The sequence below is a fragment of the Mustela erminea genome, chromosome 6 (genome assembly GCF_009829155.1).
Source record: "Mustela erminea isolate mMusErm1 chromosome 6, mMusErm1.Pri, whole genome shotgun sequence".
NCBI lineage: Eukaryota > Metazoa > Chordata > Mammalia > Carnivora > Mustelidae > Mustela > Mustela erminea.
The window spans coordinates 56,044,353-56,109,314 of NC_045619.1; the positions used below are offsets into that span (position 1 = coordinate 56,044,353).

The 64,962-nt window shown below is 44.0% G+C and overlaps 1 protein-coding gene and 1 long non-coding RNA gene across 2 annotated transcripts; one reads left to right on the forward strand and one right to left on the reverse strand.

The window, feature by feature from the left end:
• Positions 1-10,710: 10,710 nt before the first annotated feature.
• Positions 10,711-36,135, reverse strand: HEBP1 (heme binding protein 1). Its single transcript, XM_032347383.1, has 4 exons — positions 35,924-36,135; positions 26,869-27,007; positions 24,902-25,082; positions 10,711-11,299 (listed from the first exon to the last, which is right to left on the reverse strand). The coding sequence occupies exons 1-4, from the start codon at positions 35,999-36,001 to the stop codon at positions 11,128-11,130; spliced, it is 570 nt and encodes a 189-aa protein (XP_032203274.1). The 5' UTR covers positions 36,002-36,135; the 3' UTR covers positions 10,711-11,127.
• On the forward strand, positions 23,566-37,096 carry LOC116593307. The gene is made up of 3 exons (XR_004286859.1): positions 23,566-23,697; positions 33,435-33,439; positions 37,086-37,096. It is a non-coding gene; the product is annotated as an uncharacterized LOC116593307 (long non-coding RNA).
• The last annotated feature ends 27,866 nt before the right edge of the window (positions 37,097-64,962 follow it).

Genomic DNA, 64,962 nt, shown 5'->3' on the forward strand with positions numbered 1-64,962 from the left:
TGTTCTCCTGTTTTTCATTTCTAGAGGTGAATACCTACTTTCTTACCCACTGAATGGTCAAATGACCAAAAATTAGCATCTGGAAGAGTGCATGGTACTTAGCAGGAGAGCAAATATTGGCTTAGTTAATATTAGAAGTAATGAATATCTCTGGAAAATTTGTGGACAGCAATATTTGTGGAAAATTTGTGCACATCAGGCCTACCTGATAAATATCACTTTAACAAACTGTTGGATTTTAATAGAAGGCTCTGTAAAACCCACTGATAAAGATGTCTTAGTGACAGGTGAGCTTTTTTCTGTAGTGGAAGTACAGATAATATTTTTCAAGGACTTTTATACCTTAATTATCAACGTGCAAACTACTATGTTTAATTCAAATGTTAGGTCTATGGAATAACGTAGCCTATTTATTTACTTCTAGAGCCTCTCTCTCGAAATGTATTATGACATTCATTCATTCATTCATTCATTCATTCGCGTATTTGCTCTTCTAATGACTCTTTTTGAGTGTCTGTTTTGTGCCACTACCGTGTCTGTGTCCGAGCTGCCGCAGCTCATGAGAACTAGGACCCGTTGTCCATACTCAGGTTGCTTACAGATGGGGGTGGGTGGAGAGTGAATGGATAATGGAAACATCGGGTACTCAGTAAATAATCTGCGGGTATGCCAGAGGGGAGGATCAGAGAAGACCTGTCAGAGGAGGAGATGTCTAAGCCGAGCTAAGCTATGTGAAACGAGGGTCAGAGCGCTCCAGATGGAGGAAACAGCCTGCCCGAGCAGTGGCCAAGGTCAGAAATGGCAAGTAGGTCAGAGGGGGGTGCGGGGCATGAGCGGGTGAGAGAGGAGGAGGGGCCCAGGGCCTCGTATTTTGAAGGGTATAGATGTTATTCTGAGGGTAATTTTATTTACTGCATTTAAGCTTTATGTTGCATTACACTGAATAGAATTCCTTTATTCCTCTATCCAACACATCATCACAAAGCATCTGTGAGTGGTTCCCGTGTCGAATGCTGTGGGTATAGCGGTGAAGAAAACAGACACGTTTCTCATCTTGTCAAGCTTACAGTTTGGTGGGAGAGCAGACAGTAAAATGGCAAATACAAAGTATCTATAGTTACTGATTGTGGCAAGACCTTCGAAAGATGCCATAAGAGGGTGTAAGGGAGTGGGGTGCCTCTGTTAGGGCGGGTTAGGAGAGGCCCTCCGAGAAGACAACCCTGAAGCCGAGACCTGGGTGGGGACAGGAAAGAGCTGGCCACGGCCACAGCCATGCAGAACGGGAGGAAGAGCCATCCCAGGAGGGAGGGGACAATGAGCAGGAGCCTGAAGATGCCAAACGTGGAGTGTCTGAGGACTGGAAAGAAGGCCACCATGTCTGCAGCAACGGATGAGAGTGGAACAGGAAGAAAGCCTCAGATGTGCACGTCTTGGGACCCCGGGATGCCATGCGGCTGGGCTGTTGACCCTGTAACCGGCCGAGGAACTGGGGGCGTGGGAGAGTGAACTGGAGAGGATCGGGGTGGGAAGCAGGAGGCAAGGGGAATGTGATGGTGGCTCTTAGTTTCCTAGGTCTGGGGTTGGGGGGCGGTGGGAGAGAGCCCATGAGATTCAAGGGACAGACTGGCAGTGGGATCTCGGTCTTGCTGGTGGTTGAGAGACAGAGAATGAAGGAAGACTGGACCCCCGCAGCCCCGAACCTGCTTCACCAGCCCTTTCCACCTCGCAATTTGCAGCCAGTCCTCTTTCCAGTTGCTCAGATTGGCGTCCCCTTGCCTCTTTTTCTGCGCCACACACAGTTTAATGGAAGATCCTGTTAGTTCTACCATGAAAATATATACGGACTCTAATCACTTCTCACCACTTCAGTGTCGCGGGCGGCTGCAGTCCCCGTCATCGCTTCCTGCAAGGCTGTAGAAGACACCTAGCTGGCCGTCCCTTTCCCGCCCCCAGGACTGTGCCTCTCGCGGGACATAGTCAGTCCAGCAGCCAGAGGGAGTCTTTCAAAGGCTGGCTTTGATTATGTTTCTCCTCTGCTTAAAATCCTGTGATGGGCTTCCCCCTTTTGTACAGAGGAAAAGCCAAGGCTTTCAAGTGGCCTCAAGGCCTCAGATGACCTGCCCTTCTTGTTACCTCTCTGACCGCACCTTCTGTGCACTCGCCTTCACTGCTCCAGCCCCGCTCACCGGCCAGGTTCCTCAGTCACACCGGCTCACCTTGTCTCAGGGCTTTGCGCTGGCTCTTTCCTCCAGGCTCTTAGCCTAGAAGGTGCCTCTCCCAGAGACCCACACGGCTAACACGCTCGCTGTCTTTCGTGTTTGTTCTCTGGGGGGCCTTTCCACACTAGTGAAAATCTCACACCATCCTCTGACAATGCCTGTTTTCTCATCCTGCTCTACCTTCTAATTTTGCCATAGCATTTATTACTTTCTAAAATATAAGGTAGTAAGTGATTTATTATGTCTACTGTGTACTCCCTATATCCCCAGCTCCCCAAGGACAAAGATCTTTGTTTGGGTCACCGATGAATCTCATCACCCACAACCGTGCTTGACGTCTACTGGGGGCTTGGTAACTATCTGTGAAATGAATGAATGCGAGAAGGATGGGAATGCCTTACGCTGGGTAGAACCTAATGCGATAAACACAGACTAAAGCCTGTGTTTACAGGGTCGTGGTTCATAGCCATGGTTCTCAGGGAAGACTCAGATGCAGGGGGTCAGCCAAACACATGCCGTCCCCCAGACCGTTGCTTTTAGCCAGGCTTGGCTGGAGGCACTATGGGTCTGTGCTCCGGGAGAGGATCTCCATCCTTCCCCACCCAGCCCTCCGTTCTCTGTAAGAGAAGTTGGGAAACAACTGGGTAACCGATCAAGTTAAAACAGGGGCTTTAGGGGTGCCTGGGTGGCTCAGGGGGTTAAAGCCTCTGCCTTCGGCTTAGGTCATGATCCCAGGGTCCTGGGATCGAGCCCCGCATCGGGCTCTCTGCTCAGCGGGGAGCCTGCTACCTCCTCTCTCTGCCTGCCTCACTGCCTCCTTGTGATCTGTCTGTCACATAAATAAATAAAATCTTAAAAATAAAAATAAAAATAAAACAGAGTCTTTCTAAGAAGGAGAGTGGCCTTGTTGGCAAGAGGAGCATTGTGATCTCAGATGATAGCCATGTGGGATAGGAAGCAGCTGCTTGAGGACTGCCCAGCAACCAGGGAAGACTTGTCTCTCCCCAGGGTGATTTCCAGGTCTTTGCCTCGAGCTAGTAGGCAGATGTTGTGCTATTTAGAGAGATGAGGAGGGCGGAGGGAGGAAAAGGTTTGGGGGACCAAGAGTTCAGTTTCGGACACGTCAAGTCCGAGGTACCTGGGAATCCCATGTGTGAATGTCAAGGAGTTTGTTGGATAAATGCAATCTGGAGCTTATAGCTTTCTTTTTGCTTTTTCGTCCTTTTCTTTATGTGCCAGCTTCCTGTTGGCACCAAGCTGGGTGGCAGACAGGGAGACAGGTGGCCAGGGTGCCCCTCCACCCTCAGTTTCCAGCTGTCTCTCAGCAACTGTATGAATTAGGAAGCACATTCTTGCATTTCTTCATCACACAATCAGACAGCGTGCTTTCGTTAAGAGTTACTGTTCTTCTGGGAGCTCGGAGGACAAGAACGAATAACACTAAATATTGGCACTCAAGAAATCACGTCTCCTTGGTGAGATATGCTGACAATATTGAGATTTATGCTTTCTGTGGTGTGTGTCACTTGAAGAATAAATGAATACATCCATTTTATTTCTTACCAGAAAAAAGACCCCCCAATGAGGGAGCATCTTATTAATGACCTATATTAATCCCCATGAGTGATTATTTCAAAGGTTTTGTTATGTCTTTGTGTCATGGAGCGGGGAATGCTATTCAGTGTTTGTCTCAGCAATGGATCCATTTCTTACTTCCACATGCCTGCGGGGACACATTCTGGAAGGAGATGGGATGCATACAGAAGTTAAGTCAGGGGCGCCTGGGTGGCTCAGTGGGTTAAAGGCTCTGCCTTCAGCTAAGGTCATGATCCCAGGGTCGTAGGATGGAGTCCCGCATCAGGCTCTCTGCTCAACAGGGAGCCTGCTTCCTCCTCTCTCTGCCTGCTTCTCTGCCTACTTGTGATCCCTGTCTGTCAAATAAATAAATAAATAAATCTAAAAAAAAAAAAAAAAAAAGAAGTTAAGTCAGAGTATGGGCTGGGATTGAATACTCGGGAGTGACCATCAGTTGGCTGGTCGCAGAAGACACAGGCATGATCTGTGGCATCGTGGATGGGCTTACCTGGGGAGGGTATGCAGAGTGGCATGATGCGGCAGAAGTGGGGTAGAAGATGCCCGCCCCACCCTGGGAAACACCAGCGGCTTAAGGGCAGAGCAGGGAGAGAGAAGCCCACGAAAGTGGCAGGGGGTAATCGGAGGTAGGTGCACCCGAGAATGACAGATCACAGGTGCCAAAGGAGGAATGCCAGGGAGAAAGGGGGGGGCTCTCTGTCACATGGTACAGAGGAGCCATCTACCCTGACAAAGACGAAAATGCACCTGCTGGACTTCGCAAATGAAGATCAGAGAAGGTCAGAGAAAGTAAATGTCTATCAATAGAGTGAACAAAAGGAAAGGAAATGAACAGTCTGTGTGTCAAGTAATTTGTAAGGCAATCTTTGGAGGAAATGAGAGAACTGAGATGGTACTGGAAACAGGAGAGGACCGAGGGACGTTTCTTTGCTTTAGCTGGAGGGTGTGAGATAATTCCATGTTGAGAAGAGGGAGCCAGGGGAGAGGGAAGGATAGAAATCACAAGGATGGAGTACGATGGACCAGAATTCAACCCCAGCCAGCCTGGATGGACTTTGGGACCCCTCATCGACCAGGAGAGGGAAGGAATCAAGGTCGGTGTTCTCCAGCGACCCCCAAGCCCTTCTCCTAGGAATTACATGGACTCCCATGACCACTTCCTCCATGGGGCCTTTGCAGGTACAACCAAGTGCTGAAGGTTCCTCTTAGTTTCTAGAATGGTCGAGGCTTGACAGGGCTCTCCCCCTAGGGTAAGCCTCTTTGTTCACGAAGCACACTCTGCTTACCCAGCAAACATCCCGTGAGAATGCCCCCATTTGGTGGCCCATAAGAGGACCCTAAAATCAGAGTGGAGTCAACATAATTATGGATACACATTATATATTCAAAAGTATATTGTAGATGTCATTTATGAAAGGGCAATGGTCCTGTGTTTGCATGGGTGACCCAAGACCTTCTCTTAGCTGGATTTTTTTTTTTTTGAAGATTTTATTTATTTATTCCTGAGAGAGAGAGAGAGAGGCAGAGGAAGAAGCAGGCTCCCCACTGAGCTGGGAGCCCAACACGGGACTTGATCCCAGGACCGTTGGATCACAACAAGAATGAAGGCAGATGCTTAACCATCTGGGCCACACAGGCACCTTCACTTAACTGGATTTTGATCTATAGAGGTAGAAAGATACAAGACAGACGAGGCTGCTGGTTGGACAGGTGGCAAACAGATTGCTGCTGGGTATCTGTGCTGTTTCTGCAATTCTAAGTTCCTGGGGTTTGTTCACTGAAATTTCAGGCAGCGGCATATACCCTAGGGATATAGGGATGATATCACTGCCACTTTGGCTGAGCCTCAGAATAACTTCCACAGGGAGGAGGGAGCACCCCCCGCCTCGCCCCGTACACTCCCTCCCAGTCTCATTTCCTTCTTGCCAGAGGAGGAAACCAGGCAGTGAACTGAGTGTTTAGGAGTGTTTGGTCCTGGAGTCCAACTTCCTGAGCTCCCGTCCTGGTTTAGTCAGGTGCCATCTGTACAGCCTGTTACGTGTCAGTGAGCCTTCCTGAGCTGCCCCAGTTTGTCTATAAATGAGACGGCGGAGCCCGTGGAAACCTCATGGGTCGTTGTATAGGGTAAAGAAGGTAATTCATGTAAGGAGTTTGCATAGTGCCCAAGACATGCCGGATGTTCCATGAGCATTAGTTACCAAAGGCTCTCATTTAAAAATTCAAAAGAATTGACATTAGGAAGACCGAGCATCTATTGTGCATGTATCCTCAGGCACTGGGGGTGATCCGGGGAGCAATCAGGGAAGAATTTGAAGTCTCTGCAGCTGAGATTTGAGAGACAGGCAGAAGAGGGACGGGAAGGCATGGGGAGGTTCTAGGTGCGGGAGCTGTGTGAGCAAAGGCGCGGAGCCGGGAAGTGAGGGGCCTCTTGGGGGAACTAACATTTATGCTCCTGCTTCTGCAGGATAAGGAGCCCAGGAGAGAAGAAGAGTCATGACAGGAGAAGCTGGGTTTGAGACAGCTCACAAGACTTTTCGATGAAGGTCTGATGAGTTCATTGCCAAGGAAAACTTCATTCAAGTTTTACCCGAAGTCTGATGATGAGATTGCCCCACGTAGCCATACCGATTCCTGCCACACCTCCGGTCCATTTTGGCATTTCCACCTCACACGGGTTGATTCTCGAGTCTGCATTTGTGCATACTGCTTGGGTCTCTCCAAATGAACACTGCTGTAGACACACCGTATTTCCAAAGAGAAAACCTAGAGCTAGTCAAGAATATAAATTCAAAGGCAAGATCCATGGCATTCAACCAAATAAATAGCCATCCGTGTGGCATGCTATGAAGCTTTAATTACTGTGCTCAAGATCAAAGTGATATTACTCAAGAGTGGAGAAGCCAAATGTAAACGAAGGAAGTCTTCCTTAAACAAGTGATGACCAATTCCCTGAGCTTAGTCCAATATTCCACTGTATTTACACCCACCATCACCCAATGACCCTTAAGCACTTGTGTAAGCAGGAGAGTGTGGTATTGGGCTGTGTCGTGTAGGACAGAGTTTACTGGGTGGTGCTTACCAAACATGCAAGGATATTAATGCCCCAGGAAGATGGCTTTGGGCTGAAAGCAGAGTATCCTTACATGTATAGTTCCAGGCTGTGATCCCGAGCATTAAACCCTGAGCCTACTTTAGATATTTGTTAATATCTGTATTTTACTGTTTCTGCTTTTCCAACTTCATTACACAATAACCTAACATATTAGCCATCTGCTCTACTCCAGACCCTAGGGAGAGGAGTGAGATGGGGCCAGAGGGTCTTTTCATAAAAGTCTGTTTTAGGGAAGACACAGACAAGAAAGTACTTGGGAGTCAGGAAGGGAGATTGTTTTACTAGTCCATAGATCAGAAACTAGAAACCCTGGGGTCTGTAGTTCTGGTTTTCATTATTAAATCCAGATTGAGGATAAACATTTTATTCCTTATTTTATTCCTTATTGCTCCTGTCCTTCTTTTCTCTGAATTCACAATATCACCAGCATCCAGTCACCCCATGTCCTCCCTGCAAGGTAGGAGACTGAAAACCAACCCCTTCTTCACCTTGACTGATGCTCCACTGTTTTGGGCTTTCAAAGGGGGAGAGAAGAGAGATGGGGGAACAGGAGACACTGCCAGGGGAGGTGGCAAAGTGCTCCTGAGCCATTTGCATGAGCTTAGAAGTGAGGAAGTAGAATTAAAACCTTCAAGATCCTTTGCAATGTGGCCTCAACCCATCTCTCCAGAGGTCTCCCATTTCTTTTGTCTTCCAAATTCTTGGCTTCAGGTATCCACTCCTACTCATTGACCCCTTGCAGAAACCCCTGTAGATTTGCTATTCCAAAGTCATTCTGAATATCATTCTCCTTTGCTGCTCCCCACTACAGAGACTGGAAAGGCAAACACACACTTTCCCCATCTCTGTTGCAGGTGTGGGTGAATTTGTCAGTTCTGGCCCAGTAGAGAGAAGTGGAAATCTGCTGGGGGAGCTTCTGCTTTTGTTTCCTCATAAAATTAGACAGATACTACTGATACAGTCTTTCCTCCTCCGCCTTTTTTCCTGCCTTGAACATGGACATGATGGCCGGAGCAGCAGCAGTCATCTTGCAGCCATGAGGGAAAGAGCAAGGCAAGTGTGGATGTAAGTAAGGAGCTGCTGCACCTACTGCTAGATATCTTGCTACATGAGAACATAAAAGTGTGTTATTTTAAGCTGCTGTTGGCTCAGTTGTCTGTTACTTACAGCTTAATTCATCCCTAAACGTGGCCCTGCACTAGGTCCCGGGGTAAAGGGGAACAAAACAGGTCTGGTTCTCCTCCTCATTATCAAGAGAGAGAGAAAACAAATAAGTCTCCAAACTGTAACTGGTGGTTTGTATTAAGAAGGAAAACGTAAAACACAACATTATGATAGAGAGCTGTGGGGGGCCCTGGCTTAGACAGAGGGGCTACTGAAGACCTTTTTGAGGAGGGAATTAAGTTAGGACCTACAGGATGAGAAAGGCCAGCAGCTTGAAAAAGAAAGTAAAAAAGGTTCCAGGCAGACATAACAGCTAATGCAAAGGCCCCAGCACAATAAAGAGCTTAGAGTGTTCAAGGAGGTAAAAGTTCGCGATGCTGGAGGATCAAAGGCAGAGATTGAGAGAAAGGAAGGGGAAGGAGTGGTCAGGGGCCAAATCACATGCCCTGGCAGGGTATGAAACAGAGCGTACATTTCTGTCTAAGGGTTAAGTGAGAGTTTTAAAGCCAATTCCTCTTGATGTTGCATAGAAAAGGATTGAAGGGAGGTAAGACCAACTGGAAGGTCTCTGCAGGCGTCCAGGGAAGAGAGATGGTGACGTGGCCTAGGATGGGCCAGTGGACAAAGACGTGCCTCCTTGGCATTTACTGACGTAGTAACATTCACTGGTCACCTTCTCCTTGCCGATTTTCTCACTTTCCTCCCGTACCACAAGCTGTGTGTTTTCGATCGCTGTTAGGCTCTTTTCCTCTGCTCTTCTCTGAACATTGGGTTTCCCCTGAGATCTTACCTACGTTCTCTTCTCACTCCACAGCCTTTCCCTGGGAGCGGCCGTAATTCATCCACTCGATCAGTATCTTCGTGACCTCCACACATAGCCCGCAGCTCAGATTTCTTCTTTAGCATCAGACCCTCCTTCCAGCTGCCTAGGAAACAGCCCCACCTGGGTGCTCCATGGGCCCAACCCTCTTGTGGATAGTGCTCTCCATCACCTGCTTCTTGCCTGTGCTCCCTCCCACCGAGAGGGGCGGGGGGGGGGGGGGTCCCATCCACCCAGCCTGAGCCAACCTCCTGGGCATTGTCCTGATTCCTTCTCCCTTGTCTCACCCATCTCTTCTCCTCCAAGCCCCACTGATCCTGTTTCTCTCAAACTGTCCCCTTCTCCCCAACCCCATGCCATCATCCTGGCTTCTAGGTCTCCCTCATTGAGTTTCCCGAGTGGTTTTCCTACCACCAACTGCATTCCCTTCCATTTTCCATATCGAGGACAGAAGTTTCCCTTTAAAACACGATGGTATCATGTTCTGGCTCAAAGTCATTCAGTTACTTTTCATAAAATTCAAAACCTTTGACATGACCTAGGGCCCCTGTGGCCTCACTTTTTTTTTTTTTAAAGATTTTATTTATTTATTTGACAGAGATCACAAGCAGGCAGAGAAGCAGGCAGAGAGAGAGGAGGAAGCAGGCTCCCTGCTGAGCAGAAAGCCCGATGCGGGGCTCGATGCCAGGACCCATATGCCCTTTAACCCACTGAGCCACCCAGGCACCCCCCGTGGCCTCACTTTTGTCTCAATCCCGAGTTCAGTGCATGAGCCTGTGGGCCCTCAGCCGTGTGCGAGGGTCACGACGGTAACTTTTTCACAGGGATGTACGTGGGGCATGTGGGGGTGACGCAAGGGACCCAGCATGGGGTCTGGCAGGTGGCCAGGACTCAGGGCCAGTGTGCTCTCCCACTGATCTTCAGAGAGGGGCCTAGCCTGGCCCTCAGAAGGGACTGCTATTCTGAACGGTTGCCAGGAAGGGTGATGGCATAGCTGTCACTCCTTTCCTTAGCAAATCCCGTTTTATGTCCAGTGAGAACCCTTCCTGGTGAGGATTCAAGCTCATGTTAGTTTCTTTCCTCACTGCTTGTGTCGTAACTTTCTGCTGGGCGCCAAGGTGGTTTTCTCCCAGAAAACATGTCCAGCGGTCCCCGGAGGCTGGGGGGGTGGCAGGGTGCCTGTTGACAGGGTCAGGCTTTGGCACACCCTGGGAGGATCAGCATACTCTCCACGTATGCCCTGTGACCTGCCCAGCTTTTTCTGTCCTCTTGCTGACCCACACATTCTGTTCCAGCTCAGCAACTTTCCCACCTGCCCCTCACAGCCTCGGGGGGGCGGGGTGTGTGTGTCCATTCCCTTCCCTACAAGTCAAACTGCACATTCTTCTTCAGTTCATCAAACTGGACCTCAGCTTTTTCTCACCTCAACTTATTCCCATGGATAAATCCTCCAAGCAGTTCTTGCCTCCAGGGATATGTATCAGAATGTAATGATTTTTTTCCCCCTTGGTTTACTTTTGTCCCTCCTGGAAGCCTTCATGGGCCACAGCTGCAAAGAGGATCCTCAACTTCTAATCATAGAATCCCTATGACACGGTCGTGGTAAACATCTATGATGTTGGGATGGTCTAGCATCTGGGACATATCTCCCCAGCCCAGGGTCTTTGGCTTTGTAATTATGAAGGATTTTGGAACTAAATATGGGATTCCTGTCCCAGTAAACATCATCATTAGTACTCATAACGTATTATTTATAAGACTGTGCAGTCTTGGAAATAACTATACTCTGGATTTGTCTCAGCTGTTTAAGTCAAAGATCTTTATTTTCAGGCCTCTTTCAGACAAAGGTCTTGCAAGAATCAGAAATGACAGATGGTGCACAAATCACATTTTCTCCTCCACCACAAAAGGACAGGTTCAATAATTTTTTGTGATCTGTTTTGAGTGACCCAGATAGCTGGGAAAACATTGCTGGATTTTTTTTTTATCTGATCTACCACAGAACTTTCAAACGTTGCTGCCTATTTTGGCTGTCTTAGTTCCTACCAGGAGAGAAAGAGCATAGACAGAATAGGCGTATTTCATAAAATTGGCAGTACACAGCTTTGAAGGGACGTCGGCGAAGCTGGAGACACAGTTGGCAGCTGTGTCCCCTCCTTCCCCCCTCGGGAAGTGGACCCAGAAGCACACGGCTGGGAAGTTGTAAGGCGGCGAGCTCCTCATGCTTTCACCAGCCAGACCTCATTGCGACGTCCATAGGGCTTCATGGGAGGGTCATACCCAGTGCAGAAGTAGACGTCACTGCGGCAGGTGGCCGTGCCCTCCAAGGCTGTACGCAGCTGGGTGGCATGAGCTACGTAGTCGGCCTCCTTCGCGTAACCACCAAACTGCCTAAGGTAGAAGCGAAAGAGGGGCTGATTAGGAGAAGACATGATCCCCAAGGGGGCGGGGGGAGTCTTTCTTATTTTTTATTATTTATCATTTTCTAAAGATTTCATTTATTTATTTATTTATCTGTCTATCTATCTATTTATTTATTTATTTGTAAATGGTGCAGGCAGAGGGAGAGGGAGAAGCAGGCTCCTCACTGAGTGGGGACCCTGACATGGGGCTCAATCCTAGGACCCCAGGATCATGACCTGAGCCGAAAGCAGACGCTTAACTGACTAAGCCAACTGGGTGACTTTTTTTTTTTTTTTTTTTAATTTTATTGACAGCAGGGCATCTTAAAAAAAAAAAAAAAAAAAGAAGTTACTTGCCACTCTCACTAAGACAAGCATGCTAGAGCAGGGGCTGCCACTCCCTGAGGGTGGATTTGATCCCTCCAAGCCTCGGATCCTCACTTGCGCACCTGGGATAGGCTGTTTTTCCTCCAGGGTCGTTTTGAGCTTTAAATACAATAGTGAATGTGAACAGCTCTAATGCAGAGTCAGAAACACAGAAGTCAAGTACTAAGCATGAGCTTGCCTTTCCTTCCCGAAAGGTCCCTGAGGGATGGTAGGCTGACCTTCCCCTAGGCCATGGCTTCACCTTTCTCTCTAGCTCCCTCTTGCCTTGGCAGCCCTCCTCCAGGCCCCTCTGTTTCCAGCTGGGGAAGGAGGAAGATGCAGGAGCATTAGGTAGGATAGAGCTGTAGCTAACGCTTCTCCCCCAGCAGATCCTTTCTGATGAGTGAACATATCACAGCGGTGACAACTAGCAGCTTTTTTAAAAAACAGAGCGACCAAAGGGCCCCGAGGAAGTCTTGGGAGGCCCCGTGGCAAGCTTGAAGCATGCCCCAAATAAAGAAATCACTTCTAATAAATCCCTTTTCCTGTTCAAATCATGAAAGCTTTCTTTTTCTAGTAAGGAAAAAGACTCCTAAATCAGGCTTCTCTCTTAATGGCAGAAGGTGGGTTCAGAGAAGGAATAAAGCTTGCCTTTTCGAGATGATTATTCCCTCCTTACGTCATCTGCCTACGCTCCAAAATTCATCCTGTGGCCTGCCCTAAATATACCAGTCTAAATCTGGGTTGCACTAAAATCTTTATTAGAGTCAAATATGTCCCCATTTCTAATGAGCTTTATGACTCAAAAGTCTGAATCTGCACCAGGCCAAGATTAGGCCAAATGCATTATTTTTGGTGGGGTTCTCTGAGTCACGCTTTGCTCTTTTATAAGTGGTTAGTCATGCTCGACAAGCATTCCGCATGTTGATTATAGGGTTATTGATGTAAAAACACCCAGGATTTCATCTTTAAGGGATTGGTTCTTCCAACGTCTAGACAGTCGCTAACAGTACACGGACAGAGACGAGACCACTTTGGAATAGAGGAGGCTTGGTTCGAGTATATAGAAGAGAGATCATAAGGCAGATGAGGAAAACTGAACTCCAGCTTCACTGAGGCTCAAATGAGAGGAAAGTGGATTAGTAGACCCAGGGTGAACATTAAGGGAAGACTGTTCTGGCAGTAAAAGTCTGCAAGACTATGGGATTACTTTGAAAGAATGTCTATAGGTTGAGAACCACTTGCTTGAGATGAATCAGATGCTGAAGGTAGGAGCGGGTGTTGAGTGTCCCCTGTACCCCGCATTCAGGCTGTGACACTTAGTTCTTTTCCTTGAAAATGAGCCATGTTGGCTCTTTAGGCTACTGGGTTTTAGAAATGTCCGAAGGAAGAGGGGTCCTCAACTCATCAGTTGGTGACAAAAGGGCTACCTCAGTACTACCTCGGCCCCTCTCTTGTTCATGGTCTTGAGCAAGGCTTTAACTTCTCTAACCTTCAGGTCCTTCGTGTGCTAAATAGGGCTAACCAATCCGTCTTAAAAGGTTGCTGTGAAGATGGAGGGACACAAGATGGAGGCTGCTGTGCACAGTGCTGGCTCATAGTAGGCCCACGACAAACAGGAGCTATGTACTGTCACTTTGCAATTGCTCAGGACCGCCATCCGGTTCCCTGCCTCCGGGGGGAGGGACACGATGGGAATCTCAAGTAGTATCAGGAACCCAGGAAGAGAGTCTAGGAATGACCAGCCGGCTCGATGAACTATCTCACCTTCTCCCCCGGGCCTTCTCTCAAAACCCTAATCTTTAACCCCACTCCCTATTCCCATTCTTTTCCCTTTTTCTCTTTCTTTTCTTTCTCACTCTCTTCCCCCTCCTCCCTCTTCTTCCTTCCTTCCTTCCTTTCTTCCTCAGCACTTATGACCATCTAACATACTGTGTTCATTGTTTATGGTCTGAGTTTTCCAGTAGAGTATAGGCCCCATGAAGGCAGGGATCTTTATCACTTTCTGTGCACTGGTGTAGCCAGAGCACCTAAAAGGTGCCTGACACATGTTCGATCCCTTGGCCAAGTCAATAATTCTGGGGTAAACAGTAAAAGTCTTCAGGTCTTCAGGTTGATAGACCTCAAGATGATCGCACTTAAGACTGTTTGCCTCCACATTCACTCACTCATATAATGAAATCTGAAGCACACACTAAGGGTGGGAATTCAAACAGGAAACTGGATTGACTGGAGCCACACTAGGAAGGGCCCTGAATGCCGTGCTGACGACTTTGAAAAGGTGGGCTTATGAAGGCTTTGAAAGTAAGGGGCTGACATGATCAGGTTTGTTTTGGAGAAATCCCTCTGGCGGCAGTGGAGGGAAAGAGCTGGAATTGTTGGAGGCCAGGAATGACCATGTGTGAGATGACAAAGGCCTCTGGATAAAGGAAAACTTGACAGGTGACTAGAGGTGAGGGGAGGCGGGGAGAGCAGGAAGTTGAGGATTCTCCAGGGTTTCCAGGGCAGTCTCTGGATAGAAGCTGCTGCTAGGGATGCTAGGGTGAAGGAAAGGAGGGGTGACTGACAATATGGTTTGGGGGCCATGTTGATATGAAGGTATGTCTGTGAAATACATTCATGCAACAGCTGTTGTGTACCCAAGTGTGTGTCAGGCACTGCAAATCTCCTCAGAAGACCTGGCAAAGAACTAGAGCCAGAGATCCTGAGTTGGGAAGAGGTGAGCCTGGTGACAGATACTGGGAGTCCTCAGTGAGTAGGTACTGCCTATCATCATGGGAAGGAAGGAGACAAGGCCTAGATGGTGAGCAGACACAGAGGGTCAGCGGGCTGCTCTTGGGCATCCTGGTCCCCAGGTGGTGGGCGGAAGAAGTGGCTTTGGCAGGGGCCCCTGAAGGAGGAGCTGTCTGAGAAAAACACAGAGACCCAGCAAGTGATATGGAGAATGTCATCATCTGGGGATTCATAAATTCACTTAAAAATGCTCCCCAAACCAAACAAAAGCAATTTGAAAATATTTATTCCCAGGCCTCCAAAAATGCCGATAATGAGGATAAAAATTTCCCTCTGGGGCACCTGGTGGCTCAGTGGGCTAGGCCTCTGCCTTTGGCTCAGGTCACGATCTCAGGGTCCTGGGATCGAGCCCCGCATCGGTCACTCTGCTTAGCGGGGAGCCTGCTTCCTCCTCTCTCTCTGCCTACTTGTGATCACTCTCTCTGTCAAATAAATAAATACAGTATTAAAAAAAAATTTCCCTCTTGCTTCATCATGGAAACTTCTACTAGAAAACAAGCAGAGCGAATGGGCCAGGAAACAGCAGACACGTGTGTCCTCCTCACAGCCAGTCTAACCAACCTTCCCTCACCCAAGCACAAGACTGCACAAACGAGCCAGAAAACCAAACCGCACCAGGTACGTGGCCCTACTATGCCCGACAGAGGCCCAGTGCTAGCTCTTCGGCTCGTTCGGGGAGAAGCCACCCTGCTCCTCCCTGCCTCAGCTTCTAAGCCCAACACGGAGGGGAGCACAGTGCCCACAGCACCCCGCGTTCATAAACGTGTTTGAGTGTGACTTCAAGAATTCTCATAAAGCCCTTTGAGCTCCTCAAAGGACATAAACATGAAGTCTACACATTATTTTTGTAAGCCTATTAACTAGTCTCTGTCTCCATCTTCAAAGAAGCTCTCCTCCAGGGCACTGTATTTTATCTCCCCCTACGTCAGAGTTCAGTATTTGGAACAAAGATTTTTGGTTACCATGGGAACCGAGGAAAGACACTCCCCCCACCCCATTCCAGAAACACAAAAGGAGCTGACTACAAAGGTCTGGAAGAGGTTTGTGGGGTGGGGATGAGGCAGGCATCAATGAGGCAGGCGAACAGATGGAGGCTTTGGTCACAGGGGGGCTAGAAATCACAATGGTCGAGGCATGCATTGGGGTAGATGGAAAAATGGATGGTCTGAGACTTTAACAATCAACAAGTCAACACAGATTTGGGGAGAGTCTATGCACGGAGCTCTGTGCTAGGCAAAGGAAGTGTAAGACGAGGAGCTGACAATCTCACGTCAATGGGTAAAAAGCTTCACCCCGTGAGGCATTTCATTCAGTCGGACTGAACCATGCTTACTGACTCGAGCAAGACGAGGCCCAAGACATAAGTTGGATACCACAGAGCTATAAAGATGATGAAGATGTCTTTCTACCCTTGTGAGGTCTAACTGCAGTGGGCAGGCCAGCGACACACATAAAGATTATATGGGACAGAAGGAAGCACTAGAAGGAAGGCAGAAGGTACAGATGGAATGCTCTGGGGGGTGGGGAATAGGCAGTGATTTGTTCTGACTTAGAACATGAAGGGAAGGCGTTATGGAAGACCTGATAATAAGCCGTTGTTTATTGAGCATCTCTTCTTGATGTCAGCGAGGAACAATATGACAAAAATGCCTGGCCTCAAGCAGCTTCCACTCAGCAGAGGCTGGAGAAGGGCTGTAGGAGGAGCTGGGCGAGCGGAAGTGGGTACTGCATCTGGACGTGTTGCGGGGGGGCATGCCTGAGATCAGGTGGACACGGAGTGGGGGTGTGTTGTGGATCAGATGCCATGACAAAGCGTTTTTACTAGGCTTCACTGCCTGGCTAGACATCTGGGGACCCAGCCCAAAGTTTGCCCATCCCCCATCTCATTTAATTATCAGCTTGGGCTTTGGTCCCAACCCTAACGAGTGCCCGAGCAGAGCTGAGAGGTGGGGGTAGGTAGTGGGATGGGTCCCATGCTTGAGGGCTGGGGGTGATGAAAGGACACCTTAGAAGGGGCAGAGGTGGAAGAACTAGGAAAAATCAGGAAGACAGAGCAATAGTTGAGGCAGGAGATGCCAAAGACCGAGGCAGGGAGGGAAGGCGCAGCTAGGAGGTGACTAGGACTTGGCCAACAGTTGATGTGGCAGGTGAAGGAGTCAGGATGCCATTTGATCGGGATGAGTAGGAGGATGAACGGGGACCTTTTGTAAGACGGAACACAGGGCATCAGGTCTGGGGAGGAGATCTGAGCTTCATTTTTGACCTATTGATTTGGGAGACCTTGGGGAGGTTTAGGTGGAGATGCCTCCAGAGGGTGGAGGGGAGGCCGGTGCTTGGGAAGCATGGCAGCAGCAGCCGTGGTGACTCGGGCTCATCCCCCCAGAAATGGGGACTGAAGCCACTTCCAAGGACCCGTTTGTAAAGGACCGGTGGGATACCTGACCCGTTGTAGGGGGAAATGGTGATTTAACTAGGTTTTAGATTCAGAATCTTGTCACTGGCAGGGCTCTTAGAAGTGAGGTGGCTTCAGTGTCAGAGGTACTCGACAGACACGTGCCAAATGGGACACACTTGCCGCCGAGCACATGCATTACTCAGTGTAACTGCTGCACATCTGTGCAGATGATGTTTTAATTCCTCTGGCCAAGGCTTCCTCACCCTGTGTCCTGTCCATCCTACTGGTAGAAACTTTATGCCGGAAGGCTTTTCAGTAAGAAATATGCTTCCTTATAATTTCCACCCACAAAGACCACTTCTCATCTCGGAAATAGCTTAGGCCTGGGACGCCTGGGTGGCTCGTCAGTTAAGCATCTGCCTTCAGCTCAAGTCATGATCCAAGGGTCCTGGGACTGAGTCCCACATCGGGCTCCCTGCTCAGCGGGGAGCCTGCTTCTCCCTCTGCCTGCTGCTCCCTCTGCTTGTGTTCTCATTCACTTGCTCTCTGACAAATATATAAATAAAATCTTTTAAAAAATTAATAACACAGGCCTGAAATATCAGAGACATTTGTTTCTCATCTATTTTCCCTACTAGGAAAAACTAGTTTTTCCTGCTTCAAAGAGTGGACAGGTCGTTTGTTCCCTGCTTTATTTTGAGCACTGACAAAATTCTTGGCACAGAACAAGGGAATAATGAATACATGGTTTTTTGACTGAATGAATACATGTGTAAATGGCCTCATCTTGGTCATCATGTTGAGTCTGATGAATGTTAAGGCATTCTAGGGAGATGAAGAGATGGTCAGGTTGGAGATGTACTGATGGAAGGGTGACAGTTGAAGCTATGGGAAGGGACCAAGATCTTTAGGGAGACGAGGAAAAAAAAGAAAAGAAAGGAAAGGAAAAGATAAGTACAGGGAAGGCAAGGACCAAGACTTTCACTTGCTTATTTATTCCTCAGCTTTTAACTGAGCACTTACTAGAGGACAGCCAAAGGCCCTACCCTCAAGAATATTCTAGTGAGGGAGATGACAATAAATGCATGAACAAATAGGTATATAATGCAGATGAGAATAAGTGAAGAGAAGAAAACCAAGTGGGGTAAGAGGACAGAAAAAGAAGGGGTGCTACTTTTGATAGAATGGTCAGGTGAGGGGCGCCTCGGTGGCTCAGTGGGTTAAAGCCTCTGCCTTTGGCTCAGGTCATGATCTCAGGGTCCTGGGATCCAGCCCTGCATTGTGCTCTCTGCTCAGCAGGGAGCCTGCTTCCTTCTCTCTCCCCTACCCCCTCTCTGCCTATTTGTGATCTCTGTCAAATACATAAATAAAAATCTTTAAAAAAAAAAAAAAAGGAATGGTTGGGTGAGGCTGCTTGAAATCAAAATGACAGAGTTTAGGCATTGAGTAGAACAAGGCGGCAAAACTGTATTATGTCTCCCATGGCCAGAGCCTCCTGTGATTACAGGTAGGCGCTGGAATTATCTAGGAATGTGACTAACACTGGTCTACAGCTCTCCTGAGCGGTAATATGGAACACCCTAGAGGCTTAGCAGTTCTTTCCGAAGTTCTCTTTCTCCAGGTTGAGCTTCCCAAGCGGCCAGTGGCCTCAGTAGGGCCTGGTCCTTTAGCGAGGAAAACAACAGCAGCATCCCTGGGCGCCCTGTGGCTGACAAAGTTGTATCACACGCACACTTTGTTGGACCCTAACAACAGTGTGTCATACATTCTATTTTATAGATGAGAAAACTGAAGCTCAGACAGCCCAGCTGTAAAACTCATAATTATTAGAGTTGTGGTTTGAACTGAAGTGTATCTGTAGCTGCTTGACTGTTTGTTGTTAATTCTAGTAAAACTTGATCTGATTCTTGGAGAGCAATGAAGTCAAGAACAGGAAAATGGGCTAACACTGACCTAGGGTCTACCTAACATCCAGCATCTTGGAGGCGTCTACGGATACCTTGTTTCCTCATGACAACCCCTGGGCATTAGGTACTCTTTTCCCACTTTGTACCTGGGGAAATTGAGGTCGTTCGGTGACACACCAAAGGTCCCATGGCCATCGAGCAGGAGAACTAGGATCAGATCAGAGGTTACCCTGACAATGACTCCTGGTTTCCAGCTCTTTCCTTTATGCCCAGACATTTCACTAAAACCATCACCCTCTCCTGCCACGGGTCTCTGTTGAACCCAACGCTGCACTGTGGAAAGGAGGCTGAGTTGTAACCCAAGTGGCCTCCAGGGCCGTGAACACAGAGGGAGCTGGAATGTGGCCACTCATACAAGTGTGAGGATACCTGTATTGCCTCTTGTGACCACTAAGGAGATTCTGATAGTGTTAGTCCTTCCTAGCCTTCTATCCATTGACTGGTAATACATACTGCTAAAAAACGCATAATCCCTTTTGAACATCCCTTCATGATGTCCTACGAAAGGAAGCCTGAATTAAGGAGGCAAGGCTTTCATTTTAGAATTAATTTTGCCATCTAATGCCCTTACGTGTATTTGAAATAGTACTTTCGCCTTCTGCCACTTCACTCTGCCTTCCAGGTAAGGTACTCTTAAAGCACATTTGGCTGTGCAGTGACACCAAGTGGCTAGTTGAGGAATAACATGCTGATTTAAGACCCTGGGTTAGGTTTTTTTAAAAACAAAACAAACAAAACATTCACAGAGCCATGTCAGACACCCTATTTATCACATTCAGCTGTTTAGGTTTCAGAGAATTAATAGGAAACTTTCACAGACTGGACTTTAATAATACCTTTTAAAAAGATACCCTGTCCCTCTGTAAGGAACCAGGTTTCCTTGGAGAAATGTCAAACTCCAGCTCTAGGGCAAGAAATGCCCAGATGTGTTTGAAACATCTAGCCGCACCAGAAAGCAAGGAAGCTACCCTAGAGTACTAGAGTCTTGTCAAAAGGACCAGGCCAAATATGGGACAATGTGAGCATCAGTAAGAACAGCTGCCAGGAACAAAAATACATCAATTGTGTTTAAATTAGTATGTTTATACTGAACCTCAAAAAACAGAGACCAATGCCGCCTTGCCCATGGAGGATGTTCAGGAATGAAATCAATCTTCTGACAACAGGCAAGGAGAAGGCAACGTGCTAAAGAGAAGGTATCTTGCCTTTTTATCTGTGCCTCCATCTCAGAGAAGTCAAATAGCAGAAAAGAGGAGGTTTCTTTTTATCAAAGGACACCAGCTAAAAAGTGAAGGAAAAATAGAGGACACTGTCATTTTATAAACCTGAACGAAGCCAGGCATCTAGGTAAGGGTGATCTGTAGTCGCGGGTGTTGCAAAAACAGAAGTATGTGAATGTGATGAACTCCCCGGTGGCGTCTACAGCACTACCTATGAAACATGCTCGCCAAAGGTGCTGGCCTGAATCCGTCCGTGCCTCTGGTTCTAACTGCTAACTCACAGGCAATGCTGGAGGCAGAGGAACATGTTGAAATACCACGGAAAGGCAGTCTGCAAAATTCAGACTATGGGAAACAAAAGGACACATGATCCATAAGCAGCCATGAAAAATGGAAAGGTATAGTAATGAGAAAAACCACAGATTAGTAAAAGCTTAAAAGGTGTACTGACCAGGGATGCCTGGGTGGCTCAGTCAGTGAAGCGTCTGCCTTTGGCTCAAGTCATGATCTCAGGGTCCTGGGATCAAGCCCCGAGAAGGATTTTATTTGGATCCAGGTTCAAACAAACTTTAAAAACAAATGATCCGATAGTGGGGGAAATCTGAACGCTGGACATTTTCTATTATCATGGCACTAATGACATGCTGTTTAAATTTTAGGAGTAATAAGACATTATGATTGTATTTTTAAAAAGTCTTTAATAGTCACACTGAAGTATTTATGGGTGAAATTAATAAAACATCTGGACTTTGCTTCAAAAAGACCCAACAGAGGGGTGACAGTTGTGAGGGTACACATGACACAGGTCTGACCTTGAGTTAATTATCATTGAAGGTGAATGATGGGTTCCATCATCTTATTCTGTTTTTTTTTTTTTAATTTTTTTTATTTTCCAGAGACAGAGAGAGAGCACAAGCAGGGGGAGCAACAGGCAGAGGGGGAAGGGAGAAGCAGGCTCCCTGCTGGGCAAGGAGCCCAATATGAGCCCGATATGAGCCCGACATGATCCCAGGACCCTGGAATCATGACCTGAACTGAATGCAGATGCTTAACCGATTGAGCCACCTGGGTGTCCATTATCTTACTCTATCTTTTCATATGTTTGGAAATTTCCATACTAAAAAGTTAAGGACAAAAGAAAACCATCGGACCAGCCACCTTGAAGGTTTATGGAACTGATTTAATCATGTCAACCTCATTCCTTATGAAATCAAAAGGGCAAAGGGAAAAAATAATTAACTACTGAAACCTACCATAGCTCATACACATTAAGTCATTTGTAAAAACAGGAGCATCTTAGTGAGTACTGAAAGATACTCTTTAGTAGAGGTCCTCTGAGGGAGGTTGTTATGGGCACTTAACAGATGGAGAAACTGTCTTAGAGAGGCTGAGTGGGATTCAAACTAAAATATACTTGTTCATTAGAGTACACCAGCCTGCTCCCAAGACACGTGGGGAAGAGACGGAGAAGAGGGAGCAGGAATGAGGGTGAGACACTGGAGACACAGCACCCAAGATTTAAGGAGACCCTCACTCTCAGGGCCAATCCTGTACTTAGACCACTGTGAAAGTGGGCGCCTCCTTAAGTTGTGTACCACAGCCACCTCGCTTCCCCACTCTAGTCCCTGTCCTTGGGAAAGATATTCCTTACCCCAAGTTTGCTTTTCCTGCTGCCTCTATGGCGAAGGCAGGAAGGTCTGAATGATGACTGGAGAAGAGGCCCGGCTGCAGTACACACACTGTCCTCTAGGGGGCACGACTATGGCCTACCACTGCCAGACCAGCCAAGCTCCAGTTCCCAGCGTCAGTGTTAGCTCCAGAGAAAGCTACGCCTTCAGGTAGCAGTGTTGGAGCCAGGCAGCCCAATAAGTAAGTTCAGAAGCCCTGGGGAGTGGACAAGAACTGTCCAGGACAAGATTATCTGTGTATTTATTTTCCCTCCGGTGGTTCTAGAGTAGAAGCAAATCCACACCTATAGTTAATGCTGGTAAAGCTCCTGGCCTCTGACTGCACACGGTTCTGTGCCTGTCATACAGGAGGATTTTAACAAATGGCGGAGGCCACTGATTCTCTCCAAGAGACTCAGTTTCTGAAGGGGGGCTGGGGCCCAAAGAATAAAGACATGCAACCACCTGCACCTGTTATGCTCTATAGTCAAAAGGAACATGACCCCAAATGAGGCTCTGGAAACAGGACGAGAACACTCCAAGGACCATGGACAATGAACAACGGAGGGGGTGGCCGTCCAGTTCTAGCAAATACTCCCTGCCTTTCTGGCATTCAAGGGGTAAAAAGGACAGCCCCCAAGTCCGATATATATTCTATACTCATTTATGTATTTGTGACCCCAAACAACAGCTTGACTTAGCTATTCCCTGAGTCTCCCAGAACCCTACTGCGGCTAATGTAGGTGTTTAGCCTAAACTGTGGGGATACTCCAACCACGCCAATTTGGCAAATGGCAAAGTATTTAGTCAGACATAATGCAAATGTTTGTGTGCCATAAGCTGAAGAAAATGAAATGAGAAATTATCAGGACTCCGTATTTAACTTAATTCATCAATAATATAAAGAAATTAAGAAAACAATACTATTTGAATCAAAAAGAATAAAACACCTAAGAATAAATTTAACCAAGGAGATAAAAAGATATGTACACTGAAGACTGTAAGACATTAATGAAGAAAATTGAAGAAGACACAAATAAGTGAAAAGAGATTCCATGCTCATGGATTGGAAGAATTAATGTTGTTAAGATGTACATACTACTGAAAGCAACCTATGGATTCAATGCAATCTCCATCAAGATTCCAAGGGAATTTTTCACAGAAATAGAAAACTAACCCTAACATTTATATGGAACTACAAAAGACCCCAAATAGGGGTGCCTGGTTGACTCAGTGGGTTAAAGCCTCTGCCTTTGGCTCAGGTCATGATCCCAGGTTCCTGGGATTGAGCCCTGCGTTGGGCTCTCTGCTCAGCAGGGAGCCTGCTTCCCTTCCTCTCTCTCTGCCTGCCTCACTGCCTACTTGTGATCTGTCTGTCAAATAAATAAATAAATAAGTAATCTTGGGGGGAAAAAAAAAAGACCCCAAATAGCCAAAGCAACCTGGAGGAAAAAAAAAAAGAGAAGAATAAAGCTGAAGCACATTTCCTGATTTCAAATTATATTACAAAGTTATTATAATCAAAACAGTATGGCACTGGCATAAAAAGATATATAGATCAGTGAAACAGAATAGAGAGCTTAGAAACAAACTCATGCATCTATGGTCAACCAACTTACAGCAAAGAAGTCAAGAATAGTTTCTTCAATAAACAGTGTCTGGAAAATTGGACAGCAATAGGCAAAAAATTGAAACTGGACTTCTATCTTACATCACACACAAAAAAACAATGCAAAATAGAAGAAAGACTTGAACATAAGACCTGAAACCATAACATTCCTTGAAGAAAACATAAGGAGTAAACTCCTTGGCATCAGTCTTAGCAACAATTTTTGGTATTTGGCAATAAAAGCAAAAATAAACAAATGCGACTACATCAAACTGAAAAGCTTCTGTATAGCAAAGGAAGCTATCCACATAACGGAAAGGCAACCTACTCAATGAGAGAAAATACTTGCAAGTCATATATCTGACAAGGGGTTAAAAGCCAAAATAGATAAAGAACTCCTATAACTCAACAGCACAAAAGCCACACATTCTGATTAAAGAATGGGCAGGGGATCTGAACAGACATTTTTCTGAAGAAGACATACACATGGCCAGTAGGTACATGGAAAGGTGCTCAACATCCCCCAACATTAGTGAAATACAAATCAAAGCCCTAATGAGGTATTACTTCATACCTATTAGAATGGCTGGTATCAAAAAGACAAGAAAAATTTATTAGCAAGGCTATGGAGAAAAAGGAACTGTCATTACCTTTGTCATGGGAATTGGTGCCGCTGCTGTGGAAGACAATATGGAGGTTCTTCAAAAAATTAAAAGTAGAACTATCCTCAGATCCAGCATCCACTTCTGGATAGATAGCTAAAGGAATTGAAATCACTGTCTTTTTTTTTTTTTTTTAATTTTTTTTTTAAAGAGATGAAATCCCTATCTTGAAGAGCTATCTGCACTGCCAGGTTCACTGCCCCATTATTATAATAGCCAAGATACGGAAACAAGCTAAGGGTCCATCAGGAGATGAAGGGATAAAAATGTATGTCTATACACAAAGCAGTATTATTCAGCCATAAAAAAAGAAAGAAACTCTGCCATTTGTGACAATGTGGATGACCTTAAGGACATTATGCTAAGTGATAATAACTTGGACAGAGAAAGAAAAATGCTGTATGATCTCACTTATATGTACAGTTAAAAAAAAATAACAACAACAACTGAGCTCATCGAGACAGAGAAGGGACTGGTGGTTGCCAGAGACGGGATGTGGGAGGGGAGTGGGAGAAGAGGGTGAAGGTGGCCCAAAGGTACAGATTTCCAGCCATAAGAGAAACTAGTCCTGGGAATGTGATACAAAGCAAGGTGACGATAGTTAACAATTCTGTCATGTATATTTGAAAGTTATTAAGAAAGCAGATGTGTGAAGTTCTCATCTCAAGAAAAAGAAATTATAACTATGATGGATGTTAAATAAACTTATGGTGGTGAACATTTCATAGTATTTCTGTATATCGAAGCATTATATGTTGGACACCTGAAGTCAATACAATGTTATAGGCTAATTATATCTCAATGAAACTGGAATAAAATATAAATGTAATGCAAATGCTCATTGCAGATGATCAAGGAGTGGTTATGGAGATCAGATGTTACCCTCGGATGACTAGAGAATCATTTCCTTACAGGGAATAGACGGTGATGCTTTCCCTCTCTTCGATCTTAATGCTGTCATCGGTGGGAACTGGCGGGTTGCTCTGAAACTGGTTTGGAATCCGGAACCAGACTTTTAATTTCTTCTGGAGGGAGCCATCATCACCAGGAAACACAGCAAAGGAAATAGGAACTGTCATCCCCATTCCGATTCCTGAAAACATAAAACCCCACAGAGTGAGGGGGCTGCTACAGACAGAACTTGCTCAGGACCATGGAAGATCAGCTAATCTCATTCTTCCTCCAAGACAATATTTTTGGTTCTTGAAATTAATAACAAACCTTCCAGGTGTTAAAACTATATAGTAAGATATATACAAAACAGCTCTTATTTGTATATACTGGAAATAGGAATGTAGTGATTCAACTCGTTTGGAAAAAATTATTTGGAAAAAATTATTTGGTAATACATATCAAGACTGTCAATTTATCAGTATCTAATTACCTTCTGTTTAAACGTGAATTTTAAGGAAGTAATCCAAAATATCTTAAAGGCTGTAGGTAATAGGATATTCATTACCGCAGAATTTATAATTGTCAGAGACTGGGAGCCATGTAAATGTTCAAAACAGGAATATGTCTAAATTACAGGTACACAATGCAATATAATGTAGCTGTCAACAACCACACTTAAGAAGATTGCTTAGTACTAGTGGAAAATAGCTATAAGTAACTATAAATACCGGAAGGATACACAATTGCACAAACACTATGATTACATTTTAAAGGCTTACTAAAAAGCCCTAAAGAAATACATTCAGAAGGCAACAATGATTGCCATAAAAAAGATGGATCGGGGTACTGTTTTGTTATTTTCAAGATATTCTTTAATGTTTAATCACATAAAATATTTTTTAAAATTTTATTTATTTGGGAGTGGAGGGGCAGAAGGAGAGAGAGAGAGGGAGGGAGAGGGAGAGAGAATCCCAAGCAGACTCTGTGTTGCACATGGAGCCCAACATGGGACTTGATCTCACCACCCTGAGATCATGAACTGAGCTGAAGCCAAGGGTTGGATGTTCAACCAACTGAGCCACCCAGGCGCCCCAAATTTTATCATTTTTATACAAATATTCTTCTAAAAAACATTACAACAACATTAAGAAGGAAAAGATTTCTTCTTGACCTCCTACTGGTTGACTTATTGTCCAAAGCCTGATTACTTTGGTGTTACTAAATGCTACTGAGGTTAATACCAGTTTCTGACTTTCTAAATTATCAGCCTGAGAAATATCCTAAAAATTAAACATCACCTTTCTTTCTTCTTTTGCCTTGCTTTTGACCCATTTGGGTTCCGCACTGATTCTAAAGAGCAGTCCAAATGAGAGAGCTTTAGAGTTAAGCTCATATTTAAATATGGTTTCCACGCTGACAAGTACACTGAAACTTCGGACCCATTGTTTTAAAAATAGTGGCACGGCCAGCACAGACTGCCATGTCTACGATTGGGACAGCCTAAAAACTCCCAGCCCCTTCATTTGCCAGAACAGAGCTGAGGACCTGGCATACTCACCACTCACTGAGCCTCAGAGCCCCGTGGATTCTGAGCGACACAGGGACCGGGCAGAGATGTTCAGCCTGGAGGCGGAAGTCTCAAGTCTGAGGCTGGCCTGGCTCTGTGACTTGGCTTTCCTCACTCAGTGAACCAGTCCAAAGATACTATAAGCACTGCAGGGTTGATACCCCGAGTGCATGTTCACGCCTGGGAGAGAAGCATGCCAGGTGATATGGAGCAGGGAGACCACACACACCCAGGGGTAGGCTGGATGGGGTCAGTGTGGTCCCCCTAGAGGATTCTTGTGCACAGAGCCCAAGTTCATGTGCTACTGAAGCAGGTGGTGACAGGTGCCCTGTGGCCCCTCCCTGTATTTTCCCCTGATGACATGAGACCTAGCAAGCTTCCCTCTGAGCCCAGAACCACATCGTTCAGGGATACTCACCCTTGTCATTGGTGCCTCCCACGTACTTCATGACTTTGGGCATTGCTTCCCGGAGACCCTCATCCACAGGCTTGTCTGTCACTTCAACTGTGGCAAACCGCCCCCCCTCACAGGTCCTTTCCTCATAGGAGACGTCTTCCTAGAGATAGAATTTACATACTTAAAAGAATTAAAATGGCAGCCGGTGATTACTCTAGAAGCGGTGATGGTCCAGTTATAAGAACGGCTAAAGAACTTTTCATAATGAACCTGGGCATGGTGACAGGGTAGAAGAGACAGTTAGGAGTATGAAGGGCCATGAGAAGATTCTGGGATTTCTTACAAATGTAGAGTCAGCAGAAAAAACTTCAAATTATCAATACTCTCAGAGAGATAAGAGAAGATATTGCATCCAAAGCCACTCAGAACATCACCAGAATGCTATAAAAATAGGATGTTCAGAGATCAAAGAGCTCTTAGAAATTAAAAATATAACAGAAATGAAAAATTCAGGGGAGAAGTCAGAAGATAAAGCTGAAGGAAATCTTTCAGAAAGTCAAGTAAAGAGGCAAAGACATAGAAAACAAAAGAGAATTAGAAATCAGAGAATCAAGCCAGGAGATCCAACATCTGAATGACAGGACCGCCAGGAAAAAGAGATGAAAATTGGAAAAGAAGAAAGAAAGAGATCTGTTGGGAGGCCACGGCACGGTTGGAGTGGAGGATCAAACCAGGCCCTGACTTGTGTCTCCTTCAAAGTCCGGACACCTCGACAAGGTTAAGGACGGGAAAGTTGAGTGCACTGAGAAAAGGGTTTGTGCTATGTGTCTTGCACTTGCCTACGTGACATCCCACACTCTCTCCCTACAGTAGGGAACAATGTGGCCAGGGTCCTGAGTTCTTAGTTAGTCCTTGTTGTTCTGTACCTCCCATAACCCACTCCCTGGTTGATTGTCTTGCTAATGGCTTTAGCCGAAACTACCTGGCCTCACGAGGTTTGCTTGTAGTAAATGTAAACTTGTTATAGAAACTTGTGGTCATCTGACTATGTACTGATGTAATGCTTCTTTTATTCTGGTCTGCTTTATAAATGATTGTAAGATGTGGAATAAAATTGGCACTGTTGGACATCATCTTCAGTGTCCCTCCCGCCCCCATCTCTTTGTCTCTTAATTTCTTTTCACCATCCTCTTAGCCCTCACGGTTTTCCTGGTCGATTAGTCGCGCTGTCCGCGACAGAGATCCAGCAACAATGTCACAAACTCGAAGGCCCCAGGATCAGCCTCATTCTAGAAGCAGGGCTGCAGGTCAAGAAGAATCAGAGTCGCTCAGAGAGGGAGACAAACCATTAAGAGACTCTTACTCAAGGAAATGAACTCGGGTTCCTGGAGAGGAGGTTGGTGGGCAGATAGGGTCACTGGGGGATGGGCATTAAGGAGGGCATGTGATGTAATGAGCACTGGGTGTTATACACAACTGATGAATCACTAAACTCTACCTCTGAAACCAATAATATACTATATGTTAATTATATAAAAGAATATACTATGTGTATATAAAACAATATAATATGTTAATAAATTAATTCATTTAGTTAAAAAATAAAAATAAAAGCTTCTATGGCAATTTTCACCAAATTAAAAAAAAAAAAAAAGAATCAGTCATTCTCTTCACTTGTACCATTCCCAGACACGACTCCTCATTCCAACTCATCTCACTAAATCATACGCCCCTGAATGCTCAGCTTCACCGCCAATCCCCCCAAAGCCAGGGAGGACCCCCGCTCCTCATGACTACTCTCCACATGAGTCTCTGTCCTAAGGTCATTATCCTTTGCCTTATGGACGCTTGTGGCCGCCCTCCATCCCCTCTCCTCTTCCTTGTCCTCTGATATCTCATACGATATAATTTTGTATTCCTTGAACATACGCTATAAGACAGTGTTTTTCAAACTTGGAAGAGAATCATGATTCAAAACAAGAAATGTATTTTTACCCCATGCCCTTATCAAGAACACACACGTGATTGAAACAGGGTTTCACAAAATGATACTTCACCCTTATGGAGGAGGGTGAATATACCAGCCTTTTCTTTCTTTCCTGTTGACTTTTACTCTACTCAAGTGAATTTTATTCTATTCCACCAAAAGAAGAAAGACATACTCTATATTGATTTTGCGGTCTGGTAATGGAACACTGTGCAGTTTGAAAAATCTGCTCTAAAGTCTTTGTGGACAAGAACTATGTGGACCAGAACGATGCCATAGAGCATCGTAAATTAGATGCTCAACGGGTGTTTGGTTATGGATTAAGGAGTTGCCTCTCTTACTCATGATTGTGAAAAATAAGCAGAAGACGTGGCTGCCCCGGCTGGGCAAAGGGGCCTTCCTGGGACATCCTAGACTGAAAGTCTTCAACTCCCAAGCGGACAGAATGACTCTTTGGAGGTGGGTAGGACTGTGGGGCTAAGAGGTCTGTATTGTCTGAAAAAGTACACTTACATTCTAATTTTATGTTTAGAATGGAAAAAAAAAATTTTCTTTGTGATGCAAAATTAAAGAAGAATAGTGAGAAAGGGGCCCAGGAAATCTGAAAGGTTTCGAATGCCAGTTTCATCAACTTCCCTTCACATGGGGTAGGGGAAATTGCACCAGACTAAGAATCAAGAGGCTCCAAATCAAATCTACTGTGTCATTCGGGGGATGGCTATGCGGTCCTCCCCTTGGAAAGTGTTGCATTTCCAAAGGGCCTTCAGTAGCAAGCCGTGCTGTATAAACCTGGGGTATTTTGCCCTTTCTGGCTCTGTCACAGCAGAGACTAGACTCAGCCTTCATTTGAGGTCCTTTTGAGTCTTGCCACTCGTGTTTAAAATTCCAGAAACGCTACCCTGTGAATCACAGAATTGCAGCCTGAAAGCCGTTTTAAAGTTCGTCCAATCAAACTAATTTCCCAAAGAAGAAACGAAGCACCAGAGGGACTGAGTTCCCCAGGAACACACAGCTACTAAGTGGTGACACTGGCACCAGAATTCCAATCTCCAAACCCTAGTCTAATGTTAACTGCCGGGCTCGGTACTGTATGGGGGATGATGGGAATGCTTTTAAGCATTTTCCTTTAGCTACTGAGTTAGTTCTTCCTGTTGGACATTTGGATGTCTGTGTCCAGCTCCGAACAGGGGCAGCTAAAGTCATTGAATGCAGCTTTTTCTCTCACAAACTGATGACAAGCTCTCACTAGAGAAAAGACCTGGCTGGCTCTTTCCTTCATTCTTTCTTTCCTTCTCTTATTAATCCAACCAACGACAGTGGAGCTTCTCCTATGTGCTGAGCACTGTGCCCTGTGCCCTGTGCCCTGTGCCCTGTGCTAAGATATAGCAGTGATAAATGATACAGTTTCTGACATTGGGAGGGGGGTGGTCTGGTCTAATAGAAAAACCAGGTTATAATCCGATGATATATTTAAGAGGAGAGGCAGGGCAGTGTGGGAACACAGAACAGGACTACTTTGGTTATTCTGGGGGGCAAGGTGTGTATTGATGTGCTCGGCTAGGTCCAGGCTGACCTAAGAACTTTGAGGTTCTTAAAGATAAAAATATTGAGAAATATTATTGAAGACCTCTGCCAGGTGCTATGGATTTGGAGATTAAGACGATATGGGCAGTCTAGTGGGGTGGTGAGAAGATTATGAAATTATCATACGATGTAGCAAATGTTCTGAAAGTTTGGGGAGGGCAATTTCAGGTAGCAGGCACCACAGGTGGGGAAGAACACAGCTGGTTCGCTGGGGCAGGAGCAAACGCTGTCAAGCAGGACACAGTGAGAGAGGGGGCTGCAGATTCTGGCTGGGCCAGACCCCTGGAGGACTCCTAGGCTGCCATAGGGAGGATTCTGTGAGCTTCGTTCCAGTGACGGTGAGCTGAGTACAAGTCAGTTTCATCTACCCCAAATTCGTTCAATTGACTTTGTGATCCAAATGTGGGATTTTGAGTGGGAGGGGTCCTTGCACAGAAAGGAATTCTGGGGATCCTATAGGTGATCTGTGCTCTCAGACTCTTTTCCAGGCAGAAGGTCCATGGCAAGAAAAGAAAGGCTGCCAAGGAAAGAATCCAGTTTGATTCGGAGAGCCAAGGCCCCCATGATAATTCTACCAGTCCTTTTTTTTTTTTTTTTTTTTAAGATTTTATTGATTTATTAGAGAGAAAGCAAGCAAGAGGGAGAACGACAGAAAGCCTGAGCTGGGGGCTGGGACAGAAAAAGAGGGAGAAGCAGATTTCCTCCTGAGCAAGGAGCTTGATCCCGGGACCCTGGGACCATGACCTGAGCTGAAGGCAGACACTTAACTGAGTCACCCAGGTACCCCGTAAATCTACCAATCTTTAAGGCTCACTCCACCATCTCTTTCTGAGTGATCCGTCCTTCCTATGAACTCCAAAGGCTGAGAACACTAGGCCTAGAAGGGCCCTTTCATATCTATCAGTTCATTTGCCTCCCAGGACAGATAGACAAACTATCCACTGCACAGCTGGACATGTGGGTGTGGAGCTCAGTAGGAGACTGACATGGGGGATAAATTTGGAAGTAATCAGCAAAAGGGAAAACTGAAGCTGTAAATGAAGTTGAAATTGCTGGGGAATACACACAGAGCATTCTGTATCACTTAATCATGTTAATGAATGCCCTACCTAAAAGCCCTCATTCACCAAGTTTTTAGCCTCTCCCATATGGTCCAGGTACCAGCTAGCTTCTACCTACCTTGCCAGCCACACCCAGAGCACTTCCTCACTGGCCTTCTGCTATTCCCTTCAATGCCATGGTCATTCCTGCCTCAGGGCCTCTGCACCTGCCCCTTCTGCCTGGAGTACCTCTTTCCTGCCTGATGAACCCCTACTTATCCCCAAAGTCCCAACCTCAAAGTCACTTCCTCAAAGAGGATCCTCATTTAAAACAAGTTCCCATGATATTTTTTATAGACCCCTGAACTTTCACAACACAAGAGTTATTGTAATTATAACTGAATAATAATGCGTTTAACCTCCATCTGTAACCATAAGCCCCATGTGGTCAGGGGCTATCTGTGTTTACCACTGTATGTCTTAGCGTCTAGTACCATGGCTTGCATATAGTAGGTAATAGGAGTATTTGTGGGAAAGGAGGCTGTGGCATAAAACCTGGTTTTACTCGAAGGACAAGGAATAGAATAGACATAGCTGAGTAGACAGATGAGCAATTAGTCTAATTATACCTATGCGGGAGAAAAGCAAACTCACAATGTCTTAAGGTGGTACTACAGAAGGTCCCACCCGATTGAATAGTATCTATGTCCATAAACTCATTTGAACCACTGGATCACTGTGAAGATTTAGGCTGGAGAGAGGGACATTGCAAAACTACCCAGTTCTCCAGGGAGAATTTAAATAGAGTTCTATTTCTGCAGAAAATAAAGCACCTAAGTTAACACAACTAACACATTCAATTCTTCCAATTTAGTGTCTTTAGTGTGTGTCCTTGTCACATGGAACATAATAACAGCCCACCTCTGTCCCAGATTCTGCTAACTTATGCTCCCAATCAGACATGGATTTGGCCCAAGGCCGCAAACACCAGTTTCAACATTCCCCAGGAACCCTGGTCAAATTCAAATCCCAGACTGAGATCTTGAAACAATGCCTCTTGCTATGGAATTTGCAAGGTCCTCTGCGAGGTCAATTTTTTTTCTAGCCACCTGCTGGGGTGGGTATAACATGTTGATTCTGGAAGCCAGCTTTCTCATCATAAAACAGTAATTTCTCATCATAAGAAAAAATAATATAGCCCACCTAACTCGGGACTTTCTATGGGTCAGGTATTGTTTTAAATACTTTGCATGAATTTGTTCCTGCAATCCCTGTGAAGGAGTGAGTGTTTTTATCTTTATTTTCAGGTGAAACTGGAGCACGAGGGGTTAAGCAACATGACTGAGTTACAGTGGGCAAGTGGTAGAGCCAGGATTCAAACCCCTGGGTGGTAGGGTCCTAACCAATGTGCACAGGCTGGGAAAATTAAGATGTCAGTTATTAATATCAGTCCTGCGCTGTGGATCCACAAGACCCACCTAATTCAATACAGTGTGAGCAGTGTGCCCACCTCCTTCCTGAAGCAATGTGGAAGGCACCTGATAAGCTCCGCAGCAGCCCGGATCTCTCCATCACAATCAGTCCTGAACATATGGTAAGCCCGAACCTGAGCTACGCAGGGTCCACTGTCTGCCATCTATTGGCCCAAGAAAATGGGCAACGATTCCTGACCCAGACGCTACCCGGGGCAAGAGAGATAATTCCAGGGAGAGTCTGTCTTCAAAGTAATAATCCCCTGAATTTGTATATTTTTGAGTATCTTTGTATATTTATATACATATATACATGTATTTTTGAGTATCTTTGAATAGTTACATAATTGTCACAAAGGCACTGTCATTCTCATAGCTGAGAGATTTCAGGGTTCACAGTGCTTAGGAGGTTAAGTAACTTACCTGAAATTACCTGTGAAACTAAGCGGAAGCCAATGGTTACCATACCCTACCAAGTACTAGGTATTTTGCTGAACAACTTAGAGCTGGTTATCTCATTGAAATTCCCAAACATTCTTATAAGATACAAATTGTTATTTCCTCTCGTGATCGGTTTCAGAGAAGTTAAGCAAGTTGCCTTTGACCACACAGCTAGGAAGAGCAGAGCTGAGTTCTGTCTGACTGAATGGTATTATCACATTTGTAGGGTGTATGAGTTTACAAAGCATTTTCATGTTTTTTAAAAAAATGTAATATTTATAGTTGGTCTGGGAGTAGATGGAAGAGGTATTTTTATACCCATTCTACACCTGCAGAAACTAAGAATATTCAGGTTAAGTGATCTGCATCAGCCTGGTAGCAATATCCCATACGGCACCATGTTCCCATCCAAGGTTGAGGGAAGATGCTTATCAGAGAACTGTTGCCTGAGCTCAGAGGCCTGGGTTACTTGGAAGAAGCTAGAACCACAGTGGCCTGTCTAGAAAGAGCTGGAGCTGCGGAGAAACTCTTGGTGCCAGAGACCTGATAGTTCAGAGAAAGAAAGGGAGAAACACCTTCTTTCTTTCCTTCCACCCTTATATCTCCCACCAGTGCCTCCCCCTGGGTGACCCTCACGGCGAGTTATCTGACACTGGAGCCTGGGAAGTAGGCAACTGGAATCAGCCCTCACTCCAGACACGACCCCCATTCCAGACTCCAGACTGAGACCCAGGGAATGGGCAGGGGAGACATCTGAGGACAGACAGGGGTACAGCAGCCCAGACCCTGTACTGGCAATTGTCTGTTACCCCAAAAAGACCAAGAGAGCTGGATTCCACTACAGAAGGGAGAACTCTCTGGGAGGTGTTGGTAACATGGGGGATTCTTTAAGCGTTAGGGCCAAAAAGCATCCTAGACATTCCTGGGCTGAGTCCACAGATGAGCACACACACCTCACACAGGCAGGGTCTCACCACAGACAGTTTCTGTGGCCTGCAGTTTATGAACATTGGTAGGCAAACAGGTAAAACTGACATTATTTCCCCACTCGAAACCACAGACTCATTCCTCAAATTCCCTATTCCTTCCTCCCTTCCCTACTTGTTTTTCTTCATAGCCTTGACTGGCAGCTGATAACGACCTTTTGACCTGTTTACTTTGCATTACCCACTAAAATGTAAGCTCCAGGAGGATGGGGGTCTTGTTGGTTTTATTCATTCCTTTATCCCCACTGCCTGTAAAAGTGATGTACATAGATGGTACTCAACAAATTTTAGTTACTTATTGAATACATTAATTGTAACTTAGAAGAGTTCACACGAAGAATCTGGATTTCTGGTTTTCCTTAAAAATCTGGCAATTCTGGTTTATATCCCTGCATAGCAACATGGCTGCTCTTTGTAGAGGGGACCCTGAATTCTTTCTTGGATTTGCCTCAGTCCCCACCTTGCCTTAGAGTCTAACACAGGCAGCTTCACTCATTTCCATAGCCTACCTGGATGCTTGTAGGCATCTGAATGTCACCCCTGATCTGGGCTCAACTTGGTCATTCTAAGTGCAGCTGAGGGAACTCAGAGACAGACAGATGAAGTGACCGGGCTCTGGTTATAGCTGCGTGAAGAACTCAGACTATAGTCTGGTTGAGGGCTTTTGTGTGACCATCAACACGCTCACTACCAGAACTGGGTCCTCAGACAACACAGTCCTTTAACATAGGAGGTCCTGAGCGGGGAGCTGAGTATACACAAGGCACAAAGTACCTGTTTGGAAGGACACTGTAATCTAGCTGCGGACTCTTCGTTTTCAGGGGGCAATCCAATTTGCTTGTGTTAGCACTGCTGTCAATTTGTGGGGGAGACTGCAGTCAAGCCCTTTTCACCCATCCTGTACCCAAGGACCCAACTCTGGGAGTTCCATGGGCCAGCATACCTTGTTACCGCTCTGGGCCTTTGCGCATGCTCTCTGTCTCTGCTTTTCTGCGCCCTCCTAACAGACCAGAAACCCAGGTGAAGACACTTCCTCCGGGAAGTCCCCCTCATCAGCCCCTGGCAGAATGGATCGGGTCCTTGCCCTGTGCTCCCTCCCGTGCACGTTTACTTCGGTGGAGCACAGATCCTGCTCCTTTATACTCATGTCTCCAGTAGTTGGGAATTTCTTGAGGACAAGCACGTTTTCGATCTTTTTGCACCCGCAGGCCTCTCAGCAAACAAACGTTCAGAATGCTTAGGGTGTTTACATGAATTAATGCATTCAACAGGCGCTGTTCCGTCGCCGCGCCTAGACTCCTCTCTTAAAGCGATCTCTCCTCTTCGTCACCCCTCCTCCCAGTAGAGCCCTCAGCCTGCGGCTCTGTACTTCCCTTTCACTTCCTCCTTCCCAGTTCGCGTGCTGGGCACTGGAAGGCAGTGCCCCTCCCCCGGCAGAAGCCAAAACGCACATTCTGGGGCAGACCGCTTGCCCCACCTGCCCGTCAGAACCCACTCCAGCCCCGGTTAGGGTGCGGAGGGCGGGCGCAGCCCCGCTTCAGGTCCTCGGCAGCCCAGCGGGCCTACCTTAGCCCCTTTGCTCAGGACCTGCCAAGGCCACGTCTCTACGCTCCCGAACAGCGAGTTCTTGATCATGCCCAGCATGGTGTGGCTGCGGCGCTCCGGGGGCACCTGCGGACTCAGGGCTCCAAGAAAGGCTGGGGCAAGCGTGCCTGGTGGGCTGGCGGCAACTAGGACTCCGCCCCGCGGAGAGGCGCTAGGAGGCCGACGCGGCGGGACAGGGCGGGGCGGCGGAGAGGCCACGCCCCCGCCGGCCCCGCCTCCTCTACGGCGTCTGCGGGCTGGGGCTTGGACACAGATTCTGCCTGTGGGATTTAGGCAGTAGTGATGGAGAACTTTCTACATCCCAACCCCGACTTTCCCCCACCCGCATCCACCCCGGCTTCAGCTCTCAGGTACCTGGGCACCAAACTTCCAAGCCTCTGGATTCCTCTGGAGCTTTTTCTGCCCTCCACCCTAAGGCTCTACATCCCGCGTACTGCATAGACAAGGTTCATAGGATCTGTGGGCCCCGTCCTAGAGACACCTGATTGCTGCATCTCCAGCGACACTTCCTGGGTTGTCTCCCACTCCACCCCATTACCTCTCATCAAGACGACTGAAAAGCCATCTTAACTAGTTTTCTCCTTACCACTTCCTTTCCTCTAATCGGTTTTAATCACAAATTCCACGTTAATTTCCCACAGCATGGCTTGGCTCATTGTGTCCTTCCAATCAAAACCTTCTAACCAATTTCATTAGCGTTTGTTGAGTGCCTGTTTCCCAACAAGTATTTTGCAAATATCATCTCTACTCCTCACACCACTGAACATTACATATTTTATAGCCTTTTTACAAAGGAGGAATCTGATAATATAAGTGAGTGACTGATATAAGTGACTTTCCTAGGATCAAAAACCAATATGCGGCTTAGCCAGGATTTGAATACTGAAGGTGGTGTCCATGTCCATATCCGTACCCATACTTTATGGAGCTCCTGGGTGGCTCCTCTGTTGAGCGTGCACTCAATTTCAGCTCAGGTCCTGATCTCATTGCTGGTGAGATTGAGCCCTGCAGGAATGCTCCCAGCTCAGTGCGGAGTCCTCTTGAAGATTCTCTCCCTCTGCTCCTCCCCAACTTGTACCTGTGCTCTTTCTCTCTCTAATAAATAAGTAAATCTTAAAAATAGTATCCATAACACTTTTATCACTCCCTGTCACCCGACCTCTTAGAGATCTACAGATGTCCTGCGTGTGGCAGTACTTGCCACATACCCTCTTTTTGTTCCTGTCCCTGTGCCACAAAGACATCTCCCCTAGGACGTCCCCCTCTGTGGCAAGCCTTGGTATTTGACTTCTCTGAAAGTTGTGTCTCCGGAAACTCTAACCCTTCAGTCTGAACTCACCTACTATTTTGTTTATTCAAATGTTTCTGCTTGCAAGAGGATTTTATATGCATGTTTCACTGGGGAATGTTTAGTCTAATTGATAGCTTCCTTTGTGCAGCCTTCCCGTCTTAACCAACCCTGAGGGACTTCTGCTGTGCCTGCTTCTTGACAGAGGCAAACTTGAACCTGAGCCAGATAGTTGGAATCAATAATGGTGATACTGATGACTTCAGTTTTGTGGTAACAGATATTAACTTTATTAACTATGAATAAAAAAGATTTACTTTTGACTAATGTTTGTTGATTGCTATAAAATAAATGGCTATCTAATGATTTTATATCTTCTTGACTCTAAGATGACGATTATGCATCACTGTTATTTTACGTGCCACCAAGAAAATAAATGCTACCTAGTAAGCTATGACATCTAATTGATTTGAAGTCATCCAGAAACATTAAAATGTGAAATAGCCTGCAGCTTACGATTCATAAGAAATTGCATGTTACTTTGTAAAAGTTCCTGAGTCTTTCTTCCTCACAGCTATGTCCCCTTTATTACAAAATAATCTATTAAAGGGCAAAGATCTATTTTTCTTTAGCTTTACCCCCGCCCGAGGGTTACTCAATAACTGTACAATGATTAACAAAACTATTCTTTTTAAAAAAGATTTTACTTATTTATTTTAGAGAGTGAGCATGGGAGCAGGGAGAGGCCAGAGAGAGAGGGGAGATAATCTCAAGCAGACTTGCACTGAGCTCAGAACCTGGCATGAGGCTCCATCTCAGGACTTTGAGATCATGACGGACGGGTGCTGAAACTCAGAGTAGGACGCTCAACCAACTGAGCCACCAGTTGCCCCAAAACTATTCTCAATATTAGATCAAATTATCTATTTTAGTTACTAAAGTAGTTACAGTGAGGGGTGCCTGGGTGGCTCAGTCTTTAAGCTTCTGCCCTCAGGTCAGGTCATGATCCCTGGGTCCTGGGATTGAGCCCCACATCGGGCTCTCTGCTCAATGGGGAGCCTGCTTCTCCCTGTCCCACTCTCTCTGCTTGTGTTTCCTCTCTCGCTGTCTCTTGCTGTCAAATAAATAAATAAAATCTTTTTAAAAAAATGAAGTAGTTACAGTGAAGTGGGGCCTATTACTCAACATGGTCAAGTAGCAGAAGCATTTGGGAATCAGAAGACATAGCGACAGATGATCTGGATTCCAGTTTGACTCTGTCCTACTAGTGTGATTAGTGTCTTCTCTGCAAATTCCTGAACTTTTGCAGGCCTCAGTTCTTCTATCTGCAATGTTGGGGCAGTAGTGCCCCCTCAGAGTGCTGTTGGCAGGATCGAAATTGCTCAGGCACTTAAAACTACTCTGTGCACTGTTAAGGTTGGGACTTGCCCATCCCCCAGGTCAAGTTGTTTCTATTACCAAGAATGAACCCAGCTGCTTCAAGAACATCCATGGATGCATCATTTTAAAGCACAGATTATTAGGAGTTTTCCTTTATCTGAGACTTCGATATGTTGCAAGATACTCCCCTTTGCAATTTATTACGTATAAAGTTGAATAATGTTGTCTGTGTGTGTACTGCAGACAAAAGAAATTGTATGTATTATTTATGCAGTGGTTTTGAGGGCAAAATATTATGACAAAGTAGAATTTGGTAGGAAAGAGATAATGATAACTTACACTCCTCGAGGGCTGGATACGACCAGTAAGCATCATGAGTGCTCTGTTTGGTTCATCTCATTTAATCTTGACTGTAACCCTGGGAGGAAGGTGCTAGTACTTCTCCACTGGTGTAGATTAGGAAATTGGGGCACAGACAGGCTAGGTAATCTACCTAAGGGCAGGCAGCTAGTAACAATGAGAGTAGAGGTCAAACAGGTACTGAAGGGCCAGAGCCATGGAGTTCTTAAAGTTTCTCTAAGGGTGCCTAGGTGGCTCAGTCATTAAGAGTCTGCCTTCAGCTCAGGTCATGATCCCAGAGTCCTGGGATAGAGTCCTACATTGGGCTCTCTGCTCTGCAGGAAGCCTGCTTCTCCCTCTCCCACTCCCCTTGCTTGTGTTCCCTCTCTTGCTGTCTCTCTCTCTGTTAAATAAATAAATAAGATCTTTAAAAAAAAAAAAAAAAAAAAAAGCTTTTCTAAGCATCAAGGGCAGTCAAGCAGGAAATTTGACCCCCAACTTCCAAATCATCAAGTGCTGAAGAGGGCAGGGAAGAAGGCACTGGGGGACTTGACCCTTAATCAAGGCAATGGCTGCAGCTGCTTGTTGTTTCCCTGGAAATGAGACCCAGGAAGACAGATGAGTTCAAGAGATTGGGGGTGGATGTGGAGGCTGAGATCTACTGCAGAAGAACCCACTCAAAATATGGAGCTTGATGGGAGGCACACTCAGAAACAGAGTTTACTGAGACCGAGAGTGAAGTAATGCAGGTAGTAATATTTACGTGTAAGACAGGACAGAGCAGAGCTCTGCTGACCAAAGTTGTATGCATGTTCAAGTGCTTACTCACCATTTACAAGGAGAAGAAAGCAAAACCAAGAGCTTTGGGAAGAGAGACTGGGGAAGGAGCGTGGTAAGGAGAGAGAATTCAGTTCTTCAGGAAAGAGGAAGATTTGGAGGAAAGCCACTTGAAATGGTAGGTTGTTTGGGTTTTTTCCTGATACATATGATAATTGCCTCTTCTGTCTTTGCAGGAAATGCTCATTAAGCCAACCTACTTTCCCAGGTCAGTGGGTCACATGGGAAGTCAAAAGTTGAGCCTGGCCTTAATTAAAAAGAGATGAGGTTCAGTGACTTTGAATGGCATTTGATTGCCCTTGAGTTTTATTTTTATTCTTCCTCTGAATTGAAGCCCAAAAGCATGCTCTACACTGAAGCTGTGCAATACACAAACTTTCCCCCTAAACTGGACAGAATAATGGAAACTCGTTCCATTGTTGCACATTATTGCAATCAGGCACAATATTCCTTTAGCTTTTGCCCCCCCCCCACCCCTTTCAGCATGGGCTTTAATTTATTGTTTTAAGAATTTCTTCCACATTAAAAAATTAGTAAAAAATTTTACTTAAATGTCCATGATTGCTATGCTAACAATACCACTAATAATATCAGTGCAATCAGTCAAGACAACTCTGAGCATCTTTGTTACCTTTACTATATGGCAATTACAACTTTGTTTCCTCTGAGAGAAAGCCTCTCTGAAAAGGAGGTAAACAAGGCTTTGAGCCTTAAAAGCTGAGCTTGAGAATTAGGCTTAGCACTCTGGTGTCTCGGGGAGAGATGTAGGTTGGAGAGATAGATACGAAAGTCATCAGCGTCTTGCACTGCTCATGGGCACCTTGGAAGTGATGAAATGGCCCAGGTAGCACAGGTAGAATAAGAAAAGAGAGCCTAGACAGGACACTGAGGAATGCCAACATTCAAGGGGACAAGAGTCGGGGGACAACTGCACTAAGGAGAGTGAGAACAAGTCGTGACATAAAGAGGGGAAATCCATGGAGCCATTGAGCCAAGAAGCCAAGAGAAGTGTATGTCTCAAGAAGGAGTAATGGATAGTGTCAGATGCTGCTAAGAAGTGAACCAAGTATAAAAGGGACGGGGAAGCATCCGTTCGTTGGGTGTAGCAACAAGAATGCCTCTGATCTTGGTGCCTAGGTGGCGCAGTCGGTTAAGTCTTGGACTTGTGATTTCAGTTCAGGTCATGATCTCAGGGTCATGGGCTTCACTCTCAGTGAGGAGTCTGCCTGTCCCTCCCCCCCTTCTCTTCCCCTGCTTGCTCTCTCTCTCTCTCAAATAGATCAATCAATCAATCAATCAATCAGTCTTGGGGGGGAAAAAAGAATGCCTCTGATCTTGGCAGGAAGAGTTAAGATGTAGGCTGAGAGTTGCAGAAATCAGACTGAATGATCCAAGGAGGGCGTGAGTGGTAAAGAAGTGGACACCGCAGTTTGGTTATTAAAGAGAGGAGGGAAATACACAGCAGCTGAACGAGGAGGGAAGGTCTGGATCCATTTTTTTGTTTTTTTTTTTAACATGGGAGGGTCTGAAGCAAGTCTTAATTTTGAAAAGAAGGAGCTAGCAAGAAGGATGATGTTAAAGATGATTCGGGACTGAGGTGGTTGACTGCCTATTTCTGAGAAGTTAAAAACAGATGTGAATCAGGCCATTCTGGGGAGGCTGGACGTATCCTCCATCATACACACAGGGAAGGAGGAAAAGATGAGTGGAGGTATCTATTGCATATGTCGGGTTGCAGGCAGGAAGTTGTGGGACCTCATGTCAGGAGGTGTTTCTTTTCTCTGTGAGTAGGTTAGAAGGATGATGATGGCACAGGTACGGGACAGAGCAGGCACTGTTCTTTCCCTATAGGCAAGGCATCGGCAAGTCAAACAACAGTTGGTAATAGGGCATCAGAACACAGTTGTATCACTACTAAGAAGGCTAGCATGTATGGAGCTGGTAATGGGGATCTATCCCACTGAGATTTTTACCCAAGATGGCCAAATAATCAGTGCTCCTGCCTCACATTAGTGGAGAGTGTCATCTGGAGTGACTGAGACGCTTCTGAGGGCAAGCCCAAGAGCCTGAGGCTCCGAGAGGAGGGAGTTCCCTCCTCTTTAGTTTCGTCCCCCATCTCCTCCTAGACTGCATCTGCAGTCAGCCTTTCTCATGCAGAACAACTGACCAGGTGTTTGTGCACATGTTCCAACCTCAAGGTGGGGGGGGATGCCTCTTTGGATAGTTTTTCCTCTGCCTCCTCTTAGAACACAGCATAAAATCAGTACCACATGGATTTATTCACCAGGGAATTGTGTCCTTGCAGTATTGCTTCCAGATTACAAAACAAAAGGTCATTTCCTCTGATTTTCAACACTTCTTAAGGTCCAGTTTGTATAGTCTTATATTCATTTGGCACATGCTTATTTAATGCCTATTATGGTCTCAGGTAGGCTCTATAGTGGAGCACTGAGCAAGACAGACAAAAACCCTTGCTTTTTTGGAGTTGACATTTCAATGTGGGAGACCGGTAGTAAATAAATGCATCAATAAATATATAATAGGGCAGGGGGTGTGTGTTGAAGCAGATATGGATAAGGTGGTGACATCTGAACAGAGACCCGAAGAAATGAGGGCATAATTGAGAAGATAGCTAGGGAGAAGTTTTTAAGCCATTGAGAAGAACACATGCAAAGGTCCTGCGGTAGGAAAGTAGCTTGTATGCTGAAGCAAGCTAGGAAGGCAGTGTGGCTGGAGGTGACTGAGAAGGGGAAGAGGTAGTAGTTGCAAGAATGTCTTCTAGAGCCAAGCTGACCAGTTCAAGCCCCAGTTTTACCACATGCAAGTTAGGTGACCTCAGGCAAGTTATTTGTCCTTTTTGTGCCTCAAGATTTTCATCTGTAAAATGATGATAATGGTAACACCAACCTCATAGGCTTGTTACAAGGATAAATAATTAGAAAGCCCTTAGAACAGTGCCTGATGGATAGTAAGTGCTCTATAATGAATCTTAAAACAAGAAAGAAGAAAAATGACTTGAGATGACATGATGGTTAATTTCATGTGGTAACCTGATGGAGTCATGGGATTACGCAGATGTTTGCCTCAACATTATTCTGTGTGTGTGTCTGTAAGGGTGTTCCTGGAGGAGATCAAGATTTGAATCGGTAGCCCAGTAAACCAGATTGCCCTCCCCTATGTGGGTGGGCCTCATCCAATCTAGTAGAGACCTGAATAGAACAAAATGAGGGGTAAGGGAGAATTTGAGATCTTGCCTGATTTTGAGCTGGAACACTGGTCTTTTCCACTGAGATTGGAGCTTACACCACTGGCTCTCCTGGGTCTCCAGCTTGCAGACAGCAGAACGTGGGACTTCTCAGCCTCCATAACCATGTGAGCCAATTCCTTATAATAAATCTCTATATATGCAATATATAAAATTAGATATGCTAAGATTATATCTAAATATAAATTTAAATAAATATTAGATATATTTAAATAAGGACATAAATTTATATAAGAACCCTGCCTGATATAGATGAGGTGCTGAGCAGATCATACAGGACTTTACAGGCCACTCATGTTCATTGTAAGGACTTCAGGTTTATTCTGAGGAGGATGGGAAGCCAGTGGAGGTAGGGGCAGGGGCAGAAACAGGGAGGCCAGCTAGCAGGCCCTTGATGTAATTAATGTGGGCGCAGGTGTTGATGGCTTAGACAGGGGTTGGGGCTTCGGGGATGGTGAGATATGGTTGGGTTCTAGGTGAACTTGAAGGGACAGCTAATAGGATTCTGCTGGTGTGATGGGGTGTCAGGCATTGAGGATGACTTGAAGGTGTTTGGCCCCAGCAACTGGGAAAATGAGGAATGTTAAAAATACAGTTATGTAGGGAGCACCTCAGTGGCTAGGTTGGTTAAGTGTCTGACTCTTGATCTCAGCTCAGGACTTGATCTCAGGGTCATGGGTTCAAGCCCTGCATTGGGCTTTCTGCTGGGCATGGAGCCTACTTAAAAAAGGGGAAAAAATGTAGGACAGCAGCAGTTACTAGCTTTATGGCCCTTTCTCAGGAGTGAAGCTGCCGAGGAGGGTCAGACTTAGTCTGTCCTGCCCACTTCTTTGCTTCTCGGTTGTAATTGCTCAAATAAGGACAAACAGATCCTCCCCCAAACAACCACTAGTTTTCTGCTATAGCGCAAAGTTCATACTTAAAAATGGACATTGTTTTTGTTCCCTGAAGGAGGCGGTGTGCACCGACCACCTCAGCTCACGCCACTGACAACCCATTCTGCCAGTATTCCCAGTTCTTTGGTTCCTGGGAGCTTCAGTTTCCCAAATCTTGCCATTTCTCCCCAGGAACTTAGCTTCCCATTCACTAAACTATGTGGTGTTTGAGTGGTTTTCCCCAGTGTTATAGCCTGCACCAAGGAGGGCAATCGAGCCTTTGTTGTAACACACACACACACACACACAGAGTCCTGTAGCCTGCCCTCCCAACAAGTTTGCAGTATTTGAAGGGAGTTTTTTCAGCTTCTACCATTCCCAGTAATGGTGTCTAAATATCTTACGGCCCATTTTCAGCCAGGAGTTCAGTTCTTCTGCTCACCAGCTAGCTGGGATAGCAAGGAGCACATGGTCCTGCCAGGTCAGTCCTGAGGTAATGATGAAGGCGGCTTATCTTCTCCCATCATGCACCTTGGTCTCCTGAGGTGACTCACGAAGGCTTCTGTGTCACGAGCAGTCTCAGCCCAGGCCCCGCGGGGACTTTGGCTATGCTGATGTTTTGGAGCCCTGCCCCAGCTCTTCTCCTCACCCCGTGTCAAGCCCTTAGAGCCTGGAGAGCCCACTCACTGCCCAGCAACTACCGGCAGCAGAAGGAGACCACACGTAAACATGCTAGGAAAGTGAGGACCCAGCAGTTAATCAAAAAACTCTCTGTGGTTTGGTGCCGGAAATAGAACGAGGACCTTGCCTGTGATGCTTCTCTCCCATAATGGGATTCCATGCTTGTAAGACTCTGTCAGGAATTATGATCCCTGGTCAGAGATCGAAAGAGGCTTAAGAGATACAGCAATCAAATGCGTTGCATGGTCCTTCTTTGGACCCTAATTTAAATGAACTGAAGGTGAGAAAAATTTTTCTAAATAATCCAGAAAATTGAGCCCAACTGTCCATTGTATTGGGTATGAATTCATGTATATCTCTCCACAAAGAGTAACAACACAGTGAAGAACCTGGAAAATCCCTTCCCCAAATGATCAAAATTAATATTGTCAACAAGACATGACATACTTCCGGATTGATACTCTGAGGACAGAAAAATCACCATGTGGAACTCTAGCCAAAGAGCTGTAACCTGAATATCATGGTAAAGCTATCAGAAAAACCCAAATGGAAGAAAACTCTGTAACATTACTGGCCTGTGTTCTTTTAGAATGTCAAATCCTTAAAAGACAAGAAAAGGCTAAAAAGTTAATCCATATTAAAGGAACTAGGGAGATATGACGGCTATATGCTGTCTGTGATTGTGGACCAGACTCTGTACTAAGAAATGGTGTAAAGACTCTGTACTTAGAAATGCTATAAAGAACATTCATGGAAAAATTGTATAAATTGGAAAAAGGACTGCAGATTAGATAAATTTAATAATGTTAAAGTTTCTGGAATTGATAACTGTATTGTGGTTATGCAGGAGAATATCCTTGTTCTTAGGAAAAACACACTGAAGTATTAAGGGGGCTGGTGGCATTATATTTCCAGCCTATCATCAAAAGGTATGGAGATAAATTATAGTAGGATGCACACTCACCCACATAGCCTACTGCGTTCACCCAATACATTGGTGCCTTCTTCCCAGTTTACTATGCCCCAGCCATACTGGTCTTTGTATTCCTCAAGAATCAGGGCCTTTGCCCTCACTATTCCCCTGCCTGGAATGTTCTTGCTCCAGAAATTCACTTGACTGGCTTCTTTTCATCATTCAGGTCTCAGATAACCTCTTCAGAGAAACTTTCCTTGACTACCCAACCTAAGTGTTCCCTCTTCTCCAGAGCACTTGTCAGTATATAAAAATATTTAATTAGTTGATTTCTCTGCTTTTCCTTCTTTTTTCTACCTCTTTCCGCTAGTATGTACACATCATGAGTGGAGGAACCTTAAGTAGGACTCTGTCTCTAGTACGTAGTGTCAGAAACATAAGTTCTCAATATATGTTTTTTTAATAAATGATGGTGGGATGGAGTAGGGTAGGGTGAGAGGGACTGGATTCTGGGAGGAAAGCTGGCAGTATGAACGTGATTATTGGAGAGACCTTGTGTGTGTGCTCGTGTGTTACTGTCTAATGTTCCATCCTATACCAAGTATATTTTTTTAGAAGGGAGAAGGAAAAAGTTATATAAAACTTGCTTGTTTGAAAGTTAGAGGCTGATCATAATCAGCAATTTTGGAGAAAAAGAGGAATCAAAAGAAAGGAACTCTATTGACATTTCCATAACTCAATTGTAATGTCAGCAATTTCTCTTCGATGACAGAGTCTATACTAAGATTGCAGCTACAATAGTAAAGGGATCTAGTTCCCAGTTACATCAGCATGGAATGGTTTGTCCTTTATTTTGGAAAACCCCCCTTCCATCTTACCCTGTTTAGATCAGTGTTATAATTTCTGCATTCTATGGTATCAACACTTGGATGTCACCTTTGACTCTCTTTAGCTTTACTTCCTGGTGACACTTTTCTTCAAATACTTTGATATGTGGACCTCTGATGTGGATCACAGTTGTTCACAGTGTGTTCTTTGCATCATCTTTATTTCCTGCATCAATGCAGATTTCTTGGCTAAAAATCAGAATCTCTGGGAGGGGACAAAAGGAAAATAGTCCACTTTTAAAAATTTCTTTCTTTTTTTTTTTTTTTTTGATTAAAGTATACATAAAAAATCCAAAATGTGGGGCTCCTGGGCAGCTTAGTCAGTTAAACATTTGACTCTTAGCTCAGGTCAGGTCTTGATTTCAGGACCGTGAGTTCAAGCCCTGAATTGGGCTCCACACTGGGCATGGAGCCTACTTAAAGAAAAAAAAAATCCCAAAACATACTGGAGGATATGTAGTCAAGGGTTTCCTTCTAGCTCCTGTTTCTCAGCTACCCACTTCCCCTTCTCAGAAGTATATATTGTTATATTATTTTCATATATATTTTCCAGATTTCTTTTTGTACATACACAAGTACATGCATATATTCTGCTTCTCCCCTTTTATTACACAAATGGCAGTATACTAGACTCCTGGTTTCTGTACACTGTTTTCTTTTATGTGCCGATGTATCTTAGAAATTACTCTATTTTGGTATATCAGGAACATCCCCATTTTAAAGTATGGATGTGCCATACTTAAAAAGTAGCCAATCAATAGGTATTTATATTTTTTCCACCTTTTGATAATGAAAACAATACTGCATTGAATAACCCCCCTACACATATCATTTCCCACGTGTGCAATTATATCTAAAGAAAAATTCCTGGGCCAAAGGATATAGACATTTTAAGTTTATGTTGGTGATTTATATCTTCTTTCTTTGTTTCCTTAGCTGGGCTAGAGGATTATCAACTTTATTAATCTTTCCAACGAACCAGTCTTTGGTTTGGTTGATTTGCTCTATTGTAGGTCATCAGTTTCTGTTCTAATTTTTATTATTCTTTTGTTCTTCTTGTTTTAAGGTCATTTTTTTCCCCTAGTTTCCTAAAGCGGAAGCTTAGGTTATTAACTTTAGATTTTTCTGCTTTTCCAACATAGGATTAAATTTCTCTGTAAATACTGTTTTTGTTGCATATCCCAAATTTTGTTACACTGCATTTTCATTTTTGTTTAGTTGAAAATATTTAAAAAATTCTCTTAAAACTTCTTCTTTGGCCCATGTGTAATTTAGAAGTCTATTATTTAATTTCCAAATATTTGGGGGATTGTCCAGCTATTGTTCTGTTGTTGATTTTTAGTGTAATTCCACTGTGGTCTGAGAAATTTGTTTGTATGATTTTTATTCTCTCAAATTTGTTAAGGTGGGTCTTATGGCCCAGAATGTGGTCTTTTTTGATGAGTGTTCTTTGGGCTTGAGAAGAATATGTATTCTGCTACTGTTGGATAAAATAATCTATACATGTTAATTAGATCAAGTGATAGTGCTACGCAAGTCAACTGTCTCCTTAAGTATCTCCTGCCTGCTTGATCTATCGATCACTAAAAGGAAAGTGTTGACGTGTCCAACAGTAACAGTGGATTTGTTTGTTTCTCCATTCAGCTTGGATGTGAACATGGTTAGCATTAGTACATCTTCCTAGAGAATCAGCCCCATGGTCATCATGTAGTGCTCCTCTTTCTTCCTAAAAATTTTCCTTGTTCTGAAGCCTGTTTCTCTAAAATTAATATGGCTCCTCAAACATTCTTTTCCTTAATGCTGGCATTATCTATATCAATCTTTCTCCATCACTTTACTTTTAATCTAACTGTGTCTTTATAATTAAAGTGAGTTTCTTGTCTTGTAAATAGTACATGGTTGGGTTTTGTTTTTTTATCTACTCTGACAGTCTCTGTCTTTTAACTGGTGTATTTATGAATATATTTAGATGAATATCAACTGTGTTTATAACTGCTTTCTTTTTTTTCAGTTTTAGAAAGGTAAATTAAACTGGGATAGGATAGGGACCACCATCACTGCCTCTTTTAATTCTTTGAGGGTGGTACTGATTTCTGTAATCCTTCATAGTGTGTGGTACTTCTTATGACATACTGTCATGGCTGACAGAGGAGGTGTGTGATTTCAGAGGCTTCTTCTTGGCCATTTCTTTTTTCTTTTTTTTAAAGATTTTAAAATTTTATTTATTTGACAGACAGAGATCACAAGTAGGCAGAGAGGCAGACAAAGAGAGAGAGAGGAGGAAGCAGGCTCCCTGTAAGCAGAGAGCCTGATGCGGGGCTCGATCCCAGGACCTTGGGATCATGACCCGAGCCAAAGGCAGAGGCTTTAACCCACTGAGCCTCCCAGGCGCCCTTGGCTATTTCTACCATAACGACTTTTACTCAACAGGTTAAGGAAAAAAATTGAGGATATATCCAGTTTTTAAGTATAGTCATGCCAAGGATGTACTTAGGGGTCGGACAACCACTGGTAGGTTCATGCACCCATTGTAACCACTGTGAGATGGACTTGGACTGGGACCCCATTGTCTCCTGGCTTTCATAAGCTTCTCCTGTGCCCTAGACATTATGGTGGCATTTCAGGTGCCTTAGCATCAGTATCAGGCCAGACTGTGTGTCTTGTAGCCTTCAAAATATCTGAGTATTCCCCTCTTCCTACTATTTCTAGAGAATGGCTGCAGGTTGCTTAGGTTCCTCTTCATTAGTAGGCTCTGGGTCTCAGAATTGCCCTAGATCTGGAAAATGAGATTGCAAAGACCCATTGTGGTGAGTAATATCTGCTCTACTCACAAGCTTTCAACTTCTGTGTGGTTCTGTAAACCAAATAATATTCTGATCCGTTGCTCATCTGTATTGTTCTTGGTCACATCATGGTCTATTAACCATTGCTGCAGGTCCTGGCATGTCAAGGGACCTCGACTATCATTCCAGCCTTGGTCTGTATGACAATAATTATCTTCACCTTGAGTCTTAAGATTGGGTGCCGCCATCTGGCCCCTGCTATTCTGGAATCCTCTCACCCTAGTTGATAATGGAGAGCCCAGTTGCATGGCAGAATCTCCTGTAGTCAACTGAGATGTACAGAGGACAGTTACTGCTGAACTTCTCAAAGATCCTAGTGCCCCATCACAAGTGTTCTCTCTTACTGCTCTTGCAATGGCAGTGCCCTCTGGGCTTTCCTGGGGAACCTAATTAGGCAGCAGGTTCTCAGATTCATATACCAATCATTCCAATGTCTATACTTTCCTGAGCTTCCTAACACTTGCCTCAATATTCCATCAGCGCAATTTCAGCATTTCTATCTCATGGCAGGCCAACATTGTGTCTAAGCTTCAAGGAGTCATCCCAACAGCATTTGAGGACTGACTTCAGGAGTCCTTATCAGAGCAGAAGCCCCAGTTCATAAAAGAGTGCTCCCTTGTAATTGCTTCTTATCCTGCCTTAAATTCTTCCCTCTCCATCTCACATCTTTGAGCTCCACTCCCATACATGCCCCAGTTCTGTCAGAGTATGTTAGCCAGGAGTTCAAATTCACTGGGTGTGTATACAACATATTTCCAGAGGGAGAATTACCCCTTTGGGCTGTGCTGTGACTTCCCCTAGGCATTGGTTGGAAGGAAGTTAGAAAAGATGGAGCCAGCTCCTGAGAGGGATAAGCCCCATTTTGTGAAGTACCTCCCTCATCTGGGGTCTTTTGGGAGCTTCCAACTGAATGGAGGCTGTCGTCTTTTAGCAAGGTGGAGGGAGCTCATACAACTGGGAGGATTAAGAGCTAGCAGGGTTCAAGGTTGTTAGGCTCATGCACCCAGATATCCCCATCTTAGGCCTCTGATTCTCACTTTCATCATATCAGCTCCTTGACCTTCCTATGAGACCTGTTCAGGCTATTGTTCAGAATCCTTGGAGCTCTGCTAGCCTTGTAATGACATTCTGGATTTGATTGTCTGCAGAGTCTGCCCCCTGTGGCAACAAAGTGTAAGCACCACTTTAAACACTGCAGTGGATTCTCATTTTCACAGGATATCTTGAGTTGTCTGGTTAACCATCTTTTTTAAAATTTAAATTTAATTTAATTTAAAAATTTATTTATTTGTCAGAGAGAGAGAGAGAGGGCAGAAGTGGCATGCAAAGGGAGAAGCAGGATCCCTGCTGAGCAAGGAGCCAGATGTGGGACCCTGGAATCATGACCTGAGCTGAAGACAGATGCATAACTGAGACACCCACTCGTCCCCGGATTTCATTTTCATTTTCATTTTTTTTTTTTCTTCAAGACTTCTTGGACTATGAACAAAAGCCAGGCAACTCCACAGTCTTTATAATTATTTCCTTCTTACTTATCATCAGTAACAGAGTCCTTACCAGGGGCTGACCTGTAAGTAGCCACATTCCAGAATCTCATTCTGAGAGTCTGCTTTCCAGCTACTTCTTCTACCAATTGTTTTAGCTTGTGTTCTTCAAAAATGCAGAGCCTGAGGGGCGCCTGGTTGGCTCAGTGGGTTAAAGCCTCTGCCTTTGGCTCAGGTCATGATCCCAGGGTCGAGCCCCGCATCAGGCTCTCTGCTCAGCAGGGAGTCTGCTTCTCCCCCTCCCCTCTCTCTGCCTGCCTGTCTGCCTATACTTGTGATCTCTGTCTGTCAAATAAATAAAAATAAAAATATTTAAAAAATAATGCAGAGCCCGAGACAAGGACTTGCATCATGGTCATTATTTTGGAAAACGATCCTCCAAGGAACAGAAGAAGGAAGAACAAAGCAGGAAAGGAGGAACAGATAACCTAAGAGCTCCTCACTGAGTTGATTCACTGTGAGGAATTAGAGGTTAATCGTGTTAGGGAAGAGTGTGTGTAAGAATCGTCTGTTTGAACGTGAAGAAAGGAAATATTGATCACTGACTCCTTCTATGAGGATTGCCCCAGGAGTTATTAACCTCTCTTGCATTTCTAGAAAAATTATTTCATCCTTTTGTATTTTCTGAAAGTGATCAATAAAGGGTTTTTTAAAGAATGTCCTCATAAACTTATGGATTTCAACATATTTTTTATGCTTCATTCTATTACAATCATAATTCTTAACTGTAACGTTCCATTTTTGGCTACTGGGAGTCCTTCAAATTGTTTCAGTTTTGACCATTGGAAGGTCCTTCAGATTGATTTCTGTGACCTTCCAACATAAGTGGAATGGACTTTAACAGGTTCTTTGTTTTCTAGCAAGACTAGGTATTCCAGGCTCATTCCTGCTCCCAATAGAAACTCAACTATTTTTCCCAGGAGCCTGTTTGCTTTCAGTCTGGGCACTAGGGGTCCTCCTTGGGTTGGCCATCACTTCCACGTCTTTTCCTTGGACAGAACTAGAAACGGACTCTTTTATCAAAGAGAAAAATACCTCATCAGTTAATATTCATACTTCCAATTCGAATAAAACATTAGAGGTTTTTAAACTTATTTTATTTTATATTTGTACCTCTTTATTCTTACTCATTAACATGATTACTTAATTTACTTTAGCTTATTCCATATGTATGTATAATAGTTTCAAACATCATTAGCAAATTACATATTAGCTTTCTATTATTATAAACATGAGCATAATAGTTTCATACTATTGCTATTAGCAGTATGACCCCTGAATACAGTTTAAGATTTCTTTGCAACTTTATCTTCCTTTAGAATACATCCCACTGAGAAAATACAGTCAAATTGCTGTGTTTTGAAATTACTGGATTAAATATTCTCTGGTGCACCTGGGTGGCTCAGTGGGTTAAAGCCTCTGCCTTTGGCTCAGGTTGTGATCCTGGGGTCCTGGGATCGATTCCCACATCGGGCTCTCTGCTTGGCAGGGAGCCTGCTTCCTCCCTCTCTCTCTGTCTGCCTCTCTGCCTACTTGTAATCTCTGTCTGTCAAGTAAATAAATAAAATCTTTAAAAAAATAAAAAAATAAATATTCTCTATATAGCTAAGGTATCAACTTGATATATTCAATATTTTGGCTTTTAATTTTCCAGGATTGATATTTTCCCATCTTGATTTAATTTTGTTTAGTAATTATATAAACCATTTACTTGGTTTCTAAGTAAGAAGCTATACCACAAAGTATATTCAGAGAAGTTTAGCTTCTAACCCTGTTCCCTTTAACCTGCTTCCTTTTTCCTCTTAACAGTAACCATTTTCCATCACATTTTAACTTATTCTTCCACTTTTGAAAATGTATGCATTTTTTTTTTATTTCCTCACTTGTAAGATGAAAAAATGTAGAAGAGTATACATTTTATATTGTACCTTGCTTTTCTAACTGAACTAAATATAAACATCGTGGAATTAGTGCCATAGCAGTACACAGAAATCTTTTTTTTTTTAAAGATTTTATTTATTTATTTGAGAGAGACAGAAAAAGAGTATCACTGCAAGAGAAGGAGGAGGGGCAGAGGGAGAAGCAGGCTCCCCATTGAGCAGGGAGCCGATGAGGGGCTCCATCCCAGGATTCGGGGAGCTGAAGGCAGATGCTTAACCAACTGAGCCATCCAGGTGCCCCAGAATTTTTACTCCTTTCTACAGTTGCAAGGTTCTCCACTGTGTGCATTTATCCACATACAAACTGAAGACAGCACCAATAGATTTGAAATCAGTATCTTTTTTTTTTTTAATTTTTTCTTTATTTATCTGACAGAGATCACAAGTAGGCAGAGAGGCAGGCAGAGAGAGAGGAGGAAGCAGGCTCCCCGCAGAGCAGAAAGCCCGATGTGGGGCCCGATCCCAGGACCCTGGGATCATGACCTGAGCCGAAGGCAGAGGCTCAACCCACTGAGCCACCCAGGTGCCCCCGAAATCAGTGTCTTGAAGGATTACATTACTTACTGCAATGGGGAAGACTGCGAAAAGAACCGGTTTAAGGAGAATATTGGGAGTCTAGTTGAAGACATATTTTGTTGGAGGTGTCTATTCACATTTCGGGAGAGTTAGAGTAAGCACTTGTCTATTGGACTCTGGAGTAAGGGCAAGGCCCAGGCTGGGCATATAACGTGGAAGTTAACAGCCAGATGGCGAAGCATTGGAAGTGTAAATGCTTCAGTCTGGCGCCCAGTTCTCCCCTGTCTTCATTAACTCCTAACTCTAGCTAAGATTTGAGTTGCTTGATTTTATCCCCTGGGCCCCTATCTGACTGATTTCCCTGGTGAACAGGAAGACAATCTTTGCCTCAAAGCGGAGTAAGAAGAGGCAAGAGGAAATGTAAACTTGTTTTCACTAATCTATTTCTCCCTGCCAGTCGTCTGCCCCAGATTGTGGCCAACCTGTGCCCCCACCCGCTGCAGGGGAACCACCACCATCGCCCCAGCCCTTCTGACGATCGATGTCATTAGTTCCTGGAATTCATATCCCCCGTAAGCCTTTCCTCACTTGATTCTGGGAAAGGGAGCCAGCACCCTGGGCCAGGTTTCCGTCTTTGCAGGAAGCAGAAATTCTATTTGATTTCTAAAATTAACAAGAGAAAGGGATATTTATTTTTTTTAAAAGAGAGAGAGAATATGGGGAAACTCTGGTTTATCATCTCTTTCAAATACTCTATGAAAACATCCCACAAAGATTGAACCTGATTAGAGTCAAGTTGAGGAAAACAGGCATTCAACAAAGGTGGGAACTGCATGCTGGGTGAGAAAATAAAATATTGACTACTGCTAGGAAAAGGAAAGTATTCCTTGTGAAGAATTCTTATAATATAAAAACTCTGAAATTCTACTGTGGGCAAACACGTATAATGCCTCCTTAAGAGATATTTCCCTAGTCTTCCGTATGCAAGGTGAAAGATATCAAAGTTCTATCACAGACTATTTTATAGGAAAATTGCAATTGATTTTAAACACAATCACCACTAGACTATAAAATTAAATGACGTGACATCATTTAAATAGACATTAGAAAAGTATTCTGATAGAAAACAATGTCTACATTTTCTAGAATTCCTTTTGATTGACCCTATCATTTTAGTACATCTTCTTTTTTCTATTTCTGTTCTGGTGGCAACTTGAAAAATATTTTTACAGGGAATATGCGCTTGTTATCTTATATTAACAAATGAATATAGAGTCAAAAATGAAAGTTGTTCTGTAACAGTACTCTCCTTCATGGATGCAACACAACATGCCTCCCAGAGATAACCACTTTTGACAGTTGTAGACTTATCTTTCCTCTCTTAGTCCGTCTGGGCTACCATAACCAAAATGCCATATGTTGGGTGGCTTATAAAGAACAAAAACTTATTTCTCACAGTTCTGGAGACTGAAAAGTCCAAGATCAAGGTGCCATCACTTTGGTGTCATATTTGGGTTTCCTGGTTCATAGATGGCTAATTGCTGTGTCTTCATACGGCAAAGTGGTGAGGGAGCTTTCTGGGGTCTCTTTTATTAGAGCACGAATTCCATTCATGAGGGTTCTGCCCTCTTTATATAATCATCTCCCAAAGCTTTCATCTCCAAATACCATCACACTGGGGGTTATCTCCAAATACCACCACATTCCCATGAATTTTGGGAGGACACAAACATTCAGTCCATTGCACCTTTTTATATATGCTAAACATTTTTACATGTACTCACATACACACTGGATTATATATATATGTATGTATGTGTTTCTGAAAATTCTTATGGAATGATAGATATTTCCACATTGGTACATTTAGATCTGTCATTATTTTAAATCACTGAAATTCGTTTTCTATATATATTAATAAATTACATTTTTGAAATCTATTTTTTAAATTTGAACAACTCAGTAGAATGATGGGCAAAAGATATAATTGACAATTTTCAGGAAAAGAGGCATATAGGAGAGGGAACATATGAAAATATTCTTTTTTATTTTATGAAAATATTCTTAACCTCATTAGTAATCAGGGAATTACATACTGCATACACCCCCCCTTTATTTTAAATATTTTATTTCTTTATTTGAGAGAGAGTCAGAGAGAGAGCCTACACAAGCTGGGGAGTGGCAGAGGGAGAGGGAGAAAGGAGCCCTCTGCCGGGTCAATCCTAGGACCCCAGGACCATAATCTGAGTTGAAGGCAGACATTAACCGACTAAGCCACCAAAGCGTCCATGCATATACCTTTCTGATTAGCAAAAAGAAGTCTTGGCAATACCATGTGTTGGCAAGGATGTATGTACATCAAAAGACTCTTACACATTGCTAGTGTGAATGACATTAATACAACTATTAATGATATTAGTACTACTTTCAAAAGCAAGTTGCTATTTTTATTTATTATTGTTATTTTTAAAAGATTTTACTTATTTATTTGTCAGAGAGAAAGAGTGCACAAGTGGGGGGAGCAGCAGGCAGAGGAAGAAGCAGTCTCCCCACTGAGCAAAGAGCCCGATGAGGGACTCAATCCCAGGACACTGAGATCATGACTTGAGTCGAAGGCAGCTGCTTAACCAACTGAGCCACCCAATGTCCTGCAAGTTGCTCTTTTTAAATTTTCATTTTTTTAGTCGGACACTTAACAGGATACTCAGTTGGACACCTAACTGAGCCACCCAGGTACCCCTAAATTTTCAAATTTTGATTTTTAAATGTTAATTTTTTGTGCAGCTGTACATTTACATTCCTTCAACACAGCAATTTGATCCCTATCCCAGGTAAACTTGCCCACAAATACAAGAATACTTACAACAGTGCTCGTATATATGGGAAAATATGAAAACAGCCAACATGCGTTAACAGGAGAGTAGCTATGCCAGCTATGATACATTCACCCAATAAAATATTGTACAAAAGAAAAAGTGGTGAAATATAGCTACATGGATGAACCTTTGAAATATTTTGTTGAAGGAAAAAGCAAATCCAGAAGACGATATATGTATGATACTATTTTCATAAAATCAGAAACAGACAAAATTAAATAGCTATTGTTTAGGTATATGACCATTTGTATTAGAACATTTTCATAAAGTAAGGAAACTGAAAGGCAGTCTTCAGTATATTGTTATCACTTGTGGAAAACATAGAACAGAAAATTATAGAAAAGAATAGAAAAGAAATACATGGATATAAACTGTCGGGAATGTTTTAGTTCTTGGGTTGGATATCAAGTTCAAGCATGACCACTAAATCATTACATTTGTAACATATATTTTATATCATGTATTCCTTTGTATCAAAACTTTTGTTTTGATGTGTAGTTGACATACTGTATTGTTGCTTAGTTGCAAGTATTCAACACAGAGATTCAACATTTATTCCTCTTATGAAGTGTTTACCATGATAAATCTAACCTCCATCTGTCACCACAAAGTTGTTAATACTATTAACTATATTCCCTATGTGTACATTGTATCGCTGTGTCTTACTTATTTTATAACTGGAAGTCTGTACCTTTTAATCCGCTTCCCCTATTTTGCCCATCCTTCCCACAAATGTAATGAATTACATTTTTATTTCATTGAAATGATACACAAAAAGATAAAATCAAATGAACCATACCATTCTTTTATTTTTTTAAAAAATGAAAACATTATACATATAATCTGAATAAGTAGTACCTGGTAATTGGTCCCAGTTGTATCTATTCTCTAAATTGCCAGTTTGTATTTTTGGCTCATTCACTAAAAGAGAGAACAAATCCACAGATCTATAAGGCTAAGGTGTAAAAAGCAATACATTTGTAACAGAAGCCAATGGACTCTTGCATCCCTGCTTTAATCAGGGAAAGTGGGTGCCTGGGTGGCTCAGTGAGTAAAGTGCCTACCTTTGGCTCAGGTCATGATCCCAGGGTCCTGGGACGGAGCCCCACATTGGGCTCCCTGCTCAGCGGGGAGCCATGCTTGTGTTCTCGCTCACTGTCTCTCCCCTACCTGACAAATAAGTAAGTAAAAAAAAAAAAAAAAAAAGATGGGAGAGTGGAGGAAAATGTAACCAATGATTTCTTAGATGAGAGAACTGAGTTGCTGGACTAAAATTAAGGCTAGAAAAAGAATTTGTAAAGAATTATATGAAATGGGCAGAAAAACATGCAAAAATCCTTTCTCTAAAGTGCTTTCTCTTATTTAGGGTTGACCTACTAAAGAAGAAAGGAGTTTCATTCTTAGGAATGAGAACAAAAACTTGGTTCTTTAAGGTTAACACAGAAAGGGAAATAGAGAGTTCTGTGATAGAATAGGATAGGTCCAAGTAGTTCTAGGTACATTCTCTTCTCTTAAAAAAAAAAAAAAAGCCATTCTTGGGGTGCCTGGGTGGCTCAGTCGGTTAAGCGGCTGGTTTTGGCTCATATCATGATCTCGGGGTCCTGGAATGGAGCCTCACATCTGGCTCTCTGCTCCATGGAGAGCCTGTTTCTCCCTCTCCCTCTACTACTCTCCCTGCTTGTGGTCTCTCTCTCCCTGCCTCTCAAATAAATAAATAAAATCTTAAATAAAAATAAAAAGAACCCTCCTTGATCATCAAGCTTCTACAATGAAAATGGACATTTTCAGCTTTCAGAATACATACCTAAGGTCTGTAAAGATTTAAAGCCATGAACTGAGAGAAAACCTTTTTGAGAGGAAGGAGGAATCAACTCCATAAAAAAACTTACTCTCCAAGAAATGTGAGGCTTCATTGCTGAAGAATTAATGTCAAAGGAAATATCTTGCACTAGTAGACAAGACCTTATATACCTACGGCAAAAGGTAGGAAGGAGAAAAAAATAATTTTGATAGAAAAGAACAAGTAACTTCAAGTGAAATTTCTTGGGAACACTGCCTCGTATTTCAGACCTGTTAAGGATTGCCATATGGCACAGGGATTAGGCCTTGTTCCCTATGGCTTCAGAAGGGAGTATTACTGTTGCTGGCTGGGGGTCACATGGAGCAGGACTGAAATGACTAGGGAGTACAGAAGCAATTCTTACACAGTGGGGGTTAGATTTGCAGACCTCTGAAATCCCTTCCAACACTGAGATCCTATTATTAAAAGAAACAACCCTCCCCCGCTTAGATCCCTTTCAGCAGGGCTGACACTGGACGTGGGGGTGGAAGTGAGGTGGGGTGGCTCTGTGTGGTGGAGAAATTATTAGTGGGTGTGGGGGGTGACCTGGGGAAATATTTCTAGCACGGCTTCACCAGTATAAACAGGAGTCTTCTCTGCGCTGGTGTGAGGGCTATACTTCCTGTCCTTTCGTCTAAAGTTGTCATTCTGGATTTACTTAGAAGGCATGCCGTTAAAGCTGGTGGGTGAATGATGTTGGAGGCAAGTACGTGGAGTGTGATTAAGGTTAAGGAAGTTTTTAAAATTTATTCCCTCTTAAACTAGATTTTTTGCCAAATTTTCTCCTCTACTCCATCATTCAAATGAAAACTTGAGAACATGTAATTAACTATGTACCAGGAACTGGAGGAGAGGATATATGATCAATGAGATTAATATTTTAAAACCTGCATAATGATGTAATAGAAGACAGATTGAAAATTAAATTGTTATTCCACTTGGAAAGAATTATGTAACATAAAGCCAAAGGGTAATACATTCTCCAGTGTCTAATATTTCTAGCCCAGTTTCAAGGTGAAAGAGAGAAGATGCACACACATTTTCTCAATAAGGGAACTCAATCATAGGTATTTAAGGCTGGGAGGAAAAAAAAGAAAAAGAATTTTTTACTCCTAAAGAATGGGTTGACGTTATGCGCTATGTCCACTATCAGAAATCTACTTGTCTTAAAGGAGAAAGTTTTATGTCAATAAATAAAAATAAGTTTCTCACAGGCATGAGAAAGTAGTTTCATGTATAATCTCCTGAATAAGAGAATAAAATCTTACCACTTGGGTGAGGGGTTAGAATGAAAATGAAGTATAGTTGATGATAATAAGAAAATAACTTCAGGTATATCTAAGAATCCTACTTAACAGTTTGTAAAGCAGTTGATAAGGCAAACAACAATAGCAAAAAAAAAAATCCAAGGTCTTAAACTCCAAGGTAAAAGAAAGAATGAAGAAAAAAATGGTTTTAAGTTCATGTAAGAGTAGTCCCATGCACCATTATATCTCTAATAAATCCCAATTGGTTTATTTTGGGCTCTTTCAAAATTGGGGCCAGTGTCCTCTCTCAGCTAGACTGCACCTTGATGCTTTTGACCTTGAGAGAGAAATTTCAGATACCAAGGGCCAGAGGCCCCCATAGAATTGCCTATCACCCTTATGACCTTTGTGGCTCCTGTTGTTTGTGGGAGGAGGTCTTTCTTAAAGCTTCCGGGGGTCCTTGGTCCAGATTCTGTTGTCTTATTTTATGAGGACATGGAAGAGAAAGGGCATTTGAGTGTCTGTAGGTATGACGTGCTGACTTTCAAACAGTAGGACTGTTTTTCACTTCATGTATTGCTTTGCTCAGAGCAGACACTGTGGGCTCATTGGAGATATTCCATCATTTCCTCTTCTTTGTTTGGGTCACCAAGGGGCATAGTATTCTTGTCCTCTTAGATATAGGAAAAGATACAAGCTTGGTTTCTCCATAAAGAGGGTTTTTTACTGGCAAAGTTGTAAAAAAAAAAAAATATCCAGGGGTGCCTGGGTGGTTCAGTGGGTTGGGCTGCTGCCTTTGGCTTGGGTCATGATCTCAGGGTCCTTGGATCGAGCCCCGCGTCGGGCTCTCTGCTCAGCGGGGAGCCTGCTTCCCCCTCTCTCTCTGCCTGCCTTCCTGCCTACTTGTGATCTGTCTCTGTCCAATAAATGAATGAAATCTTTAAAAAAAAAAATCCACCTTCTCCTCCTTTGTGTCTGATGTACAGCCTGGCTTCTGGGAAGAGGTTTATGAACCTTGCAGTACCTTGTGTAAGAACAATAATTAAGAATGATCTGTTGATTGCATCTGCTCTCCATTAGAAGGAGGAATCACTACATGGCTGGCTTAGGATCTGGGTCCTTGTCAAGGTATCTACAACTACTATGATAGGTGTTAAAAGCTGAGCTAAAGAAGAAGAAAGTCACCTGGGAGAGAATCTTTCTAAGAGCAAGAAGAAGAGGAAATAATATCATTTGGGAAACATGGTATAAGAGAATAGACATTCATACATATCAAGCAGAGATACCAAAAAAAAAAAAAAAAAAAAAAGAATATTTATGACCATTGAAGGTTTGGGGGACAATAAATTAATACCCATCTTCCCTGCACAGCTTTGACTGAACTGAGGATAGATCAAAGGGATGGGAAGATGAAGATAAAAATAGCAGCTTCACTATTAAAAGAAAGCTAGACCGAACGACATGGCTTAGATCTGTGGTCAAAAGGGCTTACAAATTCTTTCCTTGGGTTACAGAGACTTATCCGGCAGGACAACTGCAGAGAGTAGACCACAGTGAATGCTCTGAAAGTGGGCAGATCACTCCCGGTCTATTCTCGCTCCGTCTCTCTGCAGCATTACAAGCTTTCGATTACACGCCTACCTCCAAATACATTTTTCTCTTGGCTTCTGGGATACCAAATTCTCCTCATTATTTTCTGATCTCACTGGCTACTCCTGGTGGTTTCCTCTGCTGGTTCTTCCCCTTCTCCAAGAACCTCCAGTGTAGAAATGCCTCAGGGCTCATTCTCCCCTCCCTCCCCTTCTCCCCTCCCCTCTACTCCCTGTTGGAGCGGACCTCTTTGAATACGGGCTCTATGCTTAACAACTCCCAAATTTGCACCTCCACCTAGGACTTCTCCCTCAACTCCACTGCCTTATCACCATTTTCATTTGTGTGTCCAGCTGGATGTCCAAATTGGCACACCCCAAACGAAACCTTCATCTCCCCTTTCATCCTGGTCATCTCTGTCTCCCCTTCATGGTTTTTCCAGTTGTTCAGGCCAAAAGCCTCAAAGTCTCCTTAATTTCTCTTTCTTTCACAGCTCACATTTAATTCATCAGTAAATCCTGTAGGCTCTACCTTCAAGATCTATTAAGAGTCTTACCACTTCTCCTTAATTCTTCTGCCATCATTTTGGTCTAAACCACCATCAATTTTTTTTTTTTCCAGAGTAAACTTTAAATCTTTATTGAGAGAATTTAAGCCATATTATCAATATAACAAACTGTATGTGTGGCTTCAGCTTCTCTTCTTTTTAACTTACGACTGTCATCACCTGCTTCTTGAACTTCAGCAAATGCTAGATCAGGTGTAGTCTTCCCTTTCACATCAGGGCCATCTCCACGCTCACCCCCAGTCTTTTCCAGACCCTTTTCCTTTTCCTGGATTTCAGCTTCCAATTCAGGTTCGTGAACCCCACATGCTCCTTCTTCTCTCTCTTGTCCAGGCTCAATATCTGGATCCTCAGTAGGTGGTTCCTTTTTTTGAGGTGTTTTTTTTTTTTTTACCTGGTTGCTTAGCAACTCCAGGTTCATCCAGCTTAGAAGATTTTTTTCCATCTCCCTTTCCTCTAGATTTTGATCTTACTCGAGCACTCATATTTCTCGCTATTGAGTCTTAGTGAGGAAAAAACGCTTTTTTTTTTTTTTTAAAGATTTATTTATTTATTTGATGGAGGTATATGGGTTAGGGGGGCAGAATCTTCAAGCAGACTCCCTACTGAGCACAGAGCCCTTAGTGAGGCTTGATCCCATGACCCATCAGATCATGACCTGAGCCCAAACCAAGAGCTGGACGCTTAACCGACCAAGCCCCCCAGGTACCCCCACCATCAATTTTTACTGGGATTATTGCAGTAGCCAAAAGCATTCACCACCCCTACCACCCCTACAGCCTGTTTTCGAACAACAAAGTGATCCAAAAGAATCCTTTTGAAATTTAAGTCAAATCCATACTTCTGTGCCCCCAAACTTTCAAAGGCTTCCTATTTAACACAGACTAAATGTCAAAAAGTCTTTGCTTGGGCCTCCTACAAACTCTGCATACCCTGTTTCTGCTCTGACCATATCTGATCTCATCTCTTATGAAACTTACCCTTGAACCACCTTTCCAGCCACATTTTTGCTAGTCCTCAAGCAGGCCAGGCTTCTGCCTCTGAGACTTTTCACTTGCTCCTCATCCTGCCTCCCTAAACTTTTGTTCAAATATTACCCTCTTTAACCCTCCCATTTAAAATTGGGCCCCCTGACCCCCTCATTGCCTATAGCTTCCATACTTCATTTTCTCCTCCCTATTCTGTTTTTCTCCTAACATATATCACCATCTGCTACAGCATATATTTTATTTATTTATCTACTGTCTTCCCTGCCTGACTCCTCTGCTCCCACAAACACATTTCACTCTTTGGATGGCTGTGTAATATTCCATTGTGTGTACCTATACCACATCTTCTTTAACCATTCATCTGTTGATGGACATCTGGGCTCTTTCCATAGTTTGGCCATTATGGACATTGCTGCTACAAATATTGGGGTTCTTCTCTCATTTTTTAAGAACTTTTTTCTGAGTTGATTTCATTCTACTCTCACGTGAGTCATTTGTGAATTCACATTTATCCAATAAGCCATCTGAGGGCAGTGTGCTCTGCATTGTGTAGGGCTTAAAAAGACACAAGAATCTCACTTCTGTTCTTTAGGAACTCAACATTTAGCATGGGAGCTTTAATATGGTAGAAACATATTCAAATCATTACAAAACACAGCTGTCTATGACAAATAGTCTAAGAAAGGCAGAAAAAAGAAGCCAGTTAGACAACCTGTGGTACCTTCATGTACTGACTTTAAGAGCATCACTTAGAACTTATCCAGTGAGCTAGAAGTGTAGACCTAAAAAGACTCAACCAGGGGTAGAGTCTAAACGTTAACATATCAATACTGCCTAGGTCCTGACCAACCAGAGCGTGTCTGGCTCAGCAGCTAGGAGTCCCGACCACTCAGAGCAATTATTGGCCAAACATCAGTTACACTTAACACTGAATACATGAATCAGGGACCGTCTTTAAAGGGGCTTTTGGTGTGGTTACTATGCTCTGAATGAGGCAGGGGTTACAAACAGTTTTTAGTTTTGAGGCCAAATAGAATTGACAGGTCCTGCTCCCCGGAAAGCTGAGTTAAAGATGCGGAAGCTGTGTGCAGGCTCACTGGGAAAGAATATGGTGGTGACGGATGTTTGCCAGGGATGAAGAAAGGACAAACTGTAGTCCACGTGCTATGTATTTGGTGTCCCTGCCTGTGATTAAAAACCAGACAAACCTGCATTTGAGGGCGTCTGGGTGGCTCAGTGGGATAAAGCGTCTGTCTTCAGCTCAGGTCATGATCTCAGGGTACTGGGATCGAGGCCCGCATCGGGCTCTCTGCTCAGTGGGGAGCCTGCTTCCCCTCTCTCTCTGCCTGCCTCTCTGCCTACTTGTGACCTTTCTTTCTCTCTGTCAAATAAATAAATAAATTCTTAAACAAACAAACAAACACCTGCATTTGAATCCTCCTTCCTGCGTCTAGGAGTGGTGCGACTTTGGGCCAGTGGCTTTATCCATCCAGCTTATACATCGTTGTGGTAAGATTGGGGTGATAAGACCTAAGGGACAACATGGCACACATTGTGTCAGAATGCCCACTGTGTGAGGTAGATGACTTCCATGCCTGCTGCAGGATGGACATTAGATTCCAGCCTCCTGTCAAGGCTAATGGCAGCAGAAGGCAGAAGAGGGAGAAGAAGAAAGAGCTTAAAAGTGTGGCAGACACAAGAGGGTCCCAGCAGAGAAAGACACAGTGATGAAGCTAGTAGCAAGGGTCCGGAGAACACCTGTGCTGAACAGATATTTTTGGTGAAATGCTATGAGTCCCCTGTGACTCCATCCCTAGCTCCCTTAAATCTTCAGAAAAACTACATAAATCAAAATATACTTGCTTCACTGGATTTTTTTTTTTTTTGAAAGCTAGTGAAGGGCCAAGTTTTGGTTTTGGGTCAAGGTTGGCAAGGGTCCTCAACAACGTCCTCTCCTGTAGGAGATCAGTATTCAGTACATGGTAGCTATTGGCACACCCATTACAACCACAAGTGCTTTGGTAGATATTGGAACAAGCTAGGATGAAGGCCAAGAGGAATGGGAACCAAGCTGTCCTGGGCAGATCTGTCCTTAATTATAGTGTTATTCTTAAACATATGTTCCAGCCAAAGACTTAAGGAGAACCTTTGTTTTAATCTCAGGGCCCAGAAGGCATTTTATAGTCGAGACTCTAGAAAGTTCTATAGACTGGGAGTCTGTATGAATCCACACCAGATGGGCCTTATGTTTGATTAAGGGACGCTCTGAGAACATAAACCTGTTTCTCTTCACCATAAGCCATGCAACTCCTGGTCCCAGAGTCCAGTTGTCTGTGATGACGAGTGAATACACCATGTGTGCGTGCCCTTTTAGAATGTCCTGATCCGAAAGCAAGGCTGATTTCATAAGACCCTTGACATGGACATTTAGCCCCATAATCATCTTTGCTGAGCACCTCTTTTGCTCTTTTCAGTCTTCCCGGTCTCAGTGCTATTTGCTTTTCTTTTTGTTTTTAAAATCTTATTATTGTTTCTAGATTCTATGTCTTTGGTACCAGTGTGGCAGAGGGTAGTACTCTGAGCCA

What these genes read in the sequence shown, in the direction of transcription:
- HEBP1 (XM_032347383.1), bottom strand. Translation starts at nt 36,001, where the DNA reads ATGCTGGGCATGATCAAGAACTCGCTGTTCGGGAGCGTAGAGACGTGG. An exon ending in TCCTGAGCAAAGGGGCTAAG is followed by an intron (nt 27,008 to 35,923) that starts GTAGGCCCGCTG and finishes TTCTATCTCTAG; the next exon opens with GAAGACGTCTCCTATGAGGA. An exon ending in GGGAGGCACCAATGACAAGG is followed by an intron (nt 25,083 to 26,868) that starts GTGAGTATCCCT and finishes TTATGTTTTCAG; the next exon opens with GAATCGGAATGGGGATGACA.